This window comes from Pan paniscus, chromosome 12 (genome assembly GCF_029289425.2).
Source record: "Pan paniscus chromosome 12, NHGRI_mPanPan1-v2.0_pri, whole genome shotgun sequence".
Lineage (NCBI taxonomy): Eukaryota > Metazoa > Chordata > Mammalia > Primates > Hominidae > Pan > Pan paniscus.
The window spans coordinates 126010930-126083018 of NC_073261.2; the positions used below are offsets into that span (position 1 = coordinate 126010930).

Sequence of the window (72089 nt, forward strand, 5' to 3'; positions counted from 1 at the left end):
AGAGTCACAGGTGGGTCACAGGCTGAATTAAATAGCGGGTTTCCACTACAGTGTTGTTACTTCAGCAAAGTAAGAGGAAACACTAATACCTGCTGAAGGTGATGTCTTAAACCAAAGGGCAGGGGAGGTTAAACAGATCGCTGTGGTTGGTCAAAAATACAATGTCAAAATAAGGAGTTATTGCTGCTTAACTCAAAGAAATGCCAGGATGACTTACTCAGCATTAGGGTGGGGCTTGGGGAACAGGAACAGGCAGTAACGAAGGTTAGTGTGAACAAGGATTAGGTGAGGAATAAGCCACTGATCTTCTCACTTAATAAATATTTACCCGATGTAGTCCCCCAAATTATATCCATGGAGTATGTAGGAAAAGCGTTATTTGAGGTAAGTTCATGGATTCCTAAATAACTAATATTAGGAATATTAACTCCATTTAAAAAAGTCAGATCCCAAGACACATAATACACTACTCAGATAGAAATCTGCATGCGATAAAAAGCAATGTAAATAGAACTAAATATTTGAAAATATATATAATCTTACACTTTCCATAAGCTGCAAGGAAAAAAATAAATAAATATTTTTTCACAATAGCTAAAAGATTTTGTAGGGCCAAAGAACAATAAACAAGATTAACAGCAAGTAACAAAACAAGATAAAACATATGCAACCTATGTAACTGCACGCCTTAGCCTCCGTGCCTCCAGCCTCCCACCTTCAAGCCTTCCTGCCTCCCACCCTCCTGCCTCCCTGCCTCCCTGCCTCCAGCTTCCCAGCCTCCAGCCTCCCTGCCTCCCATCATCCTGCCTCCCTGCCTCCTACCTTCCTGCCTCCCTGCCTCCCACCTTCCTGCCTCCCACCTTCCTGCCTCCCTGCCTCCCACCTTCCCGCCTCCCTGCCTCCCACTTTCCCACCTCTGTGACTCCCACCCTCCAGCCTGCCTGTCTCCCACCCTCCCCCCTCCCTGCCTCCCACCCTCCAGCCTCCCTGCCTCCCTGCCTCCAGCCTCCCACTCTCCAGCCTCCCTGCCTCCCACCTTCCCACCTCTGTGACTCCCACCCTCCAACCTGCCTGCCTCCCACCCTCCCCCCTCCCTGCCTCCTACCCTCCAGCCTGTGGGCAGGCGCCCTCTCCTCTACACAGCCTCGCAGGAAGAGAAAAGAGGAGACAATACCTGATAATACTTGGAAGGTGATATTAGGTAAATAAGGGAAAATACATAAATTCACAATTCAAAAAAGCAGAGTGCTCAATAAGCACGAGATGATGTTCAGTCTCATAAAATATAAGAAACTAAACATAAAACCAATAATATCATGCCATCTTTTCTCTCCTAGGATTGGAAAATATTTTTTTAAGTGACAGTTACTTGAGCTGGTTGAGATGCGCACTGTTGGCACCAACGTGGACAGACGACCATTTGATGGTATCCGTGAAAGTAAAAAGGCATGTTTGTAACTGGACAAAAAATGTTCTATTTTAGAAATCTCTTCCTCAGAACCTGCTCTTACTGGACAAATCTGTACATTTATGACTCTTCACCTTATTATTTATCTTTTAAAAGTTTTGGCTCAGCCATATATACACATGCTTAAAACGAAAAACAATGTATAATGTGCGCAGAGGAGACAGTTGCTTCGTTACCCCTATAATGGCTCATCTCTGCCAAGACCAAGATAACTCCTTTATTAGTTTTTGCAGAGTTTTTACACAAATACAGCAAATGAAAATATATAGTTAAAGGGTGGTTTAGAAATTGCAGACCGATGCTTCTGTAAAAAAACAAACCTGTGAAGTAAAGTACAGCATTCATTTGCAGTCCTCTAAGTGAAGCCTGATGGTCAAATGCCCCATTCTGAAGGTATTTGGTTAATCTCCCTGCAGGCCGCCCGCCCCAGTCCCATAGGATGGTTGTCATTCATTCTAAATACAGGTTTGATCGTTTGCTTCTGTTTGCATCCCATTTGGGCATTTCCACCCACCTGCGTTGATTCTTTTACATAGTTCTAAAACAACAATACAAATGGTCTATTCAATGAAGTGATATATTTGTGGTATAGGTATGTGAAATTTAATGTGGTTCTCAAAGCACAAAAAACTCTACTGAGAAGCGTTCTGCAACCAACTTTTCCATTCCATTCCCAGCCCCATCCATGACAAGCTTGGCCTTCTGCCCTCTGTGTTTGTGTTCTACGGTTAAGCAGATACATGTATCTTATTTTCAATATTTTACACACATTGTGCCGTACTTTAGACATATTTTATACTATTTCCCACATAGTAATATATCCTGGAAATCAGTTTTAGGCACTTCCTGTGGCCCTTTCTCTCCTCTTTATTTTACAGCTCTTTTCTATTCCACTGTGCAGATGCCACACAATTTCCTCACCCACTCTCCAAGGCATGGGCGTTTAGGTCATTTTCAATAGTTTTCCATTTCAGTGAGGCAGCCAATAACCACGTGTTTGTGTTTTATATTTTCGCAGGTGTATCTTCAGAAAGAATTCCTATTGTTGCAGGTGTATCTTCAGAAAGAATTACTAGGTGAGGGATTCATTCATTCATTAATTCATTCAAAACATACATGCATACTTTGACAGATATTGCCAAATGTTCATTCAAAGGGTTTTCCTAGTTTACATTCCCACTTGCAACCTATCACAGCATTTATTTCCCCACAGCCTCACCAGCACTGTGTGTTGTCACCATTTTCCCCAAATTAATTAGATAAGAAATGGTATCTCAGTGTAACTTCGATTTGCATTTCTCAAATTATGAGTGACCTTTGACTATCTTTTTATATATTTAAGGGACATCCCACCCCTTTTTTTTGAGATGGAGTCTTGCTCTGTCGCCCAAGATGGAGTGCAATGGCACCATCTCACTGCAACCTCTGCCTCCCAGGTTCAAGTGATTCTCCTGCGTCAGCCTCCTGAGTAGCTGGGATTACAGGTGCCCACCACCACGCCCGGCTAATTTTTGTATTTTTGGTAGAGACAGGGTTTCACCATGTTGGTCAGGCTGGTCTCGAACTCCTGACCTCGTGATCCCCCCACCTTGGCCTCCCAAAGTGCAGGGATTACAGGTGTGAGCCACCACGCCCAGCCCATCCCCCTTTTCAATAGCACCTTTGTTAAGACATAATTTACATATCATACAATTCGCCCTTTTTATTGTTTGCGTGTTTATTTTCTTTCCAACTTTAATTTTAGGTTTGGGTGTACATGTGCAGTTTTGTTACATGGGTAAATTGCACATCACAGAGGTTTGGTGTATAGATGGTATACAGATTATTTCGTGACCCGGGAAATAAGCATAGCACCTGACAGGTTGTTTTTTAATCCTTGCCCTCCTCCCACCCTCCTCCTTCAAGTAGGACCCAGTGTCCTTCTTCATGTCCATGTGTTTTCAATATTTAGCTCTTAGTTATAAGTGAGTAGATGCAGTGTTTGGTTTTCTGTTTCTGTGTAAATTCGGTTAGAATAATGGCCTCCAGCTGCATCCATGTTGCTGCAAAAAAACATGATTTCATTCTTTTTTATGGCTGTGTGGTCTTCCGTGGTATATATGTTCCACATTTTCTTTAACCAATCCACTAATGATGAGCATTTGGGTTGATTTCATGTCTTCACTATTCTGAATAGTCTGCAGTGAACATACACATGCAGGGATCTTTATATTAGAATGATTTCTATTCCTTTGAGTTTATCCCCAGTAATGGGATTGCTATGGTAGTTCTAAGTTCTTTGAGAAAACTACAAACTGATTTGCACAGTGGCTGAACAAGCTTACATTCCCACTAGCATTGCATAATAATTCCCTTTTCTCTGCAGCTTCACCAGCATCTATTATTTTTTGACTTTTTATTAATAGCTATTCTGACTGGTGTGAGATGATATCTCACTATAGTTTTGATTTGTATTTCTCTCATTATTATTGATGTCGAACATTTTTTCATATGTTTGTTGGCCATGTTTATGTCTTCTTTTTAGAAGTGTGTGTTCGTGTCTTTTGTCTGTTTATTAAAGGGGTTGTTTTTTGCTTATTAAGTTTCTTATAGACGCTAGGTATTAGACCATTGTCAGATGCATACTTTGCAAACATTTTCTCCCATTCCACAGGTTGTCTGTTAACTCTGTTGATAGTTTCTTTTGCTGTGCAGAAGTTCTTGTTTAATTAGGTCTCATTTGTCTATTTTTGGTATTGTTGCAATTGCTTTTGGTGACTTTGTCATGAAATCGTTGCCAAGGCTTACATCCAGAATGGTATTTTCTAGGTTTTCTTCCAGGGTTTATATAGTTTTAGATTTTATATTTAATTTTTTAATCAATCTGGAGTTGATTTTTGTATATGGTGAAAGGAAGAGGTCCAGTTTCAATTTTCGGCATATGGCTAGCTGGTTATCCCAGCACCATTTATTGAATAAAGAGTTATTTCCCCCTTGCTTGTATTTCTTTTCTTTTCTTTTCTTTCTTTCTTTTTTTTTTTTGAATTTTGTTAAATATCAGATAGTTGTAGGTGTGCAGCTTTATTTCTGGGTTTTCTAACCTGTTCCATTGGTCTATGTGTCTCACTATGCTGTTTTGGTTACTGTAGCCTTGTAGTATAGTTTAGAGTCAGGTAACGTGATGCCATTGGCTTTGCTCTTTTTGCTTAGGACTGCTTTGGCTATTTGGGCTTTTTTTTTATTCCACATGAACTTTAGAATTCTTTTTTCCAATTCTGTGAAAAATGTCATTAGTAGTTTGATAGGAGTAGCATTAAACCTGTAAATCACTTTGGGCAGTGTGGCCATTTTAACAATATTAATTCTTGCTATCCATGAGCATGGTATGTTTTTCCATTTGTGTTGTCTCTGTTTTCTTTCAGCAGTGTTTTGTAATTCTCATTGTAGAGATTTTTCACCTGCCCCTTCTTTCTAGCTGCTTCTAATGTGTTTTCTTTCAGGCTGACCTTAGAGAATCTGATGACTCTGGGTCTTGGGGTTGGTTGTCTTTTATGGTATCTCACAGGGGTCCTCTGCATTTCTTGAATTTCAACCTCTCTAGTGAGGTTGGGGAAATTTTCATGGACAATATCCTCAAATATGTTTTCCAAGTTGCTTGCTTTCTCTCTGTCTCTTTTGGGGATGCCAGTGAGTCACAGCATTGGTCCTTTTACATAATCCCATATTTCTCAGAGATTTTGTTCATTCTTTTTAAATTTCTTTTTTAAACTTTTGTCTGAGGTGATTTGAAAAACGGGTCTTTGAGCACTGAGATTCTTTTCTCAGCTTGATCTATTATGCTATTAACACTTCTGCTTGTGTTATGAAACTTTGGTAGTGAGCTTTCTAGCTCTGTCTAAATGTAGTTCTTTCTTAAAATGGCTATTTTGTCTTTTAGCTCTTGTATTATTTTCTTGGATTACTTACATTTCTTGGATTGGGTTTTGACTTTCTCCTGCATCTCCATGATTTCTGTTTCTATCCATATTCTGAATTACATATCTGTCATTTCAGCTATTTCAACCTGATTAAGAACCATTGCTGGAAAGCCAATCCAGTCATTTGGAGGTGAGTAGACACTCTGGGTTTTAGAGTTACCAGAGTTCTTGTGCTGATTCTTTCTCATCTGTGTGGGCTGATGTTCCTTTCATCTTGGAAGTTGCTGTCCTTTAGTTGGGGTTTATTGCTTTTATCTTCTTTGATGCTCTTGAGGGTTTGACTGTAGTGTAAATTGTGTTCAGTCAACTGGCTTTATTTCTGGAAGATTTCAGGGAGCCAAGGCTCAGCTCAGCACTCCTGGGCTGCATGATCTCACCCTGGGGTCTGGTACCAGGACCACAGCTTTGTTCTCTGGCCACCTGAGGTTAAGCAACTGCTGTGCTGGAGGGGCTGAGCTGTTCCCAGTCTGTTGGCAACAATACTCCAAAGGGGGCTGCCAACCAAAGCATTTTATTGAGGCAGTGGCAGTGGGGTCTACACTTGCATGTGTATGCCAGAGGCAGCAGCACCCTACTGTTTTAAAATGTGAAGTTAGAGGTTGGTTTCTGTGTGTGTGTTTGTTTAGTATGTTCAGAGTTGTACAACCTTCACCAGTAACAACCTTTTAATCACCTAATGAACATGCACTGCTCATTTCTCCCTCAGTCAAGACACTGCCACAAGCAATGCACTTTCTATCTCTGTAGATTTGCCTGTTTAGGATGTTTTATACAAAGGGAATCACACAATCATTTGTGACTGGCTTTTTTCACTCAGCATATTGTTTTCAAGGTTCCTCTGTGTGGTAGCAGGAATAAGCCCTTTATTCCTGTCTATTTCAGAACAATATCTCGTGTGACTACAACATATTATATTTATCCATTTATTATCTGATGAACATTTGGTTTGTTTTTGCCTTTTGTATTTGTTCAGTAAGACTTATATGTTTTTGTAAACATATGTTTTCAATTCTCTTGAATATATACCTAGAAGTGGAATTACTGGATTGTATTGTAACTCTATGTTTGTCATTTTAAGAAAATGTCAAAGCCAACTATTTTCCAAAATGGTCGCACACTTCTTGAGCACCAATTAACCACATATGTAAGGGATTATTTCAGAAATCTACATGTCCAGTGATTTATGTGTCTCTTTTGCCATTTCCATCCTGTCATGATAACTGAAGCTTTGTAGTAAATTTTGAAATCAAAAAGTATGAATCTGTCAAATGTATTTTTTTAGTATTGTTTTGGATATTCTGGATTCTTTGCATTTTCCTATAAATTTTAGAATTGTAGCACAGTTAGTTAAAAGCCAGTTAGAATTTTGACAACAATTACATTAAATTTGTAGATCAACTTACAGAATATTACCACATTAACAAGGTGAAGTCTTGCAATCAGTAGCATAGGGTGTCTTCCATGTATTTGGTCCTCTGTAATTTCCTTTTACAATGTTTTATAGTTTTTTACTATACAAGTCTTACACTTATTTATGTTAAATTTAAACATAAATATTTTATTGTCTTTATACTATTTTTAAAGAAATCTAAATTTTATTTTGAAATTATTTTATTTCTAGTGTACAAAAGTGTAATTAATTTTTCAATATTGATCTTGTATCCTGGCACTCAGTTTTTAAAGTTCCTTTTTTTATAATTTTTCAAAAAAAAATTTATGTACAAGACCATGTAATCTGCAAATAGATATAGTTTTATTTATTCCTTTCCAACCTTGATTAGTGTATTATCATAAAATGGTGTTGGATTTTGTTAAAAGATTATTTTACATCAATTAAAATGATCATGTGTATTTTGGCCTTTCTTCAATCAATATGGCGTGTTACTCTTAGCTTTTGTGTATTTGATAACAGTCATCCTTACAGGTGTGAGACAGTATCTCATGTGGTTTTAATTTGTATTTCCCTTATGATTCATGATGTTGAGCACCTTTTCATGTACCTCAAGGCCATTTTTATGTCTTCTTTGGAAAATTGTCTGTTCAGGTTCTTCACCCATTTTTTGAGTTGTTTTGTGACAAATTGTTGTTGTTTTCCTGCTATTGAGTTGTAGGAGTTCTTTATAAATTTTGAATAGTAACCCCTTATCAGGTACATGGTTTGCAATTATTTTTTTCCATAAGGTGACTTTAAATTTTATTGATTGTTTCCTTTGCTGTACAGAAGCTTTTTGATTCAATGTAGTGTTATTTATTTATTTTTGGTTTTATAGTATAAGTGTTTGATATAATATTTAAGAAAATATATTGCCAAGGCCAATGCCAAGAAATTTTTTTCTTCTCCTTTCTATACTAGAAGTTATGGTTTCAGGTCTTCCATTTAGGTCTTCCATTCATTTTGAATTAACTTTTGTATATGGTGTGAAATATGCATTCAATTTTATTCTGTTTCATGTGGAAATCCAGTTTCCCCAGCACCATTTATTGAAGAGACTGTTTCCCATTGTGCCCTCTTGGAGCCTGTATTAGTTATGGCTTTCTAGAGGGACAGAACTAATGGAATATATATAAAGGGGAGGTTATTAAGTATTAACTCATATGATCACAAGGTCCCACAATAGGCTGTCTGCAGGCCAAGGAGCAAGGAGAGCCAGTCCGAGTTTCAAAACTGAAGAACTTGGAGTCCAATGTTCAAGATCAGGAAGCATCCAGCACAGGAAAATGATGTAGGCTGAGAGGCTAGGCCAGTCTCTGTTTTCACATTTTTATGCCTGCTTATATTCTAGCTGCGCTGGCAGCTGATTAGATTGTGCCCACCCGCATTAAGGGTGGGTCTGCCTTTCCCAGCCCACTGACTCAAATGTTAATCTCTTTTGGCAACACCCTCACAGGCATACTCAGGATCAATACTTTGTGTCCTTCAATACAATCAATTTGACACTCAGTATTAACCATCACAGAGCCCTTGTCATAAATTGGTTGATCATATATGTTTGAATTTATTTCCGGTCACTGAGTTCTGCTCCCTTGGTCTATGTTTCTGTTTTTATGCCAGTGCCATGCTGTTTTGTTTATTATAAGTTTGTAATATGATTTTAAATCAGGAAGTGTGACGATTCCAACTTTGTTTTACTTTTTGGAGGGGATTTTGTCTGGTGTTAGTGTAGCAAACTTCAGTTCTTTCGGTTGATGTTTTCATGGTGTTTGTTTTTCTATCCTTTTAATATCACCCTATTTGATTCTTTCAGTTTAAAGTGTTTTTCTTGCAGACAAGATATAGCTCAACTATTTTTAATTCATTCTGAAAATCTCTAACTTTTAAAATAAAGTGTTTAACCCATTTAAATTAATTTTAATTACTCATAAGGTAGGATTTATGTCTTTCATTTTGCTGGGTTGCTTTTGTACATTTCTGTCTTTTTTGTTATCCTGTTCCTTCATTGCTATTTACTTTTAAGTTAAGTAGATAGTTTCTAGTGTGCCATTTTAAGCTGTTTATTTTACTGTATTTTAAAAATTATTTTCTTAGTGACTTCCCTGGGGATTAAAATTAACATACTAACAAAAATAATATTGTTTATATTAATACCAACTTCATTTCAATAGTATTCAAAAATTTGTTCCAATAATGCTCTTTTTAATTTTTCTTCTTTTTGCTATTATTGTCAAACAACATTTTTATACAATAGAAATCCATCAACATAGTTTTATAATTATTAGTATTTATGCTTTATTTCAGAAGAGGATCATAAGCAAAATGATTATTTTGGCATTGATCAAACAAACATCATTAAACCCATCTGTTCTCATACGTGTCTTATATAAATCTGTATCTTTATACAAAGGACATATCTATGTCCATATCTATTGTATTATTCATCTTTCCTGGTGGATTCCACTTACTGCCTGCTGCTCTTTCATTTCAGACTGAAGGCCCCTCCTGGGTGTTTATGGTAGAGCACGTTTGATAGCAACAATTGTTTTTTGTTCTGAGAATGATTTATTTCTCCTTCATATTTTAAAGAAAGCTCTGCCGCATATAGAATTCTTGATATTTTGTTTTCAGTGTTTTAAATATGTTTTCTCACTGCCTTCTGGTGCCCGTGTTTTCTGATAAGCCAATTGTTAATCTTATTGATAATACTTTCACATGATGCATCCAGGTTGTCTTGGCACTCTCCACATTTTTTGTTTCTTTTGGGTGTTTACAGTTTGACTACAACGTGTGTAGGTGTGCATTTCTTTTAGTACATTCTGCTAGGAGTTCATTGAGATTCTTAAATGTGCAGATTAACCTTTTACATCAAATTTTAAAAGTTTTGGCCATTATTTCTTCAAATGTTCTGTTTGATTATTTCTCTCTTTCTTTCCTTTCTTAATGGGACACCCATTGGTCAATGATATGTTAGGTATCAAATGTACTGAACTGAAATGCCTGTGTGCACAAGTCTGTACTGAACTGAAATGCTTGTGTGCCTCCAAAATTTATGTATTGAATTCCTAATCCCAACAATGTGATAATATCTGGAGGTGAGGCCTTTGGGAGGTAATTAGGTCATGAAAATGGAGCCCTTGTAAATGACATTTGAGCCTTTATAAGACCAAGCTAGACAGCTAGCTGCTGTTCCTTCCACCATGTGAGAACACAGCAAGAAGGCACCATATGTGAGCCAGAAAGCAGGCCTTCTTCAGACACCAAATCTGCTGGTGTCTTGATCTCGGAATTCCCACCCTCCAGACTGTGGGAAATAAATTTCTGTTTTTTAAAAGCTGTATAGTACATATTTTGTTATAACAGCCATAATGGACTAAGATTTTTAAAATGGTACCAAGAAGTGGGGGTGCTACTGTAAACAAATATCTAAAAATGTGGAGGTGGCTTAGCTTTAGAACTGGGTAATGGATAGAAGCTGGAAGAGTTTTTAGGTGCATGCTGAAAAAACCTACATTGCCATGAATGGACTATTAAAGGCAATTTGGTAAGAGCCCAGACAGGAAAAAGAAAGCCTGAAGAGAAACACCCAGTTGCCTTAGAGGACACCTATGCAATCCTGAACAAAGTCGTAGAAATATGGCTGGCAAACAGGCCATTCGATGAGGTCTCAGATGGAATGAGAAACATGTTATTAGAAACTGGAGGAAATGCCATCTTTGTTATAAAATGGCAAAGAACTTGGCACAACTGTGTTCATGTCCTAGTGTTTTGCGGAAGGTAGAAATTTCAAGGAATAAAGATGAATATTTAGCTGAGGAGATTTTCATACCAAGTGTTGCAGGGGTTGTTTGGTCCCTCTTGATGACTTACAGTAAAATTTAAAAAGAGAAATCACTTGAAGATGGAATTATTAAACAAAAAAGAACTAGAATATAAAGATTTAGAAAATTCTCAGCTGATCCATGTTGCAAAAAAAAAAATGAGAAAGCATGTTTGAAAGAGAACACTAAAGGTGTGGCCCAAGTGCCCTTCTGATAGGGAAATTAGTAGCAGTGTAAACTATGAACTGCCTTAGCTACCTCAGCAGAAAAACTGTCAGTTTGATCTGACAATGAAGGAGATGAGAAGGAACAAAAGAAGGCTGTTGGATTTCTTGGATTTTATAGAATAGGACTATAGCACTATTCTGCAAGACAAAGGAAGAAAGACCCCAAAGGTAATTCTGAGATTATCAGGACTGCCTCCCCCATTTTGAAAAGGGGGACCATCACCTAATTTCCAACAGGCCAGATGATCTTTGCCCAAAGACATTGGGGTAGAGCCCTTAGGGTGCAATTCCTTCTCCTAGGGTGCAGAAAGGGTTGCCACTCCAGTAGGTCCATAAGGCAGGAAAATCACCTCACTGAGCAGGGCGGGGGGGAAGTGTACAAAATTAAGCCAAAAAGGATCTTTCTCCAGCCTTAGGATCTCATAAAGTTTGCCTTGTTGGATTTTGGACTTGCTTGGGACCCATCGCCACTTTTTTCTTCCTTTTGGGAGAAAAGGGTAACTATGTCTGTCCCATCATTGTATTTTGGAAGCACATACTTAATTTAATGAATTTATCACTGCAGAGAAATTTTGCCTCAGAATAAGTAGTGTACCTCAAATCTCACCTATATTTGACTTAAATAATATTTTAATAAAACTTTGGACATTAGATTGCAAACTTGATGCTGAAATAAGTTAAAACTTTTTGGGCTGTTGGAATGAAATGAATGTCTTTGGTATGTGAGAAGGACATACATTTTGTGGGGCAAGACAGCAAAATGCAATTAACTGAATATTTCCGTCCCCCCAAATTCATATGTTGATGGTATTCAGAGGTGGGGCTTTTGGGAGAATTAGGTGATGAGCATGAAACCTTCATGAACTGAATGAGTGCCCTTATAAAAAGAGTCCAGGGAGCTGGCCAGTGCACTTTTCACCATGTGGGGTTACAAAGAAGTCAGCAGCCTGCAACTAGGAAGGTGACCCTCACCAAAATTCAACCACGATAACTCTGGTTTCAGACTTCCAGCCTTCAGAACTGTGGGAAATAAAATTGTTGTTGTTGTTCAGCCACGTAGTTTATTGTATTTCATTATAGCAGCTGAACTGACTAAGTGCCCCAAAGTCTGAGTCTATTTATGTATCTTCATTCTTTTATTTTCTCTTTCTTGGACTGAATAATCTCACTTGAAATATCTTCAAGGTTGCTGATTCTTTCTTCTTCCATCTCAAACATGATGTTAAATCACTTTAGCAAGATTTTATTTCAGTCATTAAACTTTTCAACTCTAGAGTCAGAATTTTAAAAAATTTCTTTTTTTCATTGGTATTATATATGTGGTGAGCCATTTATCTCCATGCTTGTTTAATTCTTTGGACATGATATCCTTTAGTTCTTTTATTAGACTTATATCTCATTTAAAGTATGTGTCTAGTAAATCTAACATCTGGGCTTCCTCAGGACAGTTTCTTTCCACTGTTTGCTTTCCTGGGGATGGGCCATACTTTCCTGTGTTATATGCATGCCTCATAATTCTTTGTTAAAACTAAATACATATATTTTTAAAATTTGTCCACTCTGGAAACTAAAGCTCCCAATCTGTGCGTGTTCCCCACTTTGTGTGAACACATAAGTCATGCTCAGTTATCTTCATTGTTAGCCAATGATTCAACCAAGATTTCTTAAGCCTCTTTCATCAATGTTTCCCACCCTTTGCAAAGGGGCTTCCAATGTGAGATGGGACATGCTGTCATTCAACACACTGACTGTATGTCTATGCCTTGGCCCTTCCCCTTTTCCTTGTGAAGAGCTTCAGGATCAGCCTAAGGTAAGAGACGGGGACTTGTGTCTTTTCTGAGTTGTACGCAGCTCTGCAGTCACATAGCTGTCTATATTCCCTGGAGCGTGCAGATGATTCTCAATGCCCTGTGGACATCTTACTTCCCAGATCTTCCTAGTAAGATTCTTGGCCATCCTCTTGTTTGCAACACTGGTATCACCTCTTTAAGTAAGTGCAATTGTAACAATTTCCATTGATTATTTTCAATAGATTCCCTGGACATAAAATAAGGATTTTCTCACTGAGTAAGGTCAAATAATGACAATTTCTGAGAATGTCACAAATACTTTCTGGTTGTTTGCTAATATGTTTATAGTGTTTTGTCATGAACTTGTGAAAATATTTTGAATAATCCAATTTATCAACCTTTTATTACATCTCAATTTTTAGTTGTAGATACAAAATCTTCCTTACCCATGTTAAAGGGAAATTTACTCATTTCTTTTTTCTAGTGCATGTATGGTTTTGCTTTTTTACATTTAGTTTCCTAATACATTTGTAGCTTATTCTTGTGTATGGCATAAAATAAAGATCCAAGTTTACCTTTGTCTAAATGGAAAATTAGTTTTCCAGTACATTTATTAAGAACTCCATCTTTGTTTCAGTGATAAGAGATAGGATCTTTATTGTACACTAAATTTTTGTATTTTGGGGTCTATTTCTGGAAATTTATTTCATCCCACTGTTCTATTTTCTATCTATGTACCTGTACCACACTATGTAAATCATAGAGGTTGCATGGCATGTTTTAATGTCTGGTAGAACTAATCCATTTCCACCACTACCACCATGAGTGACTTTTTTGGTTTTTCAGTGTTTCTCTGGCTTGTCTCATGTTTGTTTCTTCATATGAAATAGATTTTTACAGAGGCCTGCAAAATACTCTCTGACGGTTTATTTTTTAATAATTTCATTTCAATACTTATTTCTCTTTGTGCATGTGTATCTGTACATCTACATCTATATCTGTATCTATGTCTATAGCTCACTTCGTATGTGTATGTCCTTTATTCTTGTTTGAGTTAGGTAGTGATTTGTGTATTTTGTTCATTTGAAAAATACGGAATTATTATTTATTAATAAAGGCTACTACTTTTCTAATTTCTACTTTATTCACTTTTTATCTATATTATTTCTTCATTTGAGCTTTCTTTGTTTACTTTGCTGTCTTTTTTAAACATTTGAGCTGATAATTTAATTCATTTTATTGTTTTATTTGTATTGAAAAAACATTAAGAACTATGGATTTTCCTCTGATTGCTGCTTTAAATATATCCCATATAGTATGATTTTTTGAGAAATTAAATACTTTCATATGTATTCATTAACTTCCCATCTTTGTCCCTAGCTTTGTTGTAATCTTAGCTTTCTAATTAGATATGTAAACAATACACCATTGGCCGTTGATTGACGTTTTTACAAATATTTGTTGGTGAATGAAGGTTATCCTTTAGTATGTTATTCAAGAAATTCCAAAGTATACAGAATTCCCTAAGTTCTTGTATGTTTAAAACTTGAAGAAAGTCTTGGCTGAATATAATTTTTTTGCTTTACATTTTCTTTTTTATTTTAATTATGCTTCATTATTATCTTACACATTATTATGCCATGTAAATTATTTGATCTTTTGACCTGAAGGCTTTGAAGACTTTTTCCTTGAGATCTAAGAGTTTTGTTGGGATGTATTGTTGTTGATCTATCTGGGTCAATTTTCCTATTAATCTAGTGTATCTTTAAATACATAGACTAATAGCTTCTTTTGGGAAGGTTTTCTCAGATTATAATTTTAAATATTCATTATATTAAATAGCTTTGTTGTTTTTGCCTTCATGGATTCCAATTATATGTATGTTGTTTCAACCTTTTCTCCATAATCATTTTCGCTTCTTCATTTTCTCATTTTCAGTGTATTTCCCTACATTTATTCAATACGTCTTGGTAAATTTTCATTTTAGGCTATTTTCCATAGTGCACTTTACTTTGCTTTCTATTTCTGAGATAACTTTGTTTTCAGCATTTTCATCCTGTGTTCAATCAGCTGTCATTTTATTCTCATTGTGGTTTTTCCTCTTTTTTTTTCATTTTTGTTTTACAGTGTCTAGATGTTTTTATATCTCACAAATAATTGTTTAAGGATAATTAATGTAGTTTGCAATATTAGGTTAAAATTTTATTCTGCTTCATGTTTCTTTTGGTGGTTTGAAGAGCAAACTGAATATTGTTTTTGGACTACTAATTTTAATGTAGTAGCTTTATTGAAATTAACATATTTTTAAAATTAATTTTATAGATTTGAGGGTGGTTTATAAGATTCCTAGTTCAATAGCACCCTCTTCTGTTCATGCAGTTAAGCATGGTTTCATTAATGGATTTCTGCTGCTGCTACTGCTGGTGGTAGAGGGAGGATTTTTGTTCTCTTTGACCATGTGGGACTTGAAACGTTGATTTTTTTTTTCTTCCCCTTTATCAGCTCCCAAAGAGTGCCTCTCCCTTAGTGCTTTTGCTTTCTTCTCCCCCACAAGCAATGAATTTTGAAGACTGCCCCTCAAATTATACTCACCTTGAGGTTCTTCCACTGCAGTCACTTCTTTAAAATATCAGAATATCTTTTCATTATTTTCACATTTAGGATGATTTTTCTCTTTAGGACTGTGATTTTAAATCAATCTTAAGCCTGATGCTAGCTTCGTTCTTCTTTCTTCTCTGTAGTTTTTAAGCCCCTTTGCTCACTGCAAAGACTCTTGGAAGAAGCATACAAAAATCTTCCTTTAAAAAATTTTTTTTCTTACTTAGAAGTGACTTTAAGTTTGAGATAATTCTGTGTCCAGTATGTTGAGTGTTTCCTTTTCTTTTTAGATTCATATTATTGTTTTGTATTTCTGGAGATTATTTGGGGAGGTGCAGATTTCAGAAACTACCATTATTTCTGTTAAATATTTTAACAAAACAATATTTTGCTTTTTAAATAAAATATTTAAAATTTTTATTAATTTTAAGAAATTTTCAAAGATCAGAATGCACACTTTATTAAAGAAGAAATACAAATAAATAAACGTGAAAAACATTGTTCCATATTATCGGGAATCTTAGGTAGCAGATTAAAACAATGATAGACCATGAAACATTTGTAAAGTCATTAAAAATGCATTGCCAGTGTTGGCCTAACACTGCTGGTCTCAGGCACTCCTAAGTATGATAACTGGAAGTCTCAGTATATGGTATGAATGTCAAAGATGTTCTTATATTTCCTTTTAGCCATTTAACTTCCAGAAATTTATTGTGATCAAATAATAAACAATGAACACAATATTTATCTGTAATGGTGTTCTGAAGAACTGTTTATTGGCCAGAGTTGGAAATAAGAGTTGGTTAAATAAATCATGGTTCATATAATGCAAACTATGTACAGATAATGTTTAGAAAAATATTTAGGTATGATAAATATTCATAGTCTGTTAACAAAAAGCGTACAAAACAGTGTGCATACAAGCATTCTGTTTTTCTTTAAAAATTGTGTGTGTGTGCATGTAGAAGAAAACAAAATATTACCAATAATTTTATCATGCTTGTACTATTACTGTTGGGTTTTGTTTCATTTTTCTTTGTACTTTTAAGTTTGGCATATACATTTTTCAATGAAAATACATAATTTTTAAAACAGAAACATGAATGAAAAACAGAAAACTTTCTAAATTCACTAGTTCTGAACAAAGAATTCAAATAATTGTGACTTAATAGCACTCCTAGTTTATCCTATAAAATTAACTCATGTGTCTCTGTTATCTACTGTAAAAATTAAAGGAATCTCATATTAATTTATTGATGCCAGAATATGTATAAGACAAATATTTCACATGTTTATCTACTTTCAAAGATATATATAAAATTATTGATATAGATGGATTCTAGGAAGTGTTTTATAAGAAACAACAAAATACCTATCACTACTGAAATGCTTTGGGCTGCGTCTGTGCAGCGCGGCCTTTCTCCACGTCCCTCAGTGTCGTGGCTCTAAGGTCATCAGGCTCTGAGGGCCAGGTCTGTCTGCTCACACCAGCGCCACATTCAGCACCACTGCCGGTTCCTCCGGCCCTGCGGTGCCTTTCTTTGCCCGCTTTGACCAGGGCTCCCAGCTGCCTCCCGGTCAATTGCGCTTGAATCAGGGGGCTCCTACCCACCTGCTGAGCTCCTAACACCTGTGCAGCCTGAACCACACGCTTTCAGTCTTAACCCTCCCTGCCCTGTCCTCCCTCCCTTCTAAATCCCCACGGTGTGGCCTCCAGGCTGCACTTCAGGCTCGGAACTCTGACTTGACGTTAGCAAGAAGCTATTGGGGATGTTTCTCCATGGGCCCAAGCCAACCCAACATTTATCTAATTCACCTGGGCTGCGCCAGTGCCATCAGGTCTCCTGAGTCTGTTACAAACATGCGTTCATGCTAATCTGTTAGACACACACCACACACAACACATATCACACACCATACACACCACACATCACACACACCACACCCCACACACACCAAACATCACACACCACACACACCCAACACATCACACACCACACTGCACACACCACAGACACATTACACATCACACACATCACACACTACACACCACGCATCACACCCCACATACACCACACATACCTGTCACACACCACACAGACACCACACACACCACATATACCACACACCACACATCACACACACTGCACATCACACACCACACGCACATCACATACCACACAGACAACATTATACACCAAACACACCACACATCACACACACCACACACCCAATCTACACACACCACACATCACACACACCACACACATCACACACACCACACACACAACACACACCCCACACCATACACCACACATCTCACACAGCACACACCACATATATCACACGCCACACACACCACACATCATACACACCACATCACACACATCACACACCAGACACCATACACATCACACATCATAGACACCACACACCACACACACCACACCCCACACACTACACACACCACACACACTACATACATCACACACCACACACTACACACACGACACATCACTCACCACACACACCACACATCACACACACCACACACACCACACACACCACATACATCACGTCACACACACCACATGCCACACACACTACACATCACATACTACATGCACACATCACACACTATGCACACCACATGCACCACACTGCACATACCACACACACCACACATCACACAAACACATCACACACCACACACACACCACACATCACACACCAGACACCACACACATCACACACACCAAACATCACACACAGCACACACTAGACATCACATGCCACACACACCACACATTACACCCATCACATACTACACATTACACACACCAAACACCACACATATCACACACCACAAAAACCACACACACCACACAGCACAAACCACACACACCACACATTACAAACATCACACACACTACACACACCTTACCACACACACCACACAGTCCACACACCACACAGCACACACACTCACACTGAGCAACTATTAATATAGTAAGTCGGCTGCTGAGTGCCTCACTATGGGAAAGGAGGGAGCCCCCCGATTTACTTGCCCTCAGACACTGGCTTATGACCTTCGCGTGCCTCTATTGCCTATAATGACCAAGTTTTGTGTGATTTTGGCACACTAGTTAGTGCTTAGAGAATCTTCCAAAAGGCTTAAAAATGGCTTGTTACCAACGGGAATTAGGTCCAGGCAAAATACAAAATAAAATAAAATCAGTCAGAAAACTATACAACTGTGAGAAGAAAACGGATTCCTATATATCTAGAACACTCAAGTTTAATACATATTTTCACTTTTTACGTAGGGAATATTTTTACCTTTCTGAAAAGTACAGAGAATAATTTTATAGTAATTTGCCAACTACTTGGAAAAAGACAGAAACACCTGAAAATTTAACATGTTTTCTTCTGATCTTTTTTAAAGAAAATAAAACAAAGCAACACTAGTATTCATATAAACTCCCCCAATTTCATTCCCAGCATCCCTTCCCCAGAGATAATCACTATAATGTGAAGTTGGTAAGTACCTGCTTTATAAAGTGCTTTATGCTTTGACTATACATGCAAGAAGAAGTTGACTTAAAACTAAGAGTTACATACATATACATACATCCACATTGCTGTGGGTAAGTTTACATGCCCCCACATGCGAACGGGCACAGGCAAGTACAGGCCGTTCCTTGTTCACTGCTGTGTGATACTCCACTCTCTGTTGCTCACCGTTTTCATCTATGTCCCTGTCCGTGGACACTGGCCTGCCCACGTTTTTGGTTCCGTGGCCCATGCTGCACCATGCACCCTTAGCCTGGGCTCCTTGTGCCTGACATGAGCCCCTGCATGGAAGAGTGGCTGGGCCTTGGCCCTGCATAGGCACTCCTCCAGATTTCCCTTCCTGAAGCCCCCCTACAGGTCAGAGCTCCTGCTGTTGAACAGGCAGGTCCTGTACGGGGGTCAGACACGAGGTGTCTGGTCTCAGAGTATCTGTGTAGTCCCGGGCCAGCTCCTCGTGGAGGTCTTGCCTCAGCTTTTCTGGTGCGGTCCTGGGCCAGCTCCCCGTGGAAGTCTTGGCCTCAGCTACCCTGGTGCCGTCCTGGGCCAGCTCCCTGTGGAAGTCTTGGCCTCAGTTTTCCCGGTGTGGTCTTCGGCCAGCTCCCCATGGAGGTCTTGGCCTCAGTTTCCCCTGTGCTGCTGTTTCTCATCGTGACTGGTTGCTTTCATGGCAGGCACTGGCCTTGTCAGCGCTGTGTCACAGCCACACCTCCTCGTCATAAGCCGGGCTTTGGGGGAGCTCTGGGCTCTGTTCTTGGTTCCCTCTGAAATGTGCCCTGGCTCCTGTATTGGATCCAGCTCTTAATACATGGCCAAAAACTTGATTGCATATTTGATTTCAATGAGCTGCATACCACCCTGTGCTTCTATAGATCAGAGGGAGGCCTGGTCCCGTCCCATCTCGCTGCCTTTTGTACAGCAATCATGTCCTTTAGGTCAGGGGTTAGTGGGATTCTCTGTAAATGTCCAGATAGTGACTATTTTAGACTTGGTGCATCATGCTGTCTCTGTCACAGCCATTTGTGGTTGCAGCACTGGGCAGCCTGGAAAGGAGGCAGGTCTGGGTCCCCACATGAGTGTGGCCTGGGGCACGGAGGCTGGACCAGCCCAGGGGCCACAGCTGTGGACCTCTGTCTCACACACACAATCTAAGGAATCAGTTTCTAAGAGCATATTGTAACTTCCTATATACTAAGAAATGCCTGCGTAAAATAAAAATCATGTAACTCAGCCGTCCTTTTCAGGAACAGAAATCTGTAGAACGACAGAAAGTTAGTGATTTCCTCGTCTTCACTTATTTTAACAAATTAAATCGTGTTTTCCCAATTATGTGCACCAAAGCTGATCAGCTTCTGTTGATTCAGCAATGTTGTGTGTGTGTGCATGTATGCTTGTGTGTGATTTGCAGTATAACTCCTGGAGCTGGTGAGGTGAAGGGTGTACCTTCATCTATGCTGGGTTTTTTTTGCCCCTGAATACAGGAGACAGGAGTGTTCATTTCTACAGGATTCCTGCTCAGGGCGTGCTGACTTTGGCTTAGGGTGAATGACTCTTCACATATCTGTATGGTTGTTCATGGCCTCTGGAGTCTGGCACAATTTGTAAGTTCATGAGAAAGCAGCCTCTTCCAACATTTGCTGTGGCTCTGTTCACCAGAAATGTTAGACCAAGTCACTGCTATGCCATGTCCTGGTGGAAGGAACTCAGATTAGAGGAGAGTGTCTATATCCCAAATGATCTTTCTCAACTATTACCCAATACCTTTGCAGAGTCTATGAAAGGAAAACTCTCTTAAGCCCACATAGGTTTCATTAAAAGAAATACATTGTGGAGCTCTAAGAAATCATTTTTTTTCCCCAAAAACTGGCATATGGTGAAGGTATTCATGACCTTGAGTGATGGGATTTCAGCTTAATTCCTCTTGAGAAAGTCAGATGGTGTGATACAAAGATAATACGGTTTGTAAGGATGTGGACTCTGGCTTCACTTTGTCAAATACCTCCATGGTCTCAGGCAAGAAACTGAACCTCTCTGAACTCGTGTTCCTGCTGTAAAAATGTCTTTTGCTTCCTTGTCTCCCAGGGCCACTGGCCATGCCTGGAAAGTACTTTGAGAAATGCAAACTATGCAGTTTTTCTGGCTCTCTGGACCTGCACGGCGACATTGCTGCAAGCCTGGAGCCCCTCAGCCCACATGGGCACTGTGCATCCCCTGAGGTCGGGGTCCTAACATCCAGGAGCCATTTCTCCCCCAGCTGTGTGGGGAGCAACACAGCCATCACCTTCCAAAGGCGGCTTCTGCCATGCGGAGCCTTGGGTCTCAGCTTCTCCCAGGCCATCTGGAGCGAGAGATTCCAACAACCACTGTCATTCCCTGGCATCCTGGGAATCTCACCCTTCCGAGAGAAGAGGACACACTCTCAGCCTGCTGCCCCAGGACAGGAGGGCTTCCCACTTCACGTGCAACTCCCGCCCATGAGACCCTCAGCTGGCTTGTGAACCGTGAACCCAGGTGTCCTCCGGCACAGCTCTCCTCACACAGACTCACACTTCTTCCCTGGCCCTGGTCGCTGGGGCTGCTGAGATCTCTGCTCAGGATCAGGAAACTGCCTCTTCCCCCAATGTCTTCACAGCCCCTGCCCCGGCCTCTGCTCAGCCTTGATCACAGGAGCCCCGCATCCTCAGTGAATTCTGGGGCACAGAGTTCCCAAATTTCCCTCTTCCTCAGGGCCTGGCCTACATCTCTCAGTGCTGGTTTCTATTTCTAAACAATAATGTTCAAGGTCCTGGCCCCTCTGGGGCTCACCTTGAACACTATAGAGCCCTATAACCTTTCCATGGGAACAACTGATGTTTTCTCACATTTCCTTTCTGTGTAACTCCTGCTATTCTCATGAAAACATCAGGAGCCACACTCATGTCCTACTGGGCCTCCTAATCTTGTCTTTCTCAACTCCGCTGCCATTGACTTTAATTTAGCTTTGGCCATCTCTGGAACATGAGCCCTAAAGCACTGACTTCTGATGGGAAGTGTCTGCCCTTCTAAGCATCCTCATTCACTCTGGTGGCTGCACTTGCTCTTTGAACCCTCAAATTTTCCACATTCTCCAACTCAACCCCTTGTTACAGCTCCAACACGCCACCTACTCGTTACGGATCCTCCTCCCACTCTTCGTGAAACACATCAAGCCATGCGTCTTCATATTCAGTGAGAAGCCCTGGAGAGTGCTGGCCGCGGTGTGGGCTTGGGACAGAGACCACCTACGTGGCTGCCTGGCTCCCCTGATGGCAGAGGTGCAGTCTGGACTTTCCTTCACCGTTAATCCTCAGTTCCCTCATTTATAAGATCAGAGTAATTATAGTACTTACCTCATTGGCATATTGAGAAGATTAAATCAACTAAGTTTCTATGCCTATAACAGAGAATGTCCTCAGCAAATGTCAGCTAAGGGGTCATCTCTGGTCTTCCCCACCCACTCCTCATGTGATGGTCCCAGCCTTCACCACAACCCTCAAAACGCTCATTCCACCCAGCAGACAGCTACACCTCCTCATTCAGAGTCGAGTGGGCCTGGCACCCTAGGCTTCTCACTCCAAATGCTGGAGTTAAATCCACATCTTTATCCGCAGGGAGAGAGAACACCCTTGTCCAGGACCAGGTAGGTTCTCCTGCCTGAGTTCATGCTCCAGTCTCCTCCGGCATCTTCCAGGTTCCGTGCTGCCCTCAGGTTCTGTGCCATAGGGTTCTGAGCCGTCAGGTTCCATCTGTCAGGTTCCAGCTCTGTGCCGTCGAGTTCTGTGCCCTCAGGTTCTGTGCTGTCAGTTCTGGTTCCGTACTGTTGGTTCCGGTTGTGTACTGTTGGGTTCCATGCTGCCGTTGGGTTCCGAGCCGACATCAGGTTCTGTGCTGTCAGTTCCGGTTCCGTGCTGTTGGGTTCCATGCTGCCGTTGGGTTCCGAGCCGACATCAGGTTCTGTGCTGTCAGTTCCGGTTCCGTGCTGTTGGGTTCCATGCTGCCATTGGGTTCCAAGCCGCTGTCAGGTTCCATGCTGTCAGGTTCTGGTTCTGTGCCATCAGGTTCCAGTTCCCTGTAGTTGGGTTCCATGCCATCGGGTTCCATGCTGTTGGGTTCTGAGCTGTCAGGTTCTGGTTCTGTGCCGTCGGGTTCCGGTTCGGTGCCATCGGTTCTGGTTCCATGCCATCGGGTTCCGTGGGTTCCATGCCATCGGGTTCCTTGTTGTCACCCCTTCTCCAGACCTCCTTCCACTTCCCACCCCTCTTCACGGATGGCTGCCCTGAGAGCTTCTCATCTCATCAAGTCTACCCAACTCAAAGCATAAAAGACAGAATCTGGGTCTTTCTGTCACTATTTCTTATAGAATATCCCACAGCCAAACAACACAAATTTCACTAATTACTCTTACAGTATCCCATCCTATCAGGACATTCAAATTCCCAGAGAAAACTAATTCCTCTTTGAAATATGTAGAAAAAAATACAAATTAAAATATCAAAAACAGCCAAATACCCAAGGGAAGTGAAGCATTGGGTCTTCAAATGCAGCTTGCTAAGTGCCCGAGGGTGAAACGGAAGACACTCAGCCTCACAAGTGAAGGTCGTGGCCTCCGTCAGCACTTGGCACTGAGAACATGAACAAAACCACACATGGGAGATTCCCCGACAATCCAGGACTCTTTAGAAAAATTAAATTGAACCCAGCAGAATAGTCAAGTACTATAGGGCTCCTTTCTTAGGGAGCTAGGGGGATCGTTTGAAGGAATCTTCTGTCACCATCATGGATCTGTCTGGAGTCAGAAAGGTCAAGTTCACCCACTGCGAGGGGGGCACCCAAGATATGGATTCTACTTCATTCTGTAATCACCTCACCTCAGAAGACAAAGAGAAAAAGAAACAAAGTAAAGGATTGCGAAGTCAACCTGTGTATGCAACTCACCGGTAGAATATCCTAATGTATCCCATGAGGTTGAGGGGACATCCACGTGGCAGGCCCTGTTCTGAGCGCCTGAGAGGCAGCGGTGAACAAAAAGATCCTCATTCCTGCAGACCCTGGCCTCATCTCTAGGTCTGGCACTGCGCCTCAGTTCAGATGCCCATCGTCTTTTGCCAGGCCCACAGCAACTGCTTCTGCAATTGGTTTTATATCATTCAAAGAACAGTTACCTACAATTTTCCAGGTGCCATTCTAGGTAATAGTGAATTAAACAGACAAAAACATCCACCCTCCACACTGCAGCCAGAATTATGTCTCCTAAGTGAAAGATGATCTTGTTCCTGTTTTCTCTTCGCTTAAAGCCCTCAGTAACTCCCCTTGAAGACAATGGGAGTCCAGGCCCTGCCCATGTCCCCTGCACCCATCAGCCTGTGGTGCCAGGAGTCTCAGTGGATCCACAGGGGCCCCTCCGGGGCAGCACGTTGCTCACACTTCTTCCGTCCTTCCTGGTCCTGCCAGGTCCTCTCCTCCCTACGCGTCTTTTCATGTCACTCCTCCACCTCACTCATCTCCAAGATGCAGCTTGTGCCACTGTTTGTGAATCATTTACTGAAAGATTGGGTAGAACTGCCTACAGCTTCCTCTCTGTTTCTTGTACCATTGCTAACACTTTCCTCACTTGTTTCTTGTTTACTTGTGCATGTCTGCAGTCAGATAGACCCTGTGCTCTTTAAACGAAGAATCGTTCCTACGTTCAGAAGTGTCTTGCCCTGCAGCAAGGCCCAGGAGAGTGGGCACTATTCTTAAGTTTAGACAATCAGGAAGTAGTAGAGTGAAAGTCTGACACCCGACCTGTTGACTCTAAAATTAGTGCTTCTGAAAGTTTAGATCTGGCTGGGTGAGGTGGCTCACACCTGTAATCCCAACACTTTGGGAGGCCAAGGCAGGCGGATCATGAGGTCAGGAGATTGAGACCAGCCTGGCCAACATGGCGAAACCCTGTCTCTACTAAAAATACAGAAATTAGCTGGGCGTGGTGGTGAGCACCTGTAATCCCAGCTACTCCGGAGGCTGAGGCAGGAGAATTGCTTGAACCCAGGAGGCGGAGGTTGCAGTGAACTGTGATTGCACCATTGCACTCCAGCCTGGGTGACAAAGTGACACTCTGTCTCAATAAATAAATAAATAAATAAATAGAAGTTTAGATGGAGTCTTTGACTTCATGTCCAGCAAGTTGAGAAGCTTCAAGCCAAAGGGTCTTTCCCTGGAATTCCAACAGATAGACATGCTGCCCCGGGTGCTTCAGCTGCCATGCAGCTGACCTGCCTCCATCTTTACAGTCTAAGCATTCGGTTTCTCCCCAGAGTTTGCCTTTCATTTTTGTTCTCATCACATTCATCTATTTAGCTTAATATGTTTAACTAAATGAAGACATTAATAAATATTAAGTGCCTGTTTTCAATGAAAAGCATTGGGCTAGGTGTTTTGGGACATAAAAATGAAATTTATATTCAACTTATTAATAATCATATTTTTATGTTCTGCAAAACTGTCTTTGAATATGGAAAAGTCCTGAGTTTTGCAAAAAATGTGGAATTCCATTCATTTATTTATTGTGTAGAGATGTGGGTCCCCTAAGTTGCACAGACTGGTTTCAAACTCCTGGGCTCAAGCAATCCTCCTGCCTTGGCCTCCCAAAATGTTGGGATTACAGGCATAAGCCACTGCACCCTGCTGCATTCTATTATTTTAAACACAGAATGGAGAAGGTAGAGCTGTTCTATGATTCAATCCACACATCAACATGTTACGAAAAGTTTACTGAGTATGACAGAGCCTTTCTGAGGAATGTGGAGATCAACTGTCCTTCCTAAGCTTGGGTTCAGGCCAATCAATGGCATGGCACCTAGATCTTCAGGAAGTGGAATAATCTCTAGGATAAGAGCATCTGCCTAACAGAGAAAAATCTAGCATTTATTAGGTATTTTCATAAAAATATAGTATGAAGTATTTTTAACATTTAACATTTTAAAAGAATTTTAAATCTATAGCAAATTGTTTACTTGGTTGGCAACTGTTGGCTTAGGTCACAGTAATGTCCAATGACCCTGTCACCTACCACCTAGACTACAAGAAGAAAGAATTTCCAAATGTAAGTGCATTTGTGCACTGGAAGCTACATAGGCATGGCTACAATGGCCAGTGGGACCTCTTGAATGACTCCTGAAATCTACGAGCTTATTGGAATAAGGAGAGGGCAGATTGATAAATGGCTATAAGACAGGGTGGACAAGATGGGTGTCATTAAAAATAGACAGCAATCACATAAGTTGCTACTGTTGCTGGGGTCAGTGGGCAAAGAAGGGAGTGCTTTGCAGAAAAAGTGGCATCTGAAATAGAAAATGAAAGCAAGGACATGTCAAAGTTGGAATGGAGTGGCTGGGGTCAGGAAAGACCCAGGAATTAAGTGTTAATTGGCCAGGTAGGATGTAGTGGAACTATAAAGAAAAGCTTAGCAATGTCAGTGGCATTGAGAAATGTCTTGGATATGTTGGTGGGATCCAGAGGTCCGGATGGCAGGGCTGAGAAGCTCAGCTAAGGAGTCTGGACTGTTCTGCAGCTGTGACCCTGGAATTTGCTGCTCTGAATTGCCTAGGTGTGGTGTGGTGCAGCTGGAAATCAATGTCTGCAATGTGGAAGGTCTGTGCTGGTGGCTTTCCACTTGGGGATGATATTGGAAAGTGCTTATTTTCTGTATTTATATCTTGCTGGTATGGCATGTCTTCCTGAGAGTGTGGGGACCACGTGCTTGTCCCAACCTCCCAGGAGGATGACTGGCAGGCTCTTTGTGGGGCATCCCACGCCTCTTCAGAGTGAGGCTGAGACTTAGACGTGGATGGCTTTTTTAGTCGTAACACCCAAAATTCACAATCCTAATTTAGCGAAAATCTACCCAGCTATTTCCATGTATTTTTAAATGTTAACTAACAGACGGAGATTTCATTTTATTTATATATGCATAGCAGATAGCAAAACTGTTAAAGAAAAATAGACTGTATTTAAACCAACAGTGTTATCAAGAGCAGTTCCAGAACTGGAACCAAGAGACAGCCATTCCTTCCCTTGCCTGAACTCGAACACAGGACACATTTGTTTCTGTTCCAGTCTTTCATTCCGTGGATGGCCTGTGTGGGGCCAACCAGTGGGCAACGCTGAAACACTGTATCTGAGATCTTTCTTTCTGGATTATATTTGTTTGAAAAAATGCTTCTGTTCTTTGGTAATCTCAAATCAGGCAAGGCCAGTTTTTTTGGAAAATATAGTATTAGTTTCCAAGTTGGTTAAAAAAATACAGTCCTCATCTTTTATGTAGGTGAGAATTACCAATTAAACAGCTTTATTTCCTCTCAATCTTCCTAAATGGCAGACTAGTAGAAGGGAGGTCCTTCCTATAAGAAACAAGCTGGCAGCTGCAGAAGTTCAGTGGCAGAGAAGAGAGGGCCAAAATCCCAATGGGAGCAGGACAGTGGGCCGGGTCTGTGGCCTTCACCAAGGGCCGCCACTCCAGGGTTACTACTAGTGATTAAAATCTTACTACAGTTACTCAGAAACATTTAGATTTTGATCAAGATAGTATTTTTCCTAAAGCAAGAACACCAAGATTGATTTTATTTTAAAATGTTTAATGGAAAATGTTGCTTATACTTAAAGACCATTACAATTATTTGAAACTTTTTACTCATCAGAAACACTTGATTCATTGAGAAATGCCAGATCAATGGAGTGCTGCTGTCCTTGAGAGAGATTTCTCATAAGGTGGGAGGCTGGATGGACACAGTCTATTCTGAGATAGCCTTTTGGGGCCTCTAGAAGCCAAATTATTCCTTTCAAATGTGCTTGGTGACTATCATGTAGACACTCACAAAGAAACACAAAACTCTTTGAAAACTGGAAGATTTTGCATCTATTCACAGCCACATGCTCACATAGCCCAAAATACCCACAGCATTAACTTGATTAAGAAGGCGGGGTAGAAGCAAAACAACTCTAAACAAAATCATTTGACGCAGGAAGTCCCAGTTTGTTAGGACTCTATTTAGATGCCTTTGATTGCACTTCTGAGCTGAGAATCCAGGCTCTGAGGAGCACACACTCCAGAGTTAGATGCGGCAGCTGCTCCCAGCTACGCTCCATTCATGGGAAACTACACTTAGTCTGATTGTCTCTCTGAATAATTATGATATCACTGTGCAACTAGCTTGAAAAAAATAGCAAAGGGAAATTTAGCAAAAGTGTGCAGTAGATGTGTTTTGAATTTTGGAGGAATTTTATGTTATAACTAGAAATTTCACTATACTCATTATACAAGCCAAATGCTAGAATGCAAGCATAGTTTTTAACAGAAATTTAAAGCCTGAAAACTAAATCACCACTTTATTTTTAATCTTTTCAATTGCTTGAAATTTTTCTGGAATCTATTAATACTTTACCTATAAAGAAAAGAAAATTCGAGTTTCATAAAACCAGGTTCAGAATGAGACAAACGAAGTATCTAGAGAACAGCAAAGGCCTGCTGTCAGTCTGCTCTAAACAATTTTTTGGTGTGTGAGTCAGATGCAACACCTACATAAGAAATCTTTTATTCAACAAACATAAAAGTCAGAATAAAGGAATCTATTTCTTGCAGAGATTCAGTTATATCCTTTGACAATTAAGTTAATACTTTAAACCCAAATTGGAAATGACTTCTTGCTTGAAATTTGCCAATGTCTGCTCTCTGTTCAACCCTTGCATTGTGAAGAGGTTGAAACCTGCTAACATTTGTATTACTTAGGTCCATGAGCAGTGATGCTGAGTAACATGTTTGCTGAGATGTGCATCACCCGCTCAGCCATGCCTGTCATCACTGCGTGTCCTTGAGTATCAGCGAGGAAGAAACCAGCTGCAGGGCAGAGCGGGCAGCCACAGACCCGCAGCGCCCAAGCTCCCTAGAATCATCCCCAGCAAGTGTTCAGGGAGGCAGAGGCCGGACAGAGAGGGACAGAAGCCAGCCTGCCCATCACTCGTCCTGTCTTCTCCCCTGAACTGTTCAGCTGTCCCAGACAACACTTTCTCATTTTATGATGGGGTGGTAGACAAGATGACTCCAGGGTTTTTCTCACCATAAGACTTGACCATTTTGGTTATTGCTTTTCTAATTGCAGTCCTGGAGTTAGTCATTTGTTCTTCCTCCAGCACAGAGGGTCTTTTCCTTCCAAAGTGGACATCATTGACAAGGCTGATCTTCATAGTGAAATATCAGAGACCTCAATCACCAGAGGTCAGACAATGTGCCCTGCACCACTCCAGCGGGCCGTGAGTTCCCTGCAGCCACAAACAGACTCACCTGTGCACCTCCAGTACTTTACGGGGTCTTGGCACATGATCTCTACTTAAGTGAGTTAATCTACCCTCCCTTGTATGGAACCATTTTACACACATAAGCATTTTCCAAATAAGTATCTCGTTTTTATTAAATAAAAACTGAATGCTATTATTTTCTTAGAAAGTGCTCACTGTTTTGTTTCTTTGTGATCACCAGCAAGAGAGTCATGAAGAGCATTTGAAAGGATAATCTGGCTTGGAGAGACTTGGAAGAAAATGAGTCCACCCAGCCTCCCACATTATTCATTATTTTCAGACTCAGAAACTGGATCTATGTGCTTAAAAATGCTTCCATATGTTTGGCAATATTAAGACTGACAGATGTCTATAGGGAATAACCTAAAACTTAGTACATATACCTGAAGATGGTTAAGATCTTGAGGACAGTGCAAATATTTAGGAAATTATAATGTCTACACTAATAAATTACGCATTATAATGCACAAAGTCAATGATGGATCAACTAAACTATATCTTTCAAAAAAACTGGAAATGGAAAAACTAATATTGGTAAATACTTTTAAATGCATGTTTTGAAATGCAGGCTATAGAGGAATAGGAAAGCCAGCACATTCCTGGTTTCTGCTCCACATGCAGAGAGCTTGGCCATCACCATTCACATCATCAAAGAAGAAGCTGAACAGAGGGTCGGCAGCTCTTCTTGGATCCAGCAGAAAATTGAGGTCACAGGACACACTGCTGCCCCAAAACTGGAGAGACAGGCCGGCTGATGCAGAGAGCACAGCTCACAGCAGCAGAAGCCAGAGGTGGCAGGAGCACTTACAGGGTGATCACCTAGCTCCTGGGACCAACAGTGGCTGAGTGTATTAGTCTGTTCTCATGCTACTAATAAAGACATAGTAGAACCTGGGTAATATATAAAGGAAAGAGATTTAATTGACTCACAGTTCGTCAGGGCTGGAGAGGCCTCAGGAAACTTACAATCATGGCAGAAGGGGAAGCAAACATATCCTTCCTCACATAGTAGCAGCAAGGAGAAGTGCCGAGCAAAAGGGGGAAAAGTCCCTTATAAAACTGCCAGATCTCCAAGAACTCATTCACTATCACCGGAATGGCATGAAGGTAACTGCCCCATGATTAAATTACCTCCCACCAGGTCCCTCCTACCACACATGGGTATTATGGAAACTACAATCCAAGATGAGATTTTGGTGAGGACATGGCCAAACCATATTAGTCAGCTTGAAAGATAAAATCCCTTTTCTGACCACAACTGTCCTGAGATTGACCTCAAGGAGCCACACCAGGTTCTTTGGGTGAAGATCAGAGAAAAAATCCCTTGTGCTTCCAGCAGGCACTGGGGGTCAGGGCTCAGAGCACTCTGTCTCACAAGGCCTCTGCCCTCCAGGGAAACGATTTCACCAGAGTCCAACCTACCGGGGCCACATCAGAACCAAGCCCACTGGGTGAAGAAAAACACCCAACTCCAAATCCTGTGGGCTTTCATCATCTAAAAGGAGAGGGTGCAAGAAGCACTGGCAAAGACCACAATCTAAGGACAGAGGCTCATTGGATGATGGAGACCTAATCAGAGGTCATGAACTGCCTCCCCTCCCCACTTCTCAGCATTGTATCAACAGGGCTTTTGTATTGCAACAGGGGATTACAATGGAAAGAACTGCATACCTCAGACCATATTAACAAGTCTCTAAGGAAACTCAAAGACAAAAGGGGAGATAAAGACAAGGGCACTGGGGGAAACTTTAGCTTCTGACCCCTGCAGCTACAACAAACAGCAAGCACAGCCTCACTGACTCCTCAGCAGATCAGCATGCAGCCTGACACCAAAAGCCTATTTACCTCTGTTAGTTCAATCCAGTACATCATGTCTAGCTTTCCAAAAATTTCCAAAGTATGCTACAAGGCAAAAAAAACACAGCCAGAACAGACAAAGCAAGCATCAGAACCAGATTCAGATGCTACAAAGATTTCCAAATTATCAAATTAGGAATTTATTTATTTATTTATTTATTCATTTATTTATTTATTGGGACAGAGCCCTGCTGTGTCACCCAGGCTGGAATGCAGTGGCTCGATCTCAGCTCACTGCAACCTCCGCCTCCTGGGTGCAAGTGATTCTCTTGCCTCAGCCTCCCAAGTAGCTGGGATTACAGGTACACACCACTATGCCCAGCTAATTTTTTTGTACTTTTAGTAGAGACGGGATTTCGCCATGTTGGCCAGGCTGGTCTCAAACTCCTGACCTCTGGTGATCTGCCCACCTCTGCCTCCCAAAGTGCTGGGATTACAGGCATCAGCCACTGCACCCAGCCATCAAATTAGGAATTTAAAACTAGTATAATTAATATGCTAAGAACTCTAATGGAAAATGTAAGAATGGACAGGTGATATAACCAGAGGAATGGAAACTCAAAGAAAGAATCAAAAGGTAATGCTAGAAATTAAAAATAGTATAACAGAAATTAATGCCTTTGATGGGCTCATCAGAAGACTGGACATGGCCAATGAAAGAATCAGTTCACCTAAGGAGTCAATAAAAACTTCCCAAACTGAAAACCAAGGAGAAAAGAAAAATAAAAACAACAGAATGTTGAAGAAATATTGGACAGTTAAAAAAGCTGTAACATATGCATAATAGGAATACCAGAAGGGGAAGAGAGAGATGATTAAACAGAAGAAATGTTTGAAGTAATAATGGTTGGCTGAGAATTGTCCAAAGTTAATGACAGATACGAAACCACCCATATAGGAAGATCAGAGGACACCAAGCAGGATAAATACCAAAAAACTAAACCCAAGCATATCATAATCAAACTTCAGAAAGCCAAAGACAACGTCTTGAAAGGATCCAGAGGGGGAACATCCACCTAACCTGGAGAGGAACAGGAGAAGGACAGCACCAGACTTCTCTTCACAAGACACACGAGCAAGGTGAATAATGATATTTAAAATGTTGAAAGAAAAAAAAACCTCATCAACCTAGAATTCTGGCCAATGAAATTATCCTTCAATAATGAAGAAATAAAGACTTTCTCGGGAAAACAACTATTTATGAAATTTTTGGCCAGCAGATCTGCACTGTGAAAAATGTTAAAAGTTCTTCGAAGAGAAAGAAGTTATGTAATTCTGAATTTCAGATCTACATAATGTATGCATATTAGAGAAGGGACAGGTTAAAGGGATATTTTAGGGCAAAGGACCAATTTGGTATGATGTTGTAATGGTGGATACATGACATTACCCATTTGTCAAAACTCACACACAACAGAATAATGAACTCTAATACAAACGGTGAACATTATTTAATAACAATATATCAGTATTGATTCATCTAACTATAATGCATTTGCCACCAATATCAGATGTTAATAACAGAAGAAACTGGCTGGGCATGGTGGCTCACGCCTGTAATCCCAGCACTTTGGAAGGCCGAGGTGGGTGGATCACAAGGTCAGAAGATCGAGACCATCCTGGCTAACACGGTGAAACCCTGTCTCTACTAAAAACACAAAAAATTAGTTGGGCGTGGTGGCGGGCCCCTGTAGTCCTAGCTACTCTGGAGGCTGAGGCAGGAGAATGGCGTGAACCTGGGAGGCGGAGCTTGCAGTGTCCCGAGATCGTGCCACTGCACTCCAGCCTGGGCGACAAAGTGAGACTCAGTCTCAAAATAATAATAATAATAATAGAAGAAACTGTAACTAAGGCAGAGATTACAGGGGATATATGGGAGCTCTGTACTTTCTGCTCAGTTTTCTGTAAACATCCCACTGGTCTGAAAACACAGTCGATAAATGTTTAAAAACCTAAATGGCAAAAATTCAGGGCATCTCAGCTTTTCCCCAGACTAATTTATATCACACTTATCTCCCCACCAATTACTACTAGAGCTAATACTAATATTACTGCACCTTCCAGAGGAATAACTTATAGTCTAGCATTAATTTGTCTATCTCTACTCATAATGTGTATGTATGTTTTTCTGTCTGCTTGCATGTAGACATGCACGTGTGTGTTTGAAAGAGATTTAGGATGTGAGGAAAGTGAATTGTGTGACATGTCAGTGAACTCTTTCTTGAGAATAAACACAGGACAAGTTGATTTTTGTTATGGCAATGTGGAAACCCTTCATATTTTCTGTTGAATTATATTTGCAAGTCTCTGCTGTAAGGGGACTAGCCAAGGGGTTCTGGTTGAACATTTGGTGATTATTAGACTTTAGAAACTATATTATAAATTTGGCCTCATCACTTGTTGAGAATGACAGATGGGGAATCATTGCTATCCACATTGAACTACTACTAACTTTAATTTTTTTTTAACTTCAAAAATTGCATTTAAAAGCATAAAGCATGATTACACTCATAAAAGAATTCAAGCTGCTTCATCTACAACTTGGAGTCAAGGCTAATTAAGGATAATTAATCTCTTTTTAAAGAAATGAGGAAAATCTGGGTTGAGGAGCTTCTCAGACTGCAAGGTGAAACAGCCAAAGTGAAACACAGAAGTCAAAACACAATGAGTCATGTGAAGCACTCCCTCCATTCTTGCAAACAACAAACTTTTCAGGACTATTCCCAGGAGCTTCCTGACCCACAGCAGAAACCTTAGAACACTGTCTACAAAAGGCTTCTAGCCCGAAGGGAACACCATGGACTCACTCATCAGAGTGAAGCTTTCCAGATTAAGATGGAAGAAAGGCAGCAGTAGCCTCTGAACTCACATCTACCCTGCTTTGTTGTTTTGGTATTAAACTCCATCACAGGCCCATGGGACCCCATGAAACTCAGCATACAAGGACCCAAGGACCACGTAGACCACCTGGATCACATGACAACAAGACACAGGAACACATGGACCACAAAACATACAGATAACAAGACCACAGGACCCCATGAAGCTCAAAATGTGAGGACTCAAGAACCACATGCACCACATGACCACAATATACAGGAATACATGGACCACAAAATATGAAGATCACAAGACCATAGGACCTGATGAACCTTAGGATGCAAAAACCCCAGGAACACAGTTCTTGAAGAAACAAGGAACTCAAAACCTGAGGAACACATGTATCTCAGGATACCAGGGCCTAAGGACCACAAGGACCATGCAGACCTCCAAAGCACATGGGCCACAGACCACAAGACAACATGGACAATAGAACTACAGGGACTCAGGACAACATGGATCACAGGACCCCAGGACCACTTGGATAGCGTGGACCACATAGACACAGGACCATACTGGCCACATGGACCACAGGACCACATGAGCAATAGGGCCTTAGGAATTCCAGGACCACATGGATCACATGAACCACATGGACCACTAAACACAGGACCACATCAACCACATATATCACAGGGCCACATCAACCACAGGAACCACAGGAGTCATAGCACCATGTGGACCACACAGACTGCAGGAGCACATGAACCATGGTAACACAGAATCATAGCACCACAGGACCGCATGGACCACAGGATCATAGAACCAATGGATCAGAAGGACCACAGGACCACATGGGCAATAGGACCCCAGGAACCCCAAGACCACAGGACAACAGAACCACAGGAACGCATGGGTCACATGACCATGAGGACCCTAGGACTACATAGACAACATGAACCACAGGACAACATGGACCACTAGACACAGGACCACATCGACTGCAGTAATCACAGGAATTATGGCACCACATGGACCACACAGACAAAGGGACCACATGGACCACAGGATCATTGACCAATGGACCACAAGGACCACATGGACCACAGAATCACAGCACCACTAAGTCACATGGAGCACATAGATCACAGGACCACAGAATCACAGCACCACATAAACCACATGGAACACATAGACCACAGGACCACATAAACCACATGGCCCATAGGAACCACACGGTCACAGGATTATAGGACTCCTAAACTCATCAACTCTGGACCCACAACAGTCACGAACTCTAAATGCTTCCATTTTATTTAGACAAGGATTCCTTCATAACTAATTAAGCCTAAAAGAAACAATAAAGACCATTGGTCTTCCCTAGAAAAGGAAACTCCATTCCACTAGGTCATGCCAAAGTCCATGTTCTGAAAAATTCTGTTAAAAATGTCTGTGATCTTTCCCTGTTGCCCATTCTGGCCTTTGGTCAGTAGCAGCCTCAGGATGGTGAGGCCTGGATGCCAGTGCCCGTGGCACTTGATTGAGGTGTTTTTGCAAAGTACAGATGAAGCATTTGCCTGAGGTGCCTGTCCACTGTGAAAGCTCCCCAGGGGCAAGTGGAAGTTACTAGGATGGAAGCCTCCCTGCCACCCTGGGCATCCCCTCTGGGCCAGGCCTTATGGCAGAAATCTGTGTCTCAGCTGAAATTCATTAAGACAATAACTGGAGGACAAATGTTCCCCTCAGAATTCTTATAGGTGACAAATAGGAGACAAAGCCCCTCCTGGAGGCGCACTGAGCTACCTCAGGGCTGGATTGTCGTGACAGTCTGTGTGTTCTTGCTGCGATTGTCCTCTTCAAACACAGCCCCCGCCTCAGGTTCCCACCCCACACCAGCCTTCTTCCTGCGTCCTTGGCAGCATCTGTATGGCCCCTTGAGGTGCCGAGCATGCTTGTTGGTCTCTGTAGCCCTGAAGTTCTCAGGGTGCAGTGGCTACACAACTCTGGATGGATGGAGACAAAGGAAGTGGTGAGTCCTTGTCCTTAAGTCATGAGTCCTTGTCCTTTCACAGTTGCAGAGAGAGAACAACTGGAAATCCTCATATAAATCACCTCTTTGCTTAATTGGAAAACTATTAAGGGCCTTCTAACGTATCTCTTCTTTGTACCGTAGAAAGCTTTTTAGTTTAATGGAATCTTCACATCAGACTCCTTAGGAAATCCACATTTCCTTCATCATCGGCTGAACTGGGAGTAACTGAGCTAATTCAATTTTATTCATCACACACACACACTCAGATGGTAATCACTTAATAATCACAAGATACTAAGAATATATAGGAATTAAAAAAAAAAAACCTGGCCTGAAAATTGCAGTCATGTAACACAGGAAAAACTAAGCACATGAGTTCAGTGAAAACCAATATATTTAAAGTAGAAGAGATGCTCAAACAAAACAAAGCCATAGCGATGGAGAAGAGGACGAGGTCTTGCGTATAGGGGCCAACCAGGACGGCATTGGGAGGGAGGGATGTCTTCCTGGGGGCTCCTGGGACAGGAATCATATAGACCTCAGGACCTGGGTCTCTCTGTGTGAACCCAAGTCTGTGCTCACCCTATTGGCTCTGCTGTTTGCCTTTGGCCATGAACCCATTGGGCCCTTTTGCCCTTTGGCTTCCAGGCTTGAGAATTGGGTTCCCAATAGGGAGCCCTAGCAAGAAAACAGTGTGCAGAGAAATCGAGGCCGGAGTGGGTTTTTGCCTTCCCCCTTTCAGTCATGCCCAAGATTGTGCAGTATCTGAGGCCTTGCCTAGGTTGGCTCTCGCCAGGCTGCCACTGTGCCCCACGTCCCTTCCTATCCCTTCTGATGAGGGTGGTGACTGCTCCCACTGTCTGTAATGCTGGGGTGTCTTGCCACCCCTTGGGGCCTTCTTGAGTGACCCCATAACTCTGCCTATCCCCCACATTGAGCCCTCTCAGTTATGCTCCTCTGCATGCCCTCTGACTGCTAATGGCACAGGGCTGCATCTCTGTAGCAAGTAGATTCCAACACAAGGCAAGACTTGTCCTGGGAAGACTCAAGGGCAGAAAGAGAGCTAATGACAGAAATTCACAGGACCACAGACTTCAGTTCACAGCAAGAAAGGACGTTCTGAGAGCCATGCACAGTGGAATGGCTTGCCTGGCTCCGTGGCCTCCTTGACTCCAGGGTGCATAGGACTTTCCTGGAAATCTGCTTACAAAGCAGGTGGTCAAACTTTCAGCCCAAGAAACTGGAGTGGGGGCAGAGGACATGCATTTTGACAAGATCCCAGGTGGTCTGTAAGCATGTGGATTGAGGGTCCTAATTTGAGAAACTCTGAGCCAGAAGAGTTAAGCCACTTCACTGACCTACCCTATTGCATTGTGAGAGAGGTTGTCCATGCTGTCCCTTCTAATGGTGAGATTCCAGGATTCCACAACCAAAGATCTTCTTTGGAAAGATATGTTTGCTTTGTGCTTGCAAAGCAGGCAGGAATCATGGGAAGACCTACGAAGTTCCAACCTTGTCTAGGTGAGGATGTCCCTCCCTGCCCTGGGTCAATGGGAATAAAACAAATCCCTCTCCTTCTGTTCTCTGTTTCTGGCCCTAACCAAGCCACAGGCCTCAGTTACTGTCAGCTGCATCTTAGGCCTTGCCCAGATTCCGCATAGTTACCAGATTGCCCACTGGTGTTCTTTGCTGCAATGAACTAGCAAAAGTATCTAAGAAAAACATCAAATTGACAAAATAAATAGTTATTGTTCTCTAAGAAATGATGATAGTCTAATAATAAAATAATAGAATACAGGTTTTCAGGACTTAGACTAAAAGAAAATCATCAATTCACCTGTGGGTGTTTAACTGACCAATATCATATGAATTGTAGATAGCCCTCTTCAAATGGAACACCCATTAAAATTATCCAACATATTACGGAAGTTAGAGTAGAATTCCATGCTATCTGGGAGAATAATTAAAGAGATGTTCTCAGCTCAGAGGAACATGTGACTGCTGGACCAACGGAGAACCTCTCTCCTGTCCGGTTCCCTCAGCATGCCATCTCCCTGGAGGCTGCATCCGTCCCTCTTCGATGTCTTCCATGATTGTAGTGGCCACACCAGAAGCATCTTTTCTTCTGCCACATTGCCAACCCCCACAGGTTATGACGGATAAAGGCAATACACTTCATACCATTCAATAGTCAATTTTTTTTTTGGTGTATCCAAATATGCTTTCCCTACTGCCTTGGGCTTCCAGGAAAGCTAGAGGGCTGGCTTACTCTGAACTTAAACTACAGGCATCATCACTTTGTGAGAGCCTAGCTTTCAGTTCTTAACACTCCCAGGCTGCCTGTCTTTGCTGACATGCATCATCAGATCTCCAGCAAAGACTGTGCTTATAGGCTTTGATTCTGAAAGCCATGTGGTTCTACATCTGGGCCCCATGAGAATTCCTTCTAGCCGCTCTTCTAATTTTCTGGGGTCAGCATTGTCATATGGACACTGGCCATAGGTCGTCTCAGCTATTCCAAGGGGATGGAAAATTGGAGGGTTTTTGAGAGAGTCAAGACCTTTAAAGCATATCCTAATTCTAATTGCGCTGGAAATTTTCCAGTTTCCCAACAAATACAGCATGCGGAATGTGGACAATTTGCCATTCCTTAGAGCAAAACTGAGTTTCAACAACTGATTTATCATTGCCATTTTTAAAGAAGTATCACATGAAGCTTGTGAGAATCGAAACAGAACACTGAGACCAGCACACAACAACAAAACAGGCCAAGAACAAAGAAAGAAAAATGTCCACAAAAGGGTGACAGAATACACAGGGCTGAGGTGGGTTCTCATGCTCTCAACCAAAATGAGTTAATGACCAAGAAAAGGCATTTTGATCTCTTTGCCGTTAAAACAAAACAAAACAAAACAAAACAAAACACAACTTCTCTCTGAAATGAGCTCCTCCACTCCAGGCAGTGATTTGACCTGCTGGTGTGGTTATTGTTCCGAGGGATTGAGGCAACGTTCACTTTGCAAATGTTTAACGAAGACCTGTTACGGGTCAAGCTCTGACCTAGAGGCTAGGGGAAGGAGGAGACGCTGTGCACCCTGGGGTCTTTCCATCCCCTCGGAGGAAGCTGAGACTTAGGTCAAAGCTGAGCATGCCGGCAGGGCTGGCCCCGGGAGCAGCTGACAGTGCCACCCGCCGTGAGGACATGAATCTGTTCCTAAATTCTTTTTTTTCCTAATTTAATTATTTTTGCAAGTACACAGAGCACCTTTCATTCTACACAATAAGGAATTACAAAGATTTAATTTCAAGTTGATTTGGAGTTTTAAATATGACTTCTTGTATAGAAATTGTGGGAAAAGATACAACTAATTATCTTTAGCATGCCATAGAAAACAGCATCGTTAGGGAGGTGGACTCCACTAAGGATTCCACGTGATAATTCTACATTAGGGAGTAGGCAGTGTGCATAAATAAAGCTGTGCTAAAGCTTGAAAATGATCTCAAACTGCCTACACCTAAAAACGTCATTTTTCTCAAATTGGCTATACAAAAGCCCTTACAGTGAAGGGAGGGCCAGGAGGAAACATGTATTTCAAACTCCAGGCCTTCGTTTACCTGCCTGTGCAATTGGTGGGCACCCTTTGTGAAGGCTACACCAGGAGAAGTGGCGTTGGCAAGTTTCAGGGCCGCCGCCTGACACCAGAATCCAGGCTGGCTCCATCATGATTATCTCAGGAGAAGAATCGACTCTCTAAAGTGAGGGGCAAGGTGCCACGACACTTCCAATTAGGTTGATATGATTTTCATTTGGTGATTTTTTTAGGTCACTTCATGAAAAATGTGACATTTTGAACTGAAAATAATTTGAAAAGATTTAAAGATGAAACAGATAAAGATTAAAGTTCCAGGTTAACATGAATAGAATAATGATAAAACTTATAATTTGATTGTAGTAATGCTCTGAGCATTATTTTAGTGGTTCCTTATAAGAATCCTACGAAGTAGAGGCTTCCACAGATATTTAATAGAAGAAGTTGGCTCGGAAGTTGCGACTCCCAGGAGTGCCCAGTGACAAGGAGGCGTCACCCAAACCTAGTTCTTTTGTCCCTAAAGGCAGGGTGAATTTTTTTTTCTACACAGGACAGTCTCTTTGGGAATAAAGGATGAAAACATAGCATTTGTGAAGAAAAAAAAGAATACTTCTAAGAAAGTCATAAGAGGCATATGAATGTGGAAGGAATTGAAAAAGAGAGACACTGAAAGTTCTGAGGTGAAAATTTAACTGAAGATTTACAGCCAAGAAGAAAGGGATAAACCCATCCCTGGTGACAATCCCAGAGGCCCGCAGAAGAGCCGGTCAGCACAGCCTCCTCCGGATAGGTTCCATCTGTTGGGGGCTCCCGGCCTCACATCTAGCACCCAGCACAATGGCAAGCAAGTAATAGGATCAAATGCTTGTTAAATAAATCAATGAATGCAAGAATTAATTCACTTCATGGCTTAATCACCACAGATTGTCCTAGATAGGGCTGGATAGGGCTTGACCATTTCAGCAAAACTCTTATAGTACAATTATGTTTCATTGAATTCTATGAAAATCCAATTAAATATGTTCGGATAACAATGAAAGAAATAAGGGAAGGCAGAAAGGGAGGAAGAAAGGAACAAAGGAATTAAGCGAGGAAGGGAGGAAGAAAGGAAGGGAGGGAGAGAAGGAAGGGAGGAAAGGAGGAAGGGAAGAAGGGAGGAAGGGAGGGAAGGAGGGAAGGAGGAAGGGAGAGAAGGAAGGATAGGAGAGAAGGGAACAGGGAATGTGCCAGGCAGTTCTACCACCTATCACTCTTCCAATTAATCAATTTGTGTTCTGAAGTGAGTGCAGGATGGTAGGAAAAAACCTGTAATATATATAAAAGAACAGGCAAGACTAAGGCATATGAATTATAGAGACACGTTTTAGAGAATTGTAAAAGCATTGTGATAATTTAGAACTGGCCTTATCCTGGGCCCACGCTGAGTTAGGTCACTCGTGGTGGCAAATGCTGGTGTGTTTATCCGGCTGGGTGTGCGCCCAGGGACCTGGTGCTGCCATATTGTGAAATCATAACAGAGTCTTCCACACCAAGAAGATTTTAGGATTCAGTGATGCCAGGCAGCCATTTTTGCAGACCTGTTGGATTTCTTTCACATTTTACCTTTCGCTTATTTGTTACGTTATTTTCATTATAAGTGTTTACGGCAGCCAGTGTTTCTGATCTCATGCGTCCTCTCCTCCCTTTCCCAGGCGGCGATCCATGCGAGTTGTGGCCACCGCAGTACCCCAGCAAAGGCAGGGATCTGATGGGTCAAGTCTCGGCGCTGGACCGAAGGCTGCTGCTCTGGTTTGATCTGGTGGGGCAGGCCGGTGGGGCGGGTGGGATCTGGTGGGGCAGGTCTTGGCGCGAGACCAAAGGCTGCTGCTGTGGGATCTGCGGGTCTGGGCGCAGCTTTTACACGCGTGTTCCTCGGGGCCTCCGCAGGCAGTGGACTGTGTCCTTCACCAATGTTGACTGAAAACCAGCATGAGGTTCTAGGTTCAGCATCGGGGTCGCAACATGTCTGTAATCTTGCCAGCGTCTCCTAATCCAAATGCTTAGCAGGAAGCAGTGTTTTCCTTTTCTGAAGAAGGACAAATTCCTGAAAAAACGTGGCCCAGCCGCTGGCGCCGCCTCCCCCGCTGGCGCCACGAATTGGGCGTCTCCACAGCGGCAGCGCCGCCTCAGCGCAGCCTCATTTCCGTCAAAGCTCGGTGAAAAGCTGTTTGCGTGTGTTGAGCCCAACCCGTGTATGAGCCAAATTGTTGAGGGAGAGTAGTCACTGGACAACACTTACTGAAAAGACCACATACGAATTATTTGTCATTGTATTAAATACACCACTCAGAGAATTCTGACATGTCTGCCCTGCGTCAGTCATTTATGGAGAAGCTTGATTCCCGCGCCCCGTGATTCTGGCGTCCCTTGATTCCGGCACCCTGTGATTCCCGCGTCCCATGATTCCCGCGTCCCGTTATTCCCGGGTCCCGTGATTCCCGCGTCCCGTGATTCCCGGGTCCCGTGATTCCTGCGTCCTGTGATTCCCGCGTCCTGTGATTCTGGCACCTTGATTCTCGCGCCGTGGTTGGATGTGTGGCTGTGCTACCCCGAGCGCCCCGAGCCAGCTCTTCCTCTTCAGACGCCCCTGAGATCCCCAGCCCTGTGGTGGGCGCCTTACCCAGTCTCCTGGCGCCACAGTGGCAAGGGCCTCCTGCCCACCGCCCCAAACTTTTGCCATTTTGTGCTGAAATACCATCAACTTCGCCTCCCCAGAGATCTATTCCAGAAAAACATGTGCTATTGTAAATAACACAGGAAAGACATTTTTTGAAAAAAATATAAATAAAACAATTCCTACCATGAAGGCCTCCTACTGTAAGTTTAATCATTAGAAGACATCATCAAAACAACAACAAATAAAACTTGTTCCTTAGCCGATTTTCCCTTTCTTGAACTGGACATTAGCATAGACATCCAAACAGCTGGTTTTAACTTTTGTTATTTTTCCCAACTCATTTCCTGTTGAATAGTAAACTGAATATTTTAAAGAAGAAGAAAAACAAGAAGCCTGAACAATGAATGTATTTAAAAACTAATTGGCTATTTAGACTATTTTAGCTTTTGGTACATGAATTTCCTTATGGCATTTTGTTTATATATATATCTCCAAAGCAAAGAAAAATAGTAAGTTCTGTGTTTTTGCAAATGAGAACACTGGTGAACACTTTGCACATGCCTGAATAACCAGATTGTTATGATCACCCATACCTATTGTACTTTGCTTCTCTGTAAATCTCAGAAGACTGAATCAGAATTAATAGAAGAAAACCTGAGACGTCATCTTGACCAGATTCCCAGTTCTCAAAGGGACCGTGCCCAATTCCTCCATAAACATGATGATCAGCACACGTACACACACACACAATACACAGGCACACACACATATGCACATGCACACACACACAATACACAGATACACATGCACACATACTGAAACAGTGACACACAGGGACACACAGATACACACACATACCTAATCACACACATGCAGATACACAGATGAACAGAAACACAAACACTTTTATGATTCCAAGGCCTGTTTATCAAACATCCATGGGTGGCCCTGAGATGCCTCTGAGGCAGGTGCAGTGTAGACCCCAAGCCTGGGAGCCTGCAGGCAGTGTGCACACCAGGAGACCCCAGGTGGACGTGGACAACGCGGGACCATGCTGAATCCTAGATGCTGTAATCACAGGTGGCAGAGAGGATCTGGCATCTCAGCACCTGGTCTCCCGCCAGGCACTATGCTGCAGACCCCTATTTTATTCCTAAACCTCTATGTCCATCTGTGGAGAAGAGACGTGGTGTTGAAATGCTGCTGTGACAGTGAATGTCCAGTTAGAAAGTGCTGTCTTCACCAGCCTCTGAGGGCAGGGAGGAGGGCTCCGAATTACCCCAGAAATTCAGTCACCAGTGCACTGGGGGAGGTATGTCCAGCAGATGTTGAAACCTGGAAACATAATTTTTTTCCATGACTCTGGGAATATGATTAATAATCAAATGAGTTCCTTCTACACATAAGACCTCAACTCTATCCCCGGGAATACTGTGGGAATTCAGCGAAGGGGAAAAGTACTTTGATTGTTTGAAAGCATCTGATGAGCTGCAGTTCCCAGCACTTTGTCCATCTCCAGCCTGAGTTTAAGAAGGGGGGCTTGTCAGGCTCTGAGCTTCACGCATCTTCCGGACATCTGACTCGGTTGTAGTTCCCTCCATGGCCACACAGCATCAGCTCTCTGGATAAAGGAAAAAGGTCTTCAGGGAAGCAAAAGCTCCATGACCTTTTGAAGCCCTTTGCAACTGAGGGAACTTAAACCTCTAAAGGGGACATTATTGGAACAGAACCAGCCACAATCAAAAACTACCATCTCCAGAGAAAATAGACTTTTTTTTTGCACTAAGAATACATCTCTGGTTTAAACAGGTTGGACAATTGTGAGGCATTCTTCACTGAGACCAGAGTAGTTTATTTCTATTTCGGCTCAATAGAAAAATGCTACAAAGTAGCAAAGTGATCCCACCTTGTCGTACCAGTATTTTAGAAATGGGACTTCAAAAGTAATCTGTGGGTGCCTTTCTTAGGAAAATTAGGATTTTATATCTTATATTACGAACGCTTATTTATAGATTTTATTTCCATAAGATTGTAACTCCTTGAGGGTTTGAAACTTGCTTTGACCAGCTCTGAATTTCTAGAATCTGGCATTATGCTAAAACATGAAGGGCAGCTTCAGTAACTGTGCCACACATACAGGAGTCATTCTTCTTGGCTGACCAGGGTGTTTTCCATTATGTTCTTTGCAAGATTGCAAGTATCAGACTTAATAAAAGTGGGATACTGCTGGCTTAGGCAAAGACTGGCATGGGTGGAAGCGGAAGCCCCCGTCACAGCCCCGCTCCCCTCCACTAGGCAGCTGGCCCTCAGGGGTCAGGTCAGCCTCCAAATTCAGTCCATTGTTTTCTGGCCAGTGACCATGGGCACATTATTTAAGCTCTCTGTGCCCCAAGTGTCCAGCTATGATGAAAAGGTGACAGAGTAGCTCACAGGATTCAGGGGACAAGAAGAAAGGGTGAGCAAGGCTTGGCGAAGATCGGATGCAGCCATGGCCCTTGGCACAGCAGCAGCCCTAAAATCCACCCACAATGTGAACGGCTTTTGTGTTTGTTTTTGACGGAGTTTCGCTTTTGTCGCCTATGCTGGAGTGCGATGGTGCAATCTCGGCTCACTGCAACCTCTGCCTCCTGGGTTCAAGCAATTCTCCTGCCTCAACCTCCCGAGTAGCTGGGATTACAGGCATCCGCCACCAAGCCCGGCTAATTTTTGTAATTTTAATGGAGTTAAATGGGGTTTAATGGAGTTAAATGGGGTTTCATCATGTTGGCCAGGCTGGTCTCAAACTCCTAACTTTAGGTGATCTGCCTGCCTCAACCTCCCAAAGTGCTGGGATTACAAATGTGAGCCAACGCGCCTGCCTGTAAACAGCTTTAAATGCCATTGTTATTGCGTCAGTCCCCACACATCACACACATAGCAAACTCAACCCGCCAACATCCTGAGCATCAATCAGGTGAACCCGTTGGTGCTGACCCTGTGAGGCATTTGGAGATAAAGATAAGTGTAACACAGGAAACCTGGTCGGTCACAGGGATAAATGCCAGTGCTGGAGGTGGACACATATGTGGGGCACCAAGGGGGGTCCTACACAGGCAGCCGGTAGATGGTGCATGGCGACTCTAATACTTGAGCAGGGCTTAAACGCTGAGGCATCTAAGCAGGTGTAGAAGAGCCAGGTAAGGGCAGTTGTGCCAGAGGAAACAATGCAAGGGAACAGTATAGGGCAGGAAAGCTGAGTTTTTGGTTGTTTCATTACGACATGTTCAGCTGTAGAATGCCCAGGTAATAATAACTACTATTCTTAATGCCTAGTATGAGCCATGCAAGTCTCACACTCTCTTCTTTAATCCTGATGACAACCTTAAGCAAGGGTATTTATTTTTATTTTTATCTTTCAGATGAGTTAAATCAGGTGCAGAGAGAGTAAAGGATATCTTTAAGCAAAGGTCAAGCGTGGACTCCCACCTGGCTTTGCTTGCTCTCTCCTCTGTCTACCCAAATCCTCTGCAGGGTCCAGTCCTTCCCCTACAACCTCCCATCTGCTGGCAGTGGAGATCCCCTCCTGAGTCTCCTCCCATTGGTGCAGAATAATTCTACACTTGGTCATAACTCATATGCAGATGGATTGATTTTTATTTCGTGTATAAAGTGTACACGTATAGGATTAAATACTGACTCTGGAACATGGCAAGTTACGTAAACTTTAGGAGTCTCTGTTTAGTTTTTTTCCATGATGTTAATTCCACAAGGCTTTCATAAGGAGCGTATGGACACATACGGCACACCTGCACGCACCCACACATGCTCACACACACAAATGCAGACATGTACACTCATGCACGCACCCACAGATGCTCACACACACAAATGCAGACATGTACACACATGCATGCACCCACGCATGCTCACACACACACATGCAGACATGTACACACATGCATGCACCCACACATGCTCACACACACAAATGCCAACATGTACATGCATGCACGCACCCACACATGCTCACACACAGGCACACGTGCATGCACGTACACAAGTGTGCATCACACACACACATGCAGGCACACACATGCCCATGCCCTTTAATGCTGCCAGTCAACACCAGGCCATTTCTCTCCTCTTCCCCAGGCAAAATAACTTGATGATTAGCCAATTAGCAGAAATTAAAGACCTAGCAGGATTATCTCTGGCTTAATTTGACCTATAGGAATTTGTCCCTACACCTTGTGTGAACACACCTGGCTTTTAGAAAGGATTTGCTGAGGGAACAAGCTCAGCCTGACACCCCTTCCTGTTGCCCTGGCATGGTTTTCAGGTCTTCCTTCTCGTGAGCCCCAGGCCGACGGAGCAGCAGCAGCTGAAATTGTGATCAGATGACAGAACTGCTAGGTGAACTGACCTGGGAACATCTTTCTTATTATGCAGTTGTCAGGTTGAGCAATTTCAGGACCCAAGTCTTCCAACACAGGCCTCATTAGTTGGAGAGTTTGCCTCATGGAACTACTTAAAAACACATGCGGGCTGCTGTGAGCCCCCAAGTAGGTATCACATCCAGCCACACTCCCCGAGTTACTGCAGCCTTTATGGACGTGGGGCAGCCCTCTGCAAGCAGATCTGATGGTTAATTGGGAGATTGTGGCCATAGACACCATTGAGCCAGGGGTTTGCACATGAGCCTTCGTCAAGTCAAGAAGCAACATTTTCATTTCACAGAGCGGCTGCCCCATGGATGGACCTCAGAGACTGTGGGCATTTGGTACCCAGATGTTTGGCAATTTTCCCATTTACAAGGGAAAAAAAAACAAATGAAAGCCTCTCTAAGGAAAATGTCCAGCCTTATTACAGAAAAAGATGAGCATTTTTCTTAGCAAGCTCATCATTAGAAAGAATTTTTGAAAGCAGCTGAGTGCCCATAGAATGAAGCTCAATGGAATCCTGTTTCTCCACAGACCACAGCAGCGGGGCTGACGGGCCAAGTCAGTCTCCTGATCCCTCTCCTCTCAAATCCTCACTGAAACAAGCTCCAGATCTAATCTTGTTGCTCATAATTCATGAATAATATTATGGCTTTGAGTTCGAATTCTTCTTGCCAAATCTTTGCTTACCTTGTTTCCTCATGTAAATGCTGATGACTCACGTTTGGAACCTTGTGCTTATGGGATGCCAGTGTAGGTGTGAAGCAGGACCCTGAGCCACGCGGAGCAGGAGGATGGACGTCCATCAGGGGAAGCGGGGGGCGCGAGAAGAGGCAGCCACACTTTGAAAATATCAAACCTGATGAAGGCAGGCAGTGGTTTTTAAAAAATTGACAAAACTCCACTTTCATCAACATTCACTGAAACAGGAAGCAGGTGGTGCAAGCCACAGCCAGAAACCGGGGGCTCCTGTGTGATTTCACCTCTCATTAAAACTATACTCCATCACCTCTGCAAAAAAAAGGTGGGTGCTCTTCTCGCTATTAAAAATCAGAAAGTCAACTTACAGAATTCTTTAAGAGTTGGCAAAGACGAAACCTCTGTTTTGTAAAATCCTTTAGTCCTGCGCCCCCTCCCTGGCCCCGTGTCCTGAGTCCGGCCCTCGGCATCTCTCCATGCTCTCACTCTTGGCAAGGCCACGCTCATCCACACAGTTCACTTCTAATTCTAAGAACTTGACACACTAACGTGAACCAAACGGAGGAACCTCTCTGCCCTGACTGAACTGGCACCAACCAAAAGAGACACAAAGAATTTGACCGATACAAAAATGTAGGTGCATTAGCGACACGCACGCACAAGCAGGAATATAAACCAAGAAAGGGCACAGTGGGGAGGGCGGCTTCTGAGAGGCTGCGAGATGGAGGGGCTATGAGGACAGACAGGCTGGGATGTGATCTCAAGGCACAAGGTCAAGGGGCTGCCAGTGCTGCTGGGAGTCAGAAACGCAAGTTCGGAGCCAGCACGAGGTGTCAGGACTGAAGACGTCCTTCTGGGATCAGCAGAGCTCGGGTGAGGCCAGACGCTGGGCAGGAGAAGAGGGGAAGCGTGGGTCTGAGCGCCGGGCCTCAAACGCTACCCCGGGAGGCCAGGACCACGACGAGACGCGGGGCAGGAGATGCGTGAATCAGGGCGGGCAGGACCGTTTCCAGGGCAGGGCGTCCACCCGTCAGATAAACACCGAAGTTTCCTGTGGGATTTGGCATCATGCGGCTCTTCATGAAACTGACAAGAGCAGTTTCAGGGGAGCTCTGGGGTCAAAGGCTCCTGCGAAGGGCAGGAGAGAGAATAGGGGCAGCATTTTTTCCTTGGTGCAGCTTTTGCCATAAGCAGCAGGAAAACGGGGAGTGGTTGGATAAAAAGCAAAAGTTTTATTTTTCTTTTAAAGACAAGAAACATAATGGTAAGTTTGTGGACGGGAATCAAGCAGGAAGGAGAAACTGAAGATTCAGGAAACAGGGAGCCTGTTGACGTCCCCAAGCAGATGGGGGGTGGTTTGCTGCCCTGGGCATGGAAGGTGGGGACGTGGAGGAGGAGCGGGTACAGGGGAGGGCTGCGTCTGGGGAAGTCCTCTCAGGAGGCTGTGATTTCTTCAGTGAAAACAGAAGCCAGTCCTCCGCAGAGAGCGGGGATGGGGAAGAGCTGGAGGCCTGGAGAGAGGAGAGAAGGCCTGAACTCTTCTTCTGGGAGACCGGAGGAAGCGGGTTTCCCCCTGCAAGGTGCTGCCCACAGTCCTGGGCGTCAACAGCCGCTCGGCCTCCTGTAGCTTCTCACCATCGGTGCTCAGGATGCTCAGGTGACGGAACAGACGCAAAATAGAGTGAATTTCCTCAGGAGGAGGATTAGCCATCAGGATGTGCGAGGGGCTGAGGGCGCAGGAAGGAAAGCAGTGCTGAGAGGCGTTCAACCGGGTGGGGAGGGTGGCAAGGTCATGGTAGCCGAGACATGGGGGAAGGGACCAGGGATAGGAGGCCCAGGACTCCATGTGGAGTGGCCTCTGGGGCCGGGCATCGCCAGGGGCCTCTGTCTTGCTTCCCCGCCTTCCGCCCTCCAGCCTGGGGATCCCGGTGGCTGCTGCCACCTCCTGCCACCTCTGCCATCACTTTTCACGGACCCCAGCTCCAGCCTTTCAGTTCTTGTGTCTGTATGGGATGGTGTAATAGTTCCTGTGTCCGTGTGGGATGGTAGAATAATCCTCACAATCTTCCTGGTTAACATTCTCACCTTTTGCTTTTTCCGCGTGAGAACTTTCATGTACCGCGTGTTTAACCAGTTTTTAAATGTTCCACATTGTATTTATCTGAAATGCAATCATCGCTCTAGGGCTTCTTGAGGCCCAGAGTGAAATATCAGCATTTTAATTCCCATGAAGAGAAAAGCCCTCCTTCTCCGAGAAAGAGGGAGAGGTGGAGGAAGAGGCGAGGAGAGGAGGAAGGGGGAGCAGGGACGGAGGAGGCTGGAAGGCCGGTGCACCCCCGTCCAGCACACACAGCGGCTCCCTGGTTAATTCAGGACACGCTGCTGCCAGGGATCAATTATCATCACAGCTACTTTAACATTTATTGATTCTTTATAAAGCAACTGCCTGACTCAAGAAACATAAAAGTTTTACCAACTTAATGTTCCAGAGATGAAACCATATCACCCCAGGATGAAATTCAGGCATAGAGAAGCTTGTCTTGGCCACATTACCCGGGAGGCCACCAGGCATGCCATGAAAATTTGTTGTCATTTAAAAGAATGTAAATCAGAGCACCCCTGCGAGGCAAATGCTGTGCTGGGGGAAGGAAATATAAGGCAGGTAGTATTCCTGCCCTCAGAGGATACAGTATCTCATTAATTTCCCATTACTGTAAGTGTAGTCAAAGAATCTCCTCATGCCAACAGTGTATGAGCATTCCTTTTTCTCCACAACCTCGCCACCATCTGTTAGTTTTTGACTTTTTAATAATAGCCATTGTGATTGGTGATAGATGGTATCTCATTATGGTTTTGATTGGAAGTGTTTTGATTGGAGTGTGGCGATTCCTCAAAGACCTAAACACAGAACTACCATTCAACCCAGCAATCCCATTACTGGATATATATCCAAAGAAATATTAATCATTCTATTGTAAAGACATACGCATGAGTACATTCATTGCAGCACTATTCACAATAGCAAAGACATGCAGTTAACCTAAATGCCCATCAATGGTAGACTGGGTAAAGAAAATGTGGTACATATGCACCATGGAATACTCTACAGCCATAAAAAGAGAATGAGATCATGTCCTTTGCAGGGACATAGATGGAGCTGGAGGCTATTATCCTCAGCAAACTAATGCAGGAACAGAAAACCAAACACTGCATGTTCTCACTTATAAGTGAGAGCTAAGTGATGAAAACACATGGACACATAGAGGGAAACAACACACACTGGAGCCTATTGGAGGTTGGAGGGTGGGAGGAGGGAGAGGATCAGGAAAAATAATTAATGGGTAATAGGCTCAATACCTGGGTGATGAAATAACCAGTACAACAAACCTCCATGATACATGTTTATTTATGTAACAAACCCTATCCCTGAACTGAAAATAACAGTTAAAAAAAAAAAAAAAAGAATGTCCTTGGGTCACTCTGGTAAGCAATGGTGCCTTCCGTGCTGAGCCCAAGCTACGTGGCCTCCCATTGGTGACCCAGGCTCTCTGGGGCCTTTCCCACCACTGCCCCTTGTCTTTCCTGAACTCTTATCCTAATGTGATGATGTCATTGCCTCTGAGTCTGAGCTCTATCCTGACGTGATGATGTCATTGCCTCTGGGTCTGAGCTCCGTCCTGACGTGATGATGTCATTGCCTCTGGGTCTGAGCTCTATCCTGACATGATGATGTCATTGCCTCTGGGTCTGAGCTCTATCCTGACATGATGATGTCATTGCCTCTGGGTCTGAACCTTACTTCAGCAGTTCCTTCTCTAACCCTGTAATGGCTTCTCTTTGCCTAGACTTTAAATGCCCCTCTTCAGAAAGGATCAATCTATCATGTTCTTTGCTTCAACCTCTATAATTGCCCCTGGATGACTCATCTTGGGATGAATAATATTATTAAATTTTTAGCTCAGGCCTCCCTCCTGAGTCCCGCTCTGTGCAGCAGTCACTGCGTATTTGCGCATTCATCATTGTCATCATCACCACTGACGTCAGCACCATCACTGACACTTTACACGGCTTAAAGCATTTTAAGTTTTAAACTCATGTGTGGCCATTACCTCATTGTATCCACCTAAAACTTCCATGAGTTAGATACTCTTTCCACTTGACTTTTCCAATCAGCAAATGTTTATTTAGGGTGCTCTGTGATGGGGATGGAAAATATTAAATGACTATCCTGGGACACAGGTGATTCAATCTAGTTGAGAAGACACACTTGCAGATAATTTTAATAGAGTGAAATATATAGAAAGAGATTTCCAAAATGTTAGAACGTGGGTCCAGTGCAACTTGGTAGCAGGATACAAGGTGAGCCCTTCTGGGGACAAGCCTTAAAGCAATCAGGCATTACCCACGTGTGTAAACGGAGAAGGAAGTCATTCCACACAGATGCCAGCTCAGCGGCTTGGGGTGAGAAATGCCAAGTCGGGGCATTCTAGGTCATCTGAAGTTCACAGAACATAAAGTTCAAGGCATGGACGGCCATTTGTGGGGCTGGACAGAGGAGCATGGGGTATGTCAGGAAAGTTCGTGCTGCTAGGCAGAGGAACTGCAGCTTGTTGGCAGGTGAAGGGAGCCTGTTTAGCCGTGTCCAGCAACAACTTACGTGGTCCTACTTGTGTTCCAGGTGAAGCGTCTGGCCGCCGAGCAGAGGGTGAGTTTTATCAGAACAAACCTGAAAGCCTAGAGTGCAGACAGAGGCTGCTGTGTAGCAGGAGATGATATCAGCTTGAGCCTGGGAGAGGGTGGAGGCAGCAAGGAGCGGGTGTCCCTGAGGCTCAGGAAGTGAGGCAGGAGGCTATGATGACTGCACCGCAGAAGGTCCAGGGCGTGATGGGGAGCAGGGATGCAGGTGCTGAGAAGCCTCGACCGCACCGTGCGGGAGCACCAAGAGGTGCCCTGTGGGACATCTGCTGGAAACCGGTCACTCATATGGGAGCCTCAGGGAGATGCCCAAGCCAGAATGAGGACATGAGAGTCCTCGGAGCAGGGCTGACGACTGAAACCCAGAGAGCCGCAAGAGACATCAAAATCATTCACAGATGCAGCACAAAATCTAAAGAGTTAGGAAATCAGAAACCAGGTAAAAAATGGGCTTAATGAGGTTAAAAACAGAGGCAGGCATAAAGATATCGGAAGTGTCATTTCAGTGAGACAAATGGTATGAGCAAAGGTGGAAAGGGAAAAACCCAAGGAATGTCTGGGAGATAATAAGAAATTTAGACTGGATTAAAGATCTATAAAATATTATAAGGTAAAATATAAAGAATAATTAAACAGGACTTGATTAGACTTTACTATGTGAAAAGAGTAAACTGGTTTTAAGGAAATTAGTTACTTGTTCAAATTAGCATTTTAGACATAAAATATCCTGCACACATAGAAAATATATTTCAGAAGGGGAAGGGCAGAAGTCAGAACCCAATAAGGAGCCATGATTGGAGGGGAACAGGTACATGGGATCCACATCTGCAGAATCAGGGAATTAACTCAGACCCCACGGCCTCTCTCTCTGTAGATACATGATAGAGAGATAGATAGATAGATATCTTAGATGGATATTTTAGATAGATGATAAGATAGATAGATAGATGGATAGATAAATAGATAAGTAGATGATAGATAATACAGAAAGATTGATAGATGATTGATAGATGATAGATAGATGAAAGATAAATAGATAACAGTAGGCATATTACAGATGGATGACTGAATGGATGGGTGGATGGATACATACACAGACATGAATATAAATGCGAATACAGCTATAAATATCAATAATAGAATGCGATACTGGCCTATGTATAATATATGTTATTTATTTGGAATAAACATGCAGTTGTTGCTGCTTCACATTCGTAGAATCAAGACCTGCTCATTCCTTCCTCGGGGGATCCATCCAGCAATGACATCATCTCATGCTGCCACAAGGACCCCAAGTCTGGGCTGCTGGGGACCAGCCACGCTCCCCACTGCTCATTCCTTCATCCTAGAGACATTCTGACTCTCCTCCGACTGCGCTGTGCACAGGCGTGACAAGCTCTTTTACATCTCAGTCTGCACAACTTCAGGCATTTAGCAGATTGATATGCATCCAACAAATATTCATTGAATATCTGCTAAATACCCAGTAATGTTTCATGAGTGATTGGGTGAATAAATGAATGCTGGTTCCTTCTGGCCATATTAACTCCTGCACAATACTAAGAAAAATAAATTGCACTAGCTGTGGAATAATGTGAATCCCAATGTCATCTATTGAAATATTACCTGACTATTAAGAGGTATTTATTTTTGTATCTTTTCCAGCAAAGTAAATAAAATTCTTAATACAGCATATCCCCTTATTCACGGGGGGTATGTTCCAAGACCCCCGGTGGATGCCTGAAACTATGGATAATACTAGATCCTACATATACCCTGTGTTTCGTATGCATTCTTACATATGATAAAGTTTAATTTCCAAATCTGGCACAGTAAGAGCTTAATAACAATAACCAATAGTAAAATAGAATTATCATGACAATGTGCTGTAATGAAAGCCGTGTGACTCTGGCCTTCCTCTCTCTCAGCATATCCTATTGCACTGTGCTCACCCTTCTTCGTGGGGTGACATGAGGGGGTGTGATGCCCACGTGAGGAGGTTCAGGGCGGTGAGTATTGCTGGCACCATGACCTGGCTTGGCTGCAGCTGTCTCCCAAGGAGGCACAGAAGGAGGGTCCCTGCTTCCATCATACAGCCCTGGCGGTGCTGGTGGCTGACGTCAGGAGCAGGCGATGTGGATACCAGGCAGGAGCACAGACTGTGGGTCTGCTGGAGACGAGAGATCACGACCCGGGCAGAATGGAGCGAGATTTCATCACGCTACTCAGAACAGCACACAACTTAAAACTCGTGAGTTGTTTATTTCTGGAATTTTTTATTTAATATTTTCCAACTGAACACAGAAGGGGAAACTGGATAAGAGGGGACGACTATAACTGCAAAGCCACCGTACACACTCAGCTGCAGCTCCTCAGAACCCGGGGGGCCACTGAGCTACATGGTAACCACCATGCAGCAGCCTCTTTAATTTGCACAGGCATGTGTGTGCACACACATATGCACACACAGATGCGCACATACACACATGTGCACACACGGATCCACACGTGCCCACACGCACACACGGATACGCACATACACGTGCACACACGGATCCACACGTGCCCACGCGCACACACAGATACGCACATACACACACGTGCACACACGGATCCACACGTGCCCACGCGCACACATGGATATGCACATACACACACGTGCACACACACACATTGTCTTTTCTTTGACAAATTGGTCAGTGTGAACTTGTGGACACTTAGCTGCACCAACCTGGAGTTACCCGTGAACCTGCAGATGCTGATGTCACCCGTTGGGGAAAAACATTTGGAATGGTCTGAATGTGGCAGGCCCTGCTGTGTTGGAGACAGAAGCCTTTCCACAAGGACCTTTCATGGACCGTTCCTTTAAAGTCACTCAGTCCTCACAACCACTTCATGCTGAACAACCTTCCCAGTCTAACAGGGAAGAAACCCAGGCCAAAGGTGTTTCCGTGATGTGTGCATAGATCCCCAGGGAGCAGTCACAATACGGGGTTCGGCCTCATCTGATTCCAGGGCTCACACTCTGTCCAGCACCCATGGTTTCTGCCCTTGAGGAGTTTCTTGTCTGAAATAAATATTACATTACGGACTGGAAAGCCACGTGACAGCATTAAATAAGAAAACTATGGGAGTCCTGAGCCTCAAAAATAGAAAAGGATTTTCATTGCAAAGATAATTTAAGTTGAATTGCGAGAGCATTGGAATGCACAGCTGATGGGTGTGATGAGGTCAGTGTGTGCAAAGTGGAGAGAGCGCTCGAGACGGGAAGGAAAGGAGGTCAGAGACCTCACAAATCGCGTCCCACGTAAGGGAAGGGGGTGCATTCGCTGAGGCACGACTTGAAAGGCAGGTAGAACCACGTGACCTCACACTTGCAATCCACGAAACACTGACATGCGCCCTCCCTCTCTGCTGGACTCTGCCTGCCGCACTCTGCGTCCTCTTGCCGGCTTCCTCTCTCCCTCTCTAGAAACTAAGTGGTATGAGCACAGGCATCCTGAGGCCTGGCTCCTAGGAAGACTCGGACACAGCGACACTTGCCCAATCTTTGGTGAATCGATGGATTTAAACTGCAGCAAATCCGGGGGAGGTCAGAGGAATTTTTTAAAGCAGGAGCAAAATATGAAAACATATGTTTTGCCTCAGTGAGGAGGGTGCCCGGAGCAGGGAGAGCCCCAGAGAGCAAGGGCATGTGAACAGCATGAGGGTCCTGGCTGAGGGACTCCAAGCTCAGTCCAGAGCCGCCCTGCCCCCGTTCCTAGCCTGCCCTCGGCACACAAGAGAGGCCTGAGGACTGCAGGTGTGTTTGCTACACCATTTTCCTGAGCTTGGAACCCTGGTGGATAATGAGAGAACTGAGACAGTGGATATTATTCTGTTTCCCTGTTCAGGCCATTTCTGGGTCAAAGACATTGTATTAGAAGGATTGCTTAAAAGTGTTTAACAAGCACTGAGCCCAGGTCACTTAGCCCCAGCGTGTTCTCTGGGAACTGCGAGGGCAGGGTGGGTGGTGCTGCAGAGGGAACGGGTGTGGGGTCTGCGGAGGGAACGGGTGTGGGGTCTGCGGAGGGAACGGGTGTGGGGTCTGAAGAGGGAACGGGTGTGGGGTCTGCGGAGGGAACGGGTGTGGGGTCTGCGGAGGGAACGGGTGTGGGGTCTGAAGAGGGAACGGGTGTGGGGTCTGCGGAGGGAACGGGTGTGGGGTCTGCGGAGTGAACGGGTGTGGGGTCTGCAGAGGGAACGGGTGTGGGGTCTGCAGAGGGAACGGGTGTGGGGTCTGAAGAGGGAACGGGTGTGGGGTCTGAAGAGGGAACGGGTGTGGGGTCTGCGGAGGGAACGGGTGTGGGGTCTGCGGAGGGAACGGGTGTGGGGTCTGCGGAGGGAACGGGTGTGGGGTCTGAAGAGGGAACGGGTGTGGGGTCTGCGGAGGGAACGGGTGTGGGGTCTGCGGAGGGAACGGGTGTGGGGTCTGCAGAGGGAACGGGCGTGGGGTCTGCAGGTCTGGGCTCCTCCTCACTCCCTGTCAGTGGCTTTGCCCCCTGGGAGAGTCACCTCAGGACCACTGCTGGTGGCATCTGCCCCACAGGGAGCTTTTGAACATCAAACGCACGGTGAAGGTTGGCAAACGCAGGGTGAGCGCCACGGTCATTGTCATCATACAGCAGAACCAGAACGAATGCGGTTCCATGTGCGCTCACACAGACACACTTACTGGTCTTCCAGGGTGAGGGGAGGTTGCATGTGCCTGGTCCACAGCCCCAATCACAGTGGCTTGAAACCACAGGTGCATATTTCTTGCTGTCATGACAGTCAGGATGCATGTCCCATGTATGCTAGGAGCTACAGGCTTACCCCAGATCATGCCTGTGTGCCCAGCAGGAAGAGAAAAGGAGAGACCATGAGGAAGCCACAGCTGCTTCTCAACTCTTCTGAACTGGATATAACAGACGTCACTCCTTTCTTCAGAGAGCATCAGTCTCATGGATCCCTGGATGCAAGCAGGGCTGTGAACGGTGGCCCCGGCTGGGCAGCTGCTCCCAGAAGAACAGGCTGCAGGGAGGTGGCCCGCAGAGCTCTGTAAATAGGGCCCCGCTGCTGCGATTCTGTCATTCCAAAAAAGATGAAGACGCATGAGCCACATTGTAGTGCATTAGGCAATCTCGTAACTAATTGAGTTACAATATTCAAAAACATTGCTGCAAATTAATTGATGTAATTATAAATTAAAAGTTTCTCAGTAGAAAATAAAAGTCTGCCGTTTCTTCATGTACTTCATGTCTTGCTGAAGTCTCACCATGTTCCCGCTGACCTAATGACTAAATTTAGACAACGCCTCCAAAAAGGTAAGTTCTCTGTCCAGATGCCTGCCATGTATTTGTTTATGAATGAGTGCCTTGAGTGAGGAAATGATGACACTCATCAAATCTGAAACTTACAGAAATTTAGGAAAAGTAAGAATCTAAGTGGCAGAACCGAGAGCTGACCGACCTGAACCAGCGGGCACAGTGGGGTGCGCCTAGGAAGATGGCAGTTAATATGGGGCAGCAGAAACCCTGCCATTTGGTTTCTAAAAACTGCGGCTGAATAGGTCTCCCACTCTCGTTGGACTTGAGACAGGCACAGCAGGGCCACACAGCACCTGTTGGTGTCCAGCACAGCCAGCAAAACGCCACCCACACATTACCTGCCAGTGCCCAGCACAGTTGATGAGATGTGGGCCGCACAGCACCTATGGGTGTCCAGCACAGTCGGTGAGATGCCGGCTGCACACAGCACCTGTCGGTTTCCGGCATAGCTGGTGAGATGTTGGCCGCACACAGCACCTGTTGGTGTCCAGCACAGCCGGTGAGATGCCGGCTGCACACAGAGCACCTGTTGGTGTCCAGCACTGCTGGTGAGATGCTGTACCCAGCTGCCAACAGGGCAGTGTCTTCAGCCTCAGCAGCTGAAGTGCAGGCTCCAAGAAAGAAACCTCATGTCTTTATCATCATTTTTACTTTCCAGACATGAAATGTTCTATTCAGAAGGACTTTCCTGAAATCACACTGGCAAAAGAGGAGGCTGGGGGCAGGCGGGCCAGAGACCGAAGGTGGTGTCTCTGGATGAAGCCTCCACGCCTGCCTGGAGGGGACAGTGAAACTTCCATCAGCTTCCAGATTTTGCAAGATGTACCGTGGAAGAGAACTTGACCTGCTGTGCGTGGACCTAATAAATGGTGATACTGATGACCCAAATGAGTGACAGCTGTACGTCTCAAATCACTGAGGTTCACTGAGCCAGAGGGAGAGTGTGCCCAGGAAATCTGCATCACAGAAGCATCCACTGCCGTTTTTGCAGAGAGGTTCTTAGGAGACTTGGTATTCATACATTTTCCTCAGAAAAAGAAGTGGGGGCAGCAGTGAAACAAATGAGTACATACTTGTGAGTCTTTAGCTAGTGCCCGCCAGTCTACATTTGACCTAAGAGAAGGTGAACATTTGAGGAAAAGGGGAATAGAGGAAGCCCAGGTCTCGGGGCAGAAGGAGCGCTAACCTTGTTTTCTTTGCTCTGTATCTGGGAAGATCAGCCAGACTTGAAAAGGCTGTTTCTGCTCAGCCCTTGGGGAAGAAAATCTAAGGACTGTTAGTGAGGGATGGATATAATGGGGTGTGTCCTGTCGCCCCTGCCTTATGGCTCTGAGTTCAGCTGCCAGGGTTGCTTGGGGATCCCTGGCCCAAGAGGAAATCTGTTCAGTCAGCTGGGGGCTTAGGATTTCGGTTTTATTTCTCAATATAAAGGGTGAAGTTACTCAAAGCAAAGCATGACAGTGAACTTATCAGCAAATTCCCAATTGAGAAGATCTTAGTGTCACCTCCATTTTGGGAGACTTTGTTTTAAACTTCCTCTCTCCTACTCTCGCTGGACTTGATGTAGACTCTGATCATATTTTATTAATTTGCGTTACATTATCATAATTCCGAGAGGCCCTCAGAAATGAAATATTCATAGAGAAAAATAACAGATCTAGACAAATAAATTAACACATTAAATTTTTGGTTAGTAGCTTTGCACTTTCTTTGTTATTATTCATCATTAGCTAATGTCCAAATATTAGGTTCTGTAGGCACGGGAATGTCAACGGCTCTGGTCAATTCCTTCTGGGAATATTGTCACTCCTTATTTTACTATTATGATCATGATGATGATTAGGACTAGTTACACTGAGCTTTTCACTTCTAACACATTCTCAAACCCATGAAAATTTAGTTCTTTAAAACTCTCCAATCATAGAGACTTATTTTCTCCATCTTTAGTTCTCCATAACTTTGAGCTCAATATCTTATATCTGCTTTATAGAAAATTCATGTTTTGAAAGCATAATGAGTGCCCCCAAGTGGAAACCACCCTTCGGGTTCGCACTGTGAACCCACAGGACACGCGCCATGAAGCGCCTGCAGTCTCAGCAGATGTGGTGCCAAGTCGGGCTCATTACCAGATTCCTAGAGCAGGCCGCCACTGCCTTGTGCACGCAGACTTCACGCGAACTCTCCCACACACATTCTTCACACGGTTCACTTCCGTGTATGGTCCTACGTGTAGCTCGATTGAACTTGCAAATACCTCTTCTATTCACAAAACCAGGACATGAGCGGTTAGAGCAGTGTGAGAAAGGTCTGCCCCAGCCCCACGTCCTCACCCTGATGCACTGGGACATGGTCTGTGGGGCCTTTGCACATTGAGCCCCTTCCCAGAAAGCTTGTGCATCTTCATGGTCACAAAAATGACACAGTGACCACGTCTTTTTCCATTTCTATGAAAAATCAAGTTACAGGAACTTTGAATCAGTATCCGTTCCCCTCTGCCACGCATGGGAAGCGTGTCTCTGGGTGGCTGTGATTTGATTTTAGTCTCTGTGATGTAGGCCCCGGAGACTTGCTCATTTCTGGTGGGGGACTGGCATTAACGCAGGTGAGAAGTCCTCCTGGAACCTGGGGCAGACATCCACACCAGCTCCAGTGCCTGACCCAGGAAACGGCATCCCCTCTTCCAAGACATGTTCACATTATTCCACCACCTCTTCAATGCATGCATAGAAGGTATAAAACTTTTTCTGGCCTCACTGGACCTTACAAAAATAAAGCGACACACACTCATGCGTGTGTGACCCGTATCCACAAGATTGGCTCTCATTCAGCCCCCAGTTGCCACGGTCCACTTGCTATCTGGGTAGTTTTTGGTGCAGGTTTTCATAATAATGAAACAAAAATAATAAACCCATAATAACTAAAGTTTGCTCGTGCCAATAAACTGTTCTAATATTGACACAACGTTCCTTTTTATCACTTGAAATCATTGAATACCTTGGGAACTGATAATGATGCATTATCCTCCTGTTTAATTCAGATAAACTAAGTTTTTAAGGTTAAGAGTTGGTGGCAAAGTGGCCAACACTAACTTCCAGGCCATTTCTCACTGCGCCACTATATATTTTCTCTCAGGTGTAAATTATGGTTGGTTTATGCCCTGACATGGTTTGGTTCTGTGTCCCCACCCAAATCTCATGTTGAATTGTTATCCCCAGTGTTGGAGGCAGGGCCTGGTGGGAGGTGATTGGATCATGGGTGTGGACATCCCCCTTGCTTTCTGCTGACAATCAGTGAGTTCTCACAAGATCTGCTTCTTTCAAAATGTGTAGCACCTCTCACTTTGCTCTCTTCCTCCTGCCCCACCATGTGAGATGTTCCTGCTTCCCTCGCCTTCTGCCATGATTGTAAGTTTCCCGAGGCCTCCCCAGCCATGCTTCCTGTGCAGCCTGTGGAACTGTAAGTCAATTAAACCTCTTTTCCTTCTAAATTACCCAGTCTCAGGTAGTACTTTATAGCAGTGCGAGAACAGACTAATGCATGCCCCCACCCCATAATGCATGCCTATGTAGTGAAAAATAAACTAAGTTGATTATAAAGATGGTATAAAAAGTGGACCTGATGAAATTAGTTCTGTGTCAAAATTCCTAAATGTGTGACACGTTGCATTACTTGAAACGAGTGTAAAACATCATAATAAACTTTATGTTTTTCACATTTTCTAATAGTTCAATTGAGTTATACTACTTTTTTCAGGTTTGTATGATTTCCTTATTTGGTATTTGTAATTCTCTTTGTTTTATAAAGTTGTTAAGTTAAACTAAATCTTATTCAATGGCATCTATCTTTCCCACACAGAAAATCTCAAAATCTTAAAACTAGAAGCAGCAATTACCCTTGAAATCACAATGTAAAGTCAGGCAAAAAATAGAAATAATGGTTGAATCTTCAAAAGCAGAATAGAGACTCCTGTCTCTTCTCTATTCCAACCGATGTCAGGAAGTTTCCTTTGGAGAGACTCAACCAGAGAGATTCCAGTCAAATGCTTGGCATGGCTAAGGGCTGAGGCGATCTGCAGTGCACAAACTTTGGGAACAGGTAAAGTCCTAAATTCAGAATGCTAAGGTCATGAGTTCCTTTCCTATTCTCTGCATCTAGAAAGCTATCAGCCAGAGAGGTAGCCAACCTGGCCCCCAGCACCCACACACAGCAACAGGAGAGTGAGAGTATCTGGAGTGGGAACGTTTCTCGAAAACATGCTGACTATTAGGGTTCTCAAAAAAAAGGTGGGTCCCACAGGAGCATCTAAGCGTATAGTGCACAAACCCCACAGTGAGCTGGTGGTCATAATTTTCATAGCCTTACTCTGTAACATGATAACCAGGTGTTAGAAAAATACCTCTAAAATAAACAAAATAGATCAACAGAAAAAAATTTTCAGCAGAAATAGGAAGAGTAAAGAGAGCAGGAATAAAAAAGCTTCAAAAAGTGAAATCATAATAATATCCTCATCTAGATAGAAATGAACATTGCACATCTGAAACAAGAAGTCTGAGGAAACAACAAAAAGTCATCTTAAAAGTAAACCGACTTAAAACTAAAACTAACCAACTTAAAACTTCATAAAACTAAACCAAGTTGAATTTCTGCCTTTAATCAACAGATAATTTTTATAGTATAAGTATGCCCCATACAATAATTGGCTGTACTTACGCAAAAGCTAAGAATTATTTGTTGATTTTCTGAAATTCAGATTTAAGTGGGCATTCTGTATTTTTATTTGCTAAATCTGGCAACTCTACCTAAAACTAAAAACATAATAGTAGAAATGAAATAAAAATCAACAAAAAGATTAGAAAATAAAGTTGACGAATTCTTCTGGAAATAGGAAAAATAGGTAAACAAATAAAAACTGTAAGAGAAAACAATAAGAAAATTAGATACCTGTTCAGGAAGCTCAATATTTAAATAACAGAATCCAGAAGGAAAGAACACAGGAAGCCCAGGATGGGAAGGGAACTGTTTTTACAGAAAACTTAAAAGCAAAAAGGTTCCCAGGACTAAAGGCCACACATTTCCAGATTTAAAAGACCCCTCCAATGCCTTCAATAAAGAATAAAAAGGACTTGGATTGAAACAATCAGGGAATTTCAGGACACAAAGGAAAAAATACGTAAGTTTTTTAACTTCCAAAGGAAAGCAGCAGGTAGCAGGTAAATGCTGGGAGGCAGAGGGCCTGGGATTCCAGCAGCAGGGGTGGGGGCTGAAGGGGCTGGAGCAGAGCCCCCACTACCAGGAGGAACCCAGGGTTCTTCCTGCCAGTGGCTGGGCCATCTTTCAGCACCAGCTCCCTGCCCCGCGCTCCTCCCTCCCCTGCTCCAGGACGTGGGGCTCTGTCATTTCCCAGCCGGGCTCCTCAGAGGTGCTTCCGTGCAGGCACCGGAAGGAGGTGAGGAGGAACGCCCTGGTGTCCCCGTCAGATTTGTCCATAAAGGCTCCGACTCAGAGAACCGCTGGCTTCAGGTGTACCCGGCCGCCCTCCCTCCTTGCGGGTCTGAGCCCCTGCTCTGAATGATTCCCCGCTGAGCCTCTAGGCTCTGCAAGGCTCTGTGTCTGTTTGCCTGCATCGAATCCTTTCTGTGGAAATACCTGTTTCTATTTTCCTAACGGGAATCCAACATACTTAGTACTAACAGTTGATAGGTTTATGTGACTGTCTTGGCTATCTTCTTGTGGTTTGTGATACCTCATAATTTATTAACATATGAAGATAATTTTTAAAAAATTGGTGATCTGGTTTTGGAAATGTATTCTGTATAGTCCTTGAGTATCCGCTGGCTATGGGAACTGTTCTGGCTTTTCACATATGCTGTGTTCTCTATTTTTTACAAGATAATTTTCTTATACTAAATTTTTAGGTGAAAAATGCTAAGAATCCACAAAACTGGTCATTATGGGAAACATCAGATTGTTACAGCTGCTCTCAAGCTTCAAGGTGGATGTCTTATAGTTTTAGAAATAATAGCATAAATTTAACAGGAACAAAAAAATCAGACCAAAGAGATACATAAAAGGGAAAAATAAGATTGGAAATGTTCATTTAAGTTTAAAAAAATAACCAGAGTTAATCAGCAAAAGATGTATCGTGAGATAGAGTCCTAACGGCAGCGCCGATTCAGGGTCTTCGGTAAAGTCTCGGAATGCCGTGGACTCATCAGCAAGACTTTCTTCATCGTGGCATTAAACTCATCAGCCTGTATTGACCTGATGCTGATAAATAATTTAAAGGATAATACCTCGTACTAGCTGTATATGAGTTCAATAAACTCAGGATTTAAACTTAGTGTCTCCAGGGAGAGACCGTGGTGACCCTCACATTGCATGTGTCTTGGCTGTGTGACTATTTTTATTGCAAATGTAGAAGAATACATTCTGAGCTCCGGAGGCAAAGTCCTGACCTGAGCTCATCTGTGGGTGCTTTCAGCTGCCTCCCCTCATTGCAGGTGCCAATGGGCTTTGAGACAACGTGGTGGAGGGACAGACCCAGAGCACTCTGGAAGGTCAGAGATGGTCACCCCAGAAAGTTCCCTCCTTGCTCCACCTGGGAGCAGGGAGCACTCTTTCATTTACGTGAAAACATTATTGTCTACACTTGTGCATATTTCACATAAATTTTAGAATCAAGTTTCATTAAAAAATCCTATTGGAGAATTGAAATTTTTAATGAATAGATTTGATAGTTTCAATTTAATTGATTTAGTAGTGCAATCTGGAAAGAATTGACAGCTTTAAAATGGTGAATTCATCTACCTAGTAAGGTTGTCTCTTTAGTTAGGCTTGACTTTTATGTTCTGAAGCTTATAATTTTACACAATCATGAACCTTGCATACTTCTTGATTCCCAGATATTTGGGGGGATTTTCTGGAAACAATTATATCTAACCCTTACAATTTCTAACTAAAAATTAATTGCCTGGTTAATGTTTTACTTTACCAATTTGTGCGCATGCCCAGATGGAGCGCATTGCCTGACCAGGTTGGAACGCAAGTACTGTGTGCTATTTCTTTTCGTTTGGACAAGTTCGCCCTGCAGAGTAATCATATTAGCTTCTGCCTGGAAGCTGAGTGGGGAAAGGAGAGTGCAGGTTTCACTTTTCAGTTTATAAACTTTCCCTCGTTCTCCACTTTCAGTTCGGAATGTTCACCTTCAGCTGTGCCGGAGTCCATCTCCTTCAGAGGTCCACAACCTCCACAGCCCATTGAAATCACACAGGAGCTTTAAAAATCTCAACACTCAGGCCACACACCAAGCCAATTAAGGGGAACCTCCAGGGTGGGATGCAGGCCCAGGCGGATTGTACAGCTCGCCAGGTGACCCACTGTCCTGACCCTTGATACTGGAAGTGTGAGACTCAGACGGATGCAGGGGTGTCCCCGGGGAGCTTATTAACCATGCATGTCTCTAGTTTCACAGACCTGTTAGATTGGAAGCTGCATTTTAACAAGCATCTCAATGCTCGTGAAAGTTTGAGAAGCACTTCTGGGCCTCCAGGCTTCTGCTGAGGTGGGCAGGGCTGGTGCCCAGGCTTCTGTGGTGGGAAAGGAACTCTGGAACATGAACATTTTCTCACACAGCAGCAGGTTCCAGACTTGAGGGAGCTTCAGAAGCACGTGCAAAGCTTTGGGCTCTACCCTCTGGAGTTTCTGACTCGGGGTTTAGCACGGGGCCCATGCTGTGCATTGCTAAGGATTCCCAGGTGATGCCCTGCTGCTAGTTGGAGACTATGCTTGGAGATACAGCATTCCACAGAGTCGAGCAGCCTCCACTGCATTTTCAGCGGCATTCTCCGCTGTATTCAGCTTCAGCTGCATTCTCGGGTGCATTGACCTGCTCCCAGGCCTTTCTTGAGATGCCTTTGGGGAGACGCTGATTCCAGCCTTCCCTGCCGGTAGCCTGGCTTTTGGCTTTGCCTGGAGTGTTTCGTCCGCCATCACGCTTCCATCCATCTCCCTGCCTCGTGTATTTTGTTGTTTACATTTCATCTCTCTCATCTTCTTCTTTATTGTGGGTTTTATTTCTTTATTGTCATTTCAGTGGGATTTGGTCACAAAACAAAGACAAATCTGTTAAATTGCCTACAATGATTTTGAAATCCCTATTAGTTACTTTTTAACATTTGTGACAGCCATTAAATTCTGAGGTTATTCATTATATTGTCAAGCCCTGTTGTTTGCTGTATTCACTTTCCTTGGGTTTTAGCTCCTTTTCTAGTTAAATTTGATGCATTTTTTGTAAATAAAAGTTTATATTAAGATCATTGTAGATTTGCATGCTATTATATGTATAGAAAGAACTGGTGGACGCTTTATCAGTTTCTGCCATAGTTACATCCTGGAAAATTAAAGTACAAAATCACAACAAGGATAATGACATTGATAGAATTAAGAACAGCTCCGTCGCCACAAATATCTCTCCTTTGGCAACCACCAATCTCACTTCATCTCAATAATTTTGTTATATAATGCTATATAGCATTACATATCATATATGTATATGTGTATATGTATATGTATATCTTCTGTTTCAAGAGTGTTATATCAATGCAGTCATATGGTATGTGACTCTTGGGATTGGCTTTTTTCACTCAGGACAATTCCCTGCAGATTTGCCTAGGCTTTTGCAGCATTAGGAGTCTGTTCTTGGTTTGCTGAGGAATCCATCGTGCAGTTACACCACAATTTAACCATCCTCCTATTAAAGGATGTCAGGGCTGTTTCCAGTCTGGGGCTATGAAGAACAAACCTGCTACAAGCATTCATTCACGTACAGGTTCTATGTGAACATGCTGTTTTATTTCTCTGTGATAAGTGCCAATTCTGGGTCCCATGGTAGTTCTAAGAAACTGCCAATCTACTTCCATGGTGGCTGCACCACTGAGACTCGTACCCGCCGTGGGTAAGCCATCGGTTCACCACACCCTCTGCAGATTGACTGTTGGCACTCTCTTCTTTTGGGCCTTCAGATGGGTGGACAGTAGTATCTGATTCATTATGGTTCTTTCTCTTTGTGTTTCTCTGGTGGCTGATGGACTTGAACATCACCGCACGTGTTTATTTGCCATCTGCATGTCTTGCTCCATGAAATATCTGTTCATGTTTTTGGCCCATTCTCTAATTAGATCATGTGTTACCTTTCTGTTGGGTTTTGACAGCCCTTTTCTATTGCAGATTTGAGACCTTTGTTGGGTATGTGGTTTGCAAACATTCAGTCTGCAGCTTATTTTTCATCCTCCTAACAGGGGCTTTTGCAGAGAAAAAGTTTCAATTTGGAGTCCAATTTACCAATTTCTCTTTTTTTATGAATTGTGTTTCTCACGTCAAGTCTAAGAACTCGTTGCCTACCCCTAGGTATTAAAGATTTCCTCCTATTTTTTTCTAAAAGTTTTACAATCTTACCTGTTACATAAGAGTCCATGATTCATTTTGAGTTAATTTTTAAAGTGTGAGATTTAGATTTTTTTTCAACTCTCTGTGTTGTAAAGGCGAATCTTCCTCTGATGCATGGCTTTTGCCCCTTGTTAAAAAGCATTGAGCATATTTGTGTGGTCACTTCTAGTTTCTGTGTTCTATTCCTTTGAGGTGCGTGGGTAGTCCTGCACCAATACTATGCTGTCTTCATTAATGCAGCTACATGGTAGGACTTGAAATCTGAGAAAGTGATTTCTCCCACCTTGTTCTTCCTTTCAAATACCATTTCAGTCAACTCGGGGTCTGTGCCCTTCCATATTATGGTAGAATTAGCTTGTCTATATGTACAAGAAACCCTGCTGAGATTTTGACAGGAATTGCATTAAACATAGAGAAACATTTTAGGATAATTGACATATTTATGCTATTGAACTTTCCTATCCATAAACAATATGTTTTCCACTTATTTAGGTCATTGATTTCTTTCAGCAGGAGTTTGTAATTCAGCATTCAGATGTTGTGCATGTTTTATTAAATTTACACCAATTATACCACTTTTGTAGTGATTGTGTAAATGTTCTTGTATTTTTAATTTCACTTCCATATGTTCATCGTTACTGTATAGAAATGTGATTGATTTTAGTGTGTTGAACTTGTATCTGTGACCTTACCAAAATCCCTTATGGGTTCTAGCAGGTTTTTTGTAGATCCTTAGGGATTTCACACATAGACAGTCATGCCATCCGCAAGTAGAAAGTTTTAATTTTTCCTTCCTGCATTAGTTTGCGAGGGCTGTCATACGCAAGTACTACATTCTAGACAGCTTAGACAACAGAAATTTATTTTCTCAGAGTTATGGAGGTTGGAGGTCCTAGATCAAGGCCTCAGCAGGCATGGTCCTTCTGCAGGCTGCAACGGAAGGACCTGTTTCAGGACTTGCTCCTTGACTTGTGACCCCGTCTTTTCCCTGTATCCTCACATCTTCCTTCCTCTGTGTCTGTCTGCATCCTAATCTCTTCACATAAGGACACCAGTCCTACTGGATTAGTGCCCACCCTGATGACCTCCATCTAAATTATTTACTGCAGTAAAGTCTCCCTTATTCTCAGTTTTGCTTTCTCAGAATTCATTTACCTGTGGCCAACCATGGTTGGAAAATATTAAATGAACAATTCCAGAATAAACAATTCCTAAGCTTTAGGTTGTGCGCTGTTCTGAGCAGTGTGATGAAATCTCCCACAGTCCCTCTCTGCTCCTCCCGAGATAGGCATTGTGTCTTTGTCTGGCATGTCCATGTGGTATACACCTCCCTCCCAGAAGTCACTTAGTAGCTATCATGGATCAAATAGAAAAATGGCAGTGTATATACGGTGTGGCTCCATCTGTGGTTCCAGACCTCCACTAGGAGTCTTGCAACACAGTCCTCCCTTGTGAGTGTGGGGGTGGAGGGAAGTGGTGGAGGGAGGTCAGTGTACCTCTGACAAGCCCCATCTCCAAATACAATCACATGCTGAGGTACTGGGGGTAGGAGTACAATGTGAATTTTGGGGGCACATAATTCAGCCCATGACACTTTCCAATCTGTGTGTTTTTTTTTTTTCTTGACTAATTGCAGAGGCCAGGACTTTCAGCAAGTTGTGGACAGTGGTGAGAAACAATGGCCATGCCACAATCTTGGTCTTGGAAGGGATGCATTGGGTTCTCATGATCACATGCGATGCCAGCCCTGGATTTCTCAGATGCTCTTCACCAACCTGAGGGCTCGTCGTTGCCTGAGAGATTTTATAATGAATGGGTGTTGGGATTTGTCAAATGCTTTTTCTAAATCACTCCATAGAGCCACATATTTTCTTCAGTCTGTTTATATGGTGGATTACCTGGATTGATTTTTGAGTGTTGAACCAGCCTTGCATGCCTGGGAAATGTATGATTTGATTGTAGTGTGTAGTAATTTTATGCATGGGTAGATTTGCTTTGCTAATATATTGTATGGAGTCTTTGCATCTAAGTTCATGAGTGATATCAGACTGTTATTTTCATAAGTGAGGCTCATAAGAAGAATTAGAAAGTGTGCTTCTTTTATATTCTGAAAGAGATTATATAAAATTTACATTAATTCTTCTTTAAACATTTGCTAGTGTTTTTCAGGAACTCCATCTAGGTCTGAAGATTTTTGGGTGGGAGTTGTTAAATACAAATTAAATTTAAGAGGTTAAAGCTGTTCAGGTTATCTATTTCACCAGAAGTGAACTGCAGTAGTTTCTGTTTTTCAAGGAATGAGCCCACTTTATTTCAGTTGTTGAGTTTCTGTGTGTTTTTAAAAATCCCTTATGATTCCTTTAACAGCTGCAGTACATTTATTGATTTCTCACTTTCATCACGATATTGATGATTTGGGTCTTTTTAAAAAAATATTTACTTGCTAAAGATTTATCAATTTTACTGGTAATTTTCATCAGCTTTTTGGTTCACTGATTTCTCCATTTCCTATATTCAGTTTCATAGCTCTTTATTCTTATCTTTTTATCCTACCTATTGCTTGCTTTGGGTTTATTTTGCTCGTCTTTTCTGGTTGCTTTAAGTAAGAATTTAGATTATTGATTTAAAACCTTCCCACTTTCTAAAGCGAACACTTAGTGCTATACATCTCCCTCTCAGAACTGGCTTGCCTGCATATCCCCAATTTTGATATGTTGTATTTTAATTTTTACTTATTTTTACTTCCTTTGAGATTTTCTCTTTGACCCATGGATTATACGTAAGTAGGTTGTTTAATTTTCAATTGTTTAAAGAGCTTCCTATTGTGTATCTCTTATTGACTTACAGTTTTATTCCATATTGGTCAAATAGTATACTCTGTCATTTCAATTCTCACAGGATATGGCCTACCATGGTTTATGTTCCATGACCACTTGACAAACATGTGTATTCTTCTGTTGTTGAGTAGAAGGTTGATGTGGTTTGGATCTGTGTCCCCACCCAAATCTCATATTGAATTGTAATCCCCAATGTTGGAGGTGGGGCCTGGTGAGAGGTGATTGGATCATAGAGACGGTTTCTCATGAATGGTTTAGCACCGTCCCCTTGGTACTGTTCTGTTGATAGTGAGTTTTCAGGAGATCTGATTGTTTAAAAGTGTGTGGCACCTCCCCCGTCCCTCTCTCTCTTCATCTTTCTCTGGCTATGTGAAGTGCTGGCTCACCCTTCACCTTCCCTGCATTAGTCAAGATTCTCTAGAGGGACAGGACTAATAGGATATATATATATATATATATATGCTTATTAAGGCATATTAAACTCACACAGTCACAAGGCCCCACAAAAGGCTGTCTGCAGGCTGAAGAGCAAGGAAGCCAGTCCAAGTCCCAAAGCTGAAGAACTGATGTTCAAGGGTGGGAAGCATCAAGCACAGGAGAAACATGTGGGCTGGGAGGCTAGGCCAGTCTAGCCTCTTCATGTTTTCCTGCCTGCTTTATATCCTGGCCGTGCTGGCAGCTGATTAGATCGTGCCCACCCAGATTAAGGGTGGGTCTGCCTTTCCTAGCCCACTGACTCAAATGTCAGTGTCCTTTGGCAATACCCTCACAGACACACCTTGGATCAATACTTTGCATCCTTCAATCCAATCAAGTTGACACTGTATAGACCATCACATTCTCCATGATTGTAAGTTTCCTGAGGCCTCCCCAGAGGCCAAGTTGATACTAGCATTACACTTCCTGTACAGGCTGCAGAACTGTGAGCCAATTAAACCTCTTTTCTTTGCAAATTATTCAGTCTCAGGCTTTTCTCTATAGCCATGTGAGAATTGACTAATACAAAGGTTCTATATTATGCCAAGTAAATTCTGTTGAACAACTATGGTATTCAGTTCTTCTATCTCCTTACCAATTTTCTGTTTAGTAGTTCTATCATTGCTGAGAGTGGAATGCTGAAGCCCTCAACTATAATTGTGGATATGCCAATTTCTCCTCTCAGGTTTATAACATTTTAATTGTGGTTAAAAAAACATAAAATTAATCATCTCTACCATTTTCAATTGTACAACTCAGTAATATTAAGTATATTTACATTGTTATGCAACAAATCTCCAGAACTTTTCCATCTTGCAAAAGTAAAATTCTATATGCATTAAACAACAACAGCTCTATTAGTTTTTGCTTCATATATTTTGAAGCTCCATTGTTTGGTGCTTACATGTTTATTGTGTATATCTTACAGGTGGACTAATACTTTTATAATAATGTAATGTTCCTCTTTGTCTCTAGTAATTTTCTTTGCTCTAAAGTATACCTTATCTAATATCAATTTACCCACTTCTGCATTTTTAAAAAATTAACATTCCCTTTTCCATACTTTTACTTTCAACCTACCTATATTGTTGTATTTGAAGTGAGTTGCTTATAGACTGCATGTTGTTGGAACATATGTTTTTATCCACTCTGATAACTTCTCTTTTGATTGGTGTATTTAGGCCATTCACAATATGGGTATTTAGGATATTTTTAGGGCTTAATTCTACTATTTATCGTTTGTCTGCTATTTATCATTTTCCTCTATTCTCCTTCTTTCTATATTTTTCTTTTCTTACCTTCCTTTTAGATAGTTGAGTCCCTTTGTGGGATTCTATTTTTAATTATTTATAGATTTTTGAGTATACAACTTGGTATAATTTTCTTTGTTGTTGCCGTAGGTATTACAATATACATACACAACTTATCACAGTTTAGAACACATGTTTAGGATGTTGAGTGAAGTATAGAAATCTTATTTCCACCTAAATCCCATTACTCTCCCCAAGTTTAAAATATAATTGTCCTAAACATTTCTTCCACATACATTAAACACCACCTTAGATAGTATAACATTTTACTTTAATTGTTAAAAATGATTAAGAAACCCTTGAGAAACAGAGCAGTCTATTATATTTACTGGATTTAGAATTCTGGACAGACAGGTTTTTTTTCTTTTTTTATCTTTTTTAAATTTTTTTATTTTTTGAGACAGGGTCTCACTTTGTCACCCAGGCTGGAGTATTTTTCTTTTCAGCACTTGGAAACTGTCTCCCCAGAATTCTATATTCTGTGAAAAAAAATTTCAAGGGAAAATAAAAATATTTCAAGTAAAAGAAAATCTAAGTTAACGTATCAATAGCAAGCCTGAGCCTGCCCTTAAAAATTGCTACAGGACATTCTCCATACAGAAAGGATATGATAACTGGAAAAGGGAACTTCAGAAAGGAAAGAAAAAAACATTGGAATGGATAAGAATAGGGGTAAATATATAGACTATTATGC

At 42.9% G+C, this 72089-nt stretch overlaps 1 long non-coding RNA gene across 1 annotated transcript; it reads left to right on the forward strand.

Moving 5' to 3' along the window:
• The first annotated feature begins 2487 nt into the window (after positions 1-2487).
• LOC117979040 (uncharacterized) lies at positions 2488-42037 on the forward strand. Its single transcript, XR_004669636.3, has 3 exons — positions 2488-2544; positions 5501-5554; positions 41203-42037. It is a non-coding gene; the product is annotated as an uncharacterized LOC117979040 (long non-coding RNA).
• Positions 42038-72089: the final 30052 nt, after the last annotated feature.